The 72089-nt window shown below is 33.4% G+C and overlaps 1 protein-coding gene and 1 non-coding gene across 2 annotated transcripts; one reads left to right on the forward strand and one right to left on the reverse strand.

Annotated features, from left to right (window-relative positions):
- The first annotated feature begins 25310 nt into the window (after positions 1–25310).
- On the forward strand, positions 25311–25381 carry TRNAG-GCC (transfer RNA glycine (anticodon GCC)). The gene has a single exon. It is a non-coding gene; the product is annotated as a tRNA-Gly (tRNA).
- Positions 25382–35166: 9785 nt separating this feature from the next.
- Positions 35167–37107, reverse strand: hry (bHLH transcriptional repressor hairy). Its single transcript, XM_035365517.1, has 3 exons — positions 36895–37107; positions 36671–36766; positions 35167–36162 (listed from the first exon to the last, which is right to left on the reverse strand). The coding sequence occupies exons 1-3, from the start codon at positions 36937–36939 to the stop codon at positions 35455–35457; spliced, it is 849 nt and encodes a 282-aa protein (XP_035221408.1). The 5' UTR covers positions 36940–37107; the 3' UTR covers positions 35167–35454.
- Positions 37108–72089: the final 34982 nt, after the last annotated feature.

Here is a 72089-nt window from a genome sequence, read left to right on the forward strand (position 1 = left end):
GGCCGGGTTGGCATTTTTAAGACGGATAAGGGGATACATATACATTTGATGCACAGCTAGATGTTATAGCAGTGCCACATACAAAATTTCGACGTTATACGACTCACAGTTTTTGAGTTATGCGAGATAACATTCGTATGTACGTACGTACAGACGTCACAAAAAGTCCCTTTTAAATCCATCTGAAATCCATTTTAAAATTCTTTTTTGGAAAAAAGAGTCCTTTACTCTATCCGTAAGTCCGAATGGGTTCGGGAACGTCACGCAAAAAAAGTCGTCCGAATGGGTTCGGGAACGGTCAAAATTGATATTTCTGTTGAAATATGATACCCGAAATTTTCGGGATTAAAGTGCTTCCTTTTTATTTCGCTCAAGGAAGTGAAAATGGGTACTACTTGAAACGAAATAAATATCTTTCAAATTTCAATCATAACACTGTAAATGTTCCATATATGCTTCATTTACAGTATATATCAAACATTTACAATGATGCTAATGGCACACAGCCAGGCGGATATTCAATTCTGTCCGAAAGCGTTGCAATACTTCCCTGCTGATGATCATCAAACAGCGACGGCTTATGATATATATAGAATAAAATACATAGAGGTCCTAAGAAATTAAAAGGTTATGGTGCCCCCTCATATAGTTTACACTAGTTTTTACTCCATTCTATCAATGTCGATCTTGCTTAGGTGTGCCATACATTCCATTGTAAAACCAGTAATGGGAAATTTTTGTGGTCTACCTTTTCTCGAGTTCGTAAGCACTTTTTCCTGGTCTAAAAAGCAACTTAACTTGTTTTGCCCCTTTTCCTTGATGGCCAAACAAATGGAACTGATGCCTTAATGGTTAATCAAAACATTGAATGGAAACATTGATGGCCAAACAAATGGAACTGATGCCTTAATGGTTGAATCAAAACATTCTGATTAAAATGATAAGCATCTTTAGCATCTTAGATGTAATAAAAGTTTTTATTCTTAAGACTACTAGCTGTGTAATGAGTGAAATGTCCAACAAATAAATTAGAATGTATAATTTTCATTTTCATTTTCATTATCCTTTTTAGACACTGATAATGTGGATTACTGTCTCTTAAAAAGCAAGATGTAGTGGTGTAATTGCTGTGAATAAAATTTATTTTGTTGGATTTCCTTTATTTTGTTTTGGGGGGGGTTGCAAAAGTTTCCGTTTTTCTGTGTCAAGCGGTAGTAAGACATAAAGAAGTTTACAATTATTTACACACAAAAACGTATGTATTTTTATTTATACTTGGAAGAAACTTTAATAAATAAAAGAAATAGACTAGATTGTCATTGAAGTTTTGTACTACTTGAAACATTTTCTCTGAAAATTAGAAAGTTTTCATACTTTGTTTATACTTAATTAAAATATGTTATTTAATAATTAATTAAAAGGTCAGAATTATTTGAAACAATGTCATTATGAAAATTTAGTATTTATATATCAATATATATGAATTACAAAGTGTAACCCACAAAATAATATACAGTACCGAACTTAAAAAAATTTTCATTTTGTAAAAAAAAAAAAAAAAAAAAGTTATGGCATTTCTTAGTTTCGGATTGTGCATTCGGCCCACATCAAAAAAATCAAATCGTAAAAAAATCAAACCGTTGTCAAAAAAATCGTAAAACCTGGCGCTAGTTCATGAAATGACGTTTCAAATTTCATGAACGTTAACGACGTCAGAAACCGTAATTAAGAGCAGACGCAGCAGCGACTGTTATAGACATTTAACAGACGACTTAAAAATAACACAACGTGACTCTGCAACAACGCACTTGATACTTTCTCGGCGTTTTCGTTGTTTGTACAGCATGTGTAAACCAAAAACATTCACGGGATAGCGTAGCGTGAAACAGGCCATGCTCTGTAAACTCTGAGGTTGCGTTTTTATTATTCTAGAAGAAAGAGAAACTTGTCGTTTCAAAATTCGTTCGCAATACCTTGTTATATTTGCTTCGAGAAAATTTTTGGACTATAAAACAGTTGAGAGTGTAATGAGCGAAACTGTTTACTTTTGTAATCAATACGAGAAAAATAATCTTCCAGAACACTGGAATTTTGATGCAGGAAAAATGTAGAAAGTTCATTGAGGTTGATTGAAAATATTCAAATCTAAATCTTTGTGAAAGCCACGGCCTTTTTTTTTCGGGGGGGGGGGGGGAAGTAAATGTTAGTACCTTTGAAACTTTTTTATAGTCCAAAGGGGCAATTTGCCCTGAAGGACTATTAATTTCATTTTGGCATTTTGCGTTGAAAACTATAAAGGATGAATCACTTTTCAAATGGTTGCCACCAAATATTATCGCCCTGTATTATATTTAAAGAAACGAAATAATGACGAATCTGCATGAATGGATCTATGTTTCTCGCATTGTGATAAAACAACTGTACCTAGAGCCATCAAAACTTAAATAACGTAATCTTCCATAGAATATAGGCATGTAGAAGCCCTAATTTGAATTTGAAATTTGTTTCATTATGATTTCATATTTTGTAACACTTTAACGAATTTTTGATTAAAAAACTAAGCGATTTCAAGGCGAGCAATGGCAACACTGTACGGGGGAAATGAATATTTTTATCTCTAGCGCGCGAGACTATGTTTCGGAAATTCTAAAGATACGCTCATTTTAAAATTATTTTGCGATATTGCTGTTGAACTGAATTTTATGGTTTGAGTACGTAGAACGTGATATTTAATAAATAAAGGTATAATACAAAACTTTAAAAAACGGCCCCTTTGGACGTAATTTAAAATCTGAAAACCTTTCAAATTTTTTTATTTATTTATTTATTTATTTTCACTTCATTAGAAATATAGGTAGAAGAAAATGGACAGTGTAAAATACGGATTCATAAAAACTTAAAGACTTCAGAGAAAGAATTTACTGAAAATAAAGAATTCGAATTTCAATCTGAATTGTCAAAATCTTATTCCTTTCCGCATGTTTTAAAAATAAGCATGGGGTGGAACATACAAAGAAGAATATTTGCTAACTTTTCTCGTACAAAGAGATTTTAAATAAATTTTTGCAGAAAATTATGTGAGGGCTTTAATTTGTTATCTTTCTGTCTACTATCAGCAAATATAAAATCAATTTAAATTTGCAGTTGTACGTATAGAAGAAAGAAGATTGTTAATTGTGGCGCCATCAGCGTTTTGTATTTTTATTTCTTGATTTTCTAGACAATTCCTGCCTTTTCTTGAACAAATAATTTTAAATGGTTCATATTTTCACAAATATCAATATGTAAAGTTTTTCGACATAATTTATTTTAAAATTATACTGAAATATAGGTGTTTTTTTTTTTTTTTTTTTTTTTTTTTTTTTATCAAAGAAACTGTAATGAATTTTAGATGCCTTTACGAGAATACTAAAATCAAAGCTTTTATTCAATGAGCATTGTTAGGAAACAAAATTGTTATTTAACTGAAAGGTGAATCGAAAAATGTTAAGCCGATTGCAATCTAACTCATGAAATTTAGTTAACGTAGAAATTTTTTTTGAGGCTGGGATTTAGCAAATATTTTTAAGAAAGCAATTCAGACTTTTCCAATATGTACTGCACGATAAGTTCGTGATGTATTCGCAAAGCTGTCGAATAACAGCATATAGTTAATCCGCGTAACGGAAAAATTTTAATTTATTCTGCAGCTTATAAAAGAACGTTGTTTATGTTGTCTGCAGCTTATGAAATAATGTTGCTTATGTTATAACGTTAAGGTGAATAAATTTTTGTTGTGTTGTTGATTGATATATTAATCTTTTAATAACCTTATGGCGTTCGCCACTGCCATATGATTATTTATTATTGGAATATTTACTATTTTAACAGAGGCTTATTGTTTGATTGGTTAAGCAGTTGCGAAATCACTTTCAAATCAACCTCACATGAGGAGGATTGCTTTCCTGGAGGAATTTCTAAAGAAAATTAGTTTTTGGTTATGTTACACTTAAGGAAATCATGAAAACCAGTCTATGCAACCAGTTGGTTTAGTTGTCACTAACCAAATCCGGAATGAACTGTTAATGTTACTGCTAAATTAGTCACTCGACTTATTATTGAAATGTATGTGATGGGGAAAGTGCATAGGAAAAAGTCAACAATTTTCAAGCATCATTATCTGTAAATTATTATAATAAATAAAATGTACGAACTAAATGAATGTAAAATGTACGAACTTTTGTAAAATTGGTGTTCAATTTCGATACCACTTCTGATGAATCTTCTTCAAGAAATAGATCAACAATTACTAGATAGCGACAACACAGCAACATTATCTGTATTATTTGTAAATTTTGCGTTATTATGAAAGTTAAAAAAGTAAAACTTTAGGAAATTAAGTTGTTCCCATACAGAAAGTGTTTGAAAACAATTAACCACAGACTTCATTTCCTTAAAACTGATCCTGCTCTGAAGCTTCTTAAAATAAAGAGTTTTGTGAAAATAGTTTGAAAAGTGTGAATGGAGAAGATTCGAGAAAAATAAAGTATAACATTTTATATGATCTTCGTAGAGCAATACTTAATTTTTCAGAATTAAAATTTACTTCACGAATTCTAAAATTTCGTAGAGTAAATTAGTCATTACATTTTAAAGAGTTAAAAACGAAGCGTTCCATTCTTTGGTAAAAGTTTACAATTGGGTGATTAATTTTAATCAAGTGATTTGTTGCGATATTCGTAGTAAATATTTCCTCTAGATTAATAATAAATTCATCATCAAATGCTATTTTACCAAAGACGGAAAGATTAGTGTCCAAAACTAGCAATATTTATTTTATAACTACTCCATAAATTTTCTCAAAAAGTTTCCCTCGGGTCAAAAAAAAAAAAAAAAAAAAAAAAACTGTTGAATTTTATCAGTAAACTGCAAAAATGATATAAGTAAAGAAATCGCTCTCAAATATGTCCGAAAATTTTACTCATCTATAAAAAATCCGAAGTTTCTGCTTTTCACAGATGACCATATGGCAGCGCTTTTTAAATATTTTTCATTCATGACCTCTTTTTATCATTGAGGCTCTTTCGTGACACGAAATATTAAATATAAAATAAAGATATGAACATAAATATTTTCCTATAAATAATTTATTCCTTCAATAAACAATATGGACGTTAAAAGTAGTAATTTCAGTTATTTCAAGTATGCAAAACTTAACTATAGAAAAATCACGTTTTATTGAGAGGAATGTTCTTGTTTTTGCTGCATAGCAAATTAAATCTTGGTGCATACTTGAAACTACAGGACTTAATGCCTCTTCAACATTTTTCAGCGTTGAACGATAATTGAATTTAATAAGCGTTAAAGCTGAATAAATCGTTTCACATAAGTATCTGGTGCTGAAAGGCAGAAGAACAACAATTTCGGAAAATGTGAGGAGGAAATTCAATTCTAGCTTCCATCCTGCATTCAGTCAACGATTTTTGAGTCACTGGATAGCTCAATAAATTCCTTTTAGGCTTTATATGGCAGACGATAAATCTCAATCAATGCCAATTAATGCAATTTATCTAGAATGTATTATTGTAATTATTATTGTAACTTTTTAAAATTATAATAAAGAAATTACAACATTATCCTCATTATTGTAATTTCATTAAATTCGTGCATCTGAATTAAATTTTCTCAGCATTATTGTTTGACTTTGAGATCCCATTTGAGGTCTGGACGCATAACTTAAAACAGGGTGCTATAACATAATGGATTACTTAATTTTTACTTTAATGGGAACTGCAAAAAGTTAGATTTCATTTCTACATTAAATTGTGAAACTGTTTTTTTCTAAATTATCTCTTTATTTTTAAAACCTTAGTAGCATGAATATCTAGGATTAAGACTAAAAAAAATTAAATGTTCACTCTTTATTAACACCTCTTAAATTCGAAAAAGTTTCTAAAATCGTCTTTATATACTTATATTACACGTTTTATTTTTACCCTCTAACTTACAGTTCTCGGTTAAATTTTCTGTGGAAACTATAAAAAGAAATAAGTGCAATAACTTTACCTGTTACGTCAGCTCTCGTTAAAGCCACAAAACCTGACCAGTAACCGGAACAGAAGAGGAAAAAAGGCGGACAGGTGACATAATTATTTTGTGGTTGACTAAAATGGCAACGGGCTCCGTTTTTCATTTGTGACGATATTGCGGTAATCAAAAAACCCGAATACCTCGTTTATGTTTTTAAGTGGTATGAAACATTAACGAATATGTTTAACATCCATTAATTACCTGTGCTTCAGAAGTAAATTCAAATACGTTGTTCTTAGCAGCAAATTTACTGTTCGCCATTTTCTCTTTCATGGAGCCTCATTTCCGCTTCATTAATTTCTCATATTTGAGTAACAAGAGTAGTTCTAAAAGTAAATTTCAATTAAAATTTGAAACAGAATTCCTGTCTTCCTAATTTTGCTTTTGCACGATCAAAATGATTAAAGTGTTGCAATTTTCTTTCAGTAGGGAATCACCAGAGAAAAAAAATGGATTAGGTCACTGAACACTAGTAGTTTGGGATGGAAGTGTGTTGCTTATATACGATTGACGCGGTTAAAAAAGTTATAATGATGTAATAATGAGTAAGCGGGTTGATAAGCGTCTGTTACTAGTGTAGTGTTGTCTCAGGCATATGACTGTCTTTGTATAGCTTAGATTGAGCTATTGGAATATGGCAAAGCACACAAGGAATATCTAATTAAGGGGAAAGATGCCTTCTTGGAGGACTTTCTAAGAGAAATTATTCATATTCACGTTAGATATGATATGGGAAAACCACGAAAACTACTGGTGGAGTGGCATTACAATAGGATCGTTACGAGACACTAACATGAAATCGATTCCACACAAGGTATGCAAAGCTTATAATTCCCAATGGTACTAAATCAAAGGAAAAAGAATGTGATTAAGTTATTATTTTTTACGGCATCTATGTAGGATCGACACCAATTTTTGAGCTATCTTGTCGAACGTGTGTTGGTTGAGAATCCTATGCAGAATGCAGAAAATATTAACTCTTCCTCATTAAGGAAAAGGTCTATTGCAGTCCGGAGGCGGTCCGGACCTCCTTGTCCTCAATGTTTTGCCGCCCCTGCACGGCTTGCTAGGAAAAGATGACTTCGTGATTTATTCATATAACTAAATAACTTAGGCTAGCGGTTCCCAAGCTGTGCTCCAAGGAGCTCTAAGGGTGAATTAAATGAATAAAAACTGAAAGAAACAGAAACAAAAGTAGAATCAAAATCAGAAAATTCAGAAATTAAAGGCATTATGAAGGCGAAAATTCGTTAAGCTGAATTTTGTATCATTGCTTGGAATTGGATATTCGAGAAGCTTCTCGCTCGTTCTTTATTCGAAAGTTCTTGGAATCCGACTATAGTTGCTCAAAATCTAGCTCTATATAACGACAGGTGGTTTGTAGATTTGGGATCGATTCACAATGAAAGTTCATAACGTTGCTATCGTGATTTCTTAGGGATTTTTCGACGAATTCTATGTGCATTTTATTTCTGTATGAGATTAGTTGTAATTAGCAAGTGTTCGCTGATACAGGCGATGAAAAAACAATAAGGTATATAAAATCGCAACCTCTTAAAAGCAAACTCTATATACTAATGCGTGAAGAATATGGAAGCTCTCATGAGTCCTACCTGCTGTACATTAAAGGAAGATAGTTTTCTCGAGGTGTTGACATTTGCACAAAACTGTGCACAAAAAAGCCGCTACTGGTCTCATTAAAGGAATAATATAAAATATTTGTTGTATTACAAATTGGTACGTGGTATTGAACTTACAGAAAGGAGAAGTTTTAAGAAGGACGTATTCAGGATTAAGGAGGAACGTTAATGCATAGCTAACTTTTAACAGTACCACGTTGAGAATAAATTGAGATATTATGGCAACGTTAAAAAGTTTTTAAATAATTTCATTTCATGAACGTTGAACAGCTTTTTAGATGTCTCCTTACTTAACTTTTCCTTACTATTTATGCCTTTTTCCTACCTTTGTACTAGGAAGATAGATTTCGTGTGCTTTGCTATATTCAAACAACTTAATCTAATCTCCATATGTAATACATCACTTAAAATTTTTACTTTAACATCATTAACTTGTAAGCCATAGGACAGGCCTAAAGAGGCTGGTTCTAAAAAGGACACCACGTGTCAAAACGTTTGGGAACAGCTGCTTTAGGCGTAAATCTCCAATTATTATCCCCAGAATTTTAAAAATAAAAAGTGCGGATCGTTACGTTCGATGAAGGATTGCGGCAAATCTTCGTTTGGTAGAAATGCGCATCATCTACAAAAACATAAAAATGTGAGCTAGCTTTGTAAACATGTTGGGAGCAAAACGCTAGAAGTTTCTGTACAACGGACGTACGATGACGGCAATGACGAAATCAACAAGCAAATTCAGCTGATGGTGAATCACCGATCTACGCGGTACGTAAAAGCAAAGTACAAACCAAGAGAACAAACAAACAAAAAAAAAAAAAAAAAAGGAAAGTAAGAAAAACAAACCCCGATACGTCAATAGCGGCTTCCGCCATTGGTGATCCTAGTCACAAATTAACTCTATCGGCATTCTACTTTGATCTGCTGATAATCAAGCTACCGAAAGAGGAGGAAAAAGTAATGAAATCAATCATCAAGTAGCCGAACTTTTCCTAAGAGCCCAGCTATCGACGGATTCTTATGCTTTCGGTCGCTTTCTCGAGAGAGAGGGCGGCGGTAGAGAGATAAAGACTTTCTCGCTATCGCTTTCGAAGGAGGCGCGGACTTCTTGAAGTCGAGATTGCTCTCTCTCCCTCCCTTCCCACCAAAAAGAGGCTTATTCATCTTGACCCCCGTTATCTTTGACTCCCCCTCCCTTTCCACTCCGGAGAAGTTCGCGAAATGTTGACTTTTCCCACGATCGCAATGTTTGCCTCTTGTTGCTGCACGTTTGGGTTGACGCGCTGACGAGTAAATTGCGCGTGTGCGTTGATTTCGGTATCAGCATGTATGAAATGGATGACTTCACATGTCTCACTTACAGCGTGCATACACCATTTGGCTTCGTTGACCCGATATACCATGGCGGATGAGAGTGAATAATAAAATTAACTCCAGTTTATCTTGATCAGTTTTTATTACTTTATTTTGCATTTCTAAAGTTCTATTTTAATCCCCATAACTTTTCTGGTGTTTCTTCCTCATTTTATAAAACTGAATCCAAACATGACGTCTAATTTTTATTACTCCCCATCACTTTAAAGTCTCCAAGAACCAAACTCACTTGTGCCAGGAAATTTGCCCCAGAGTTAGGGTTTTATACTTTAAACAAGTGTTGTTGTTGTCGTGTCCATATTACATGGAATAATGGTTGCCAGAGCCTACTCCGAAGAGAGGTTGGACTTCTATTTTCCACCCCCAAATTTTGAAGGAGAGCATCCCCGGGGGGAAGGGGGGTCTCCCACCAATCCACATGAGAGGACTTTCAAGTGTCACAATGGTACACCGATACTATACATTTACAAACACCCATGTCTTCCCCGGGATTCAAACCCGGGTCCCTCGGTACCGCAGTAGGCTTCCCTAACCACTATACCGTCTAGGCGACAGATATAATATATAATGAAATGCAATTCAAAACAAGACTAGTAATATACTGAAAAGTCTAATGTAATACAGTGATATTTAGCTGGTATATAAAAAATCACAAAAATGTCTGTGTAATACCCAAGCAAGTTATTATATTGCACATAATTTACATGATCTTAATTCACAAAAACAAACACATAAAAGAATAAATAATACAATAATATATATATAAAAAAATTAAGGCCAATTCCTACTTAGGTCAATAAAGAAAAGTTTTATTTTAATTACTTTTTTTAAACATTTTTTCGTTTCTATTTTATGAAGCTGATGGTGGTCTATAATTTCTCATTTTATCCATCTCCTGTAATGCTTCATTATTGCAAAGAATCTTTCCAGTGAGTTTTAGAGCAGTCCAGTTCTTCAATCAATATTCTACTTAATAATTTCACACGATTCAAGGCGACATATGCTTCACCTGTTGCGAAGAGTTTTCGTCCTAGATATATATATTACTGCATAATCTATAGTGCTATTTATTTTAATAACAAAAAACATTTTACAGGGTTATATTTTAAACATATATTATTATCACGTTAACACAGAAATAAGGGGAGAATTTTCGCTATATAATGGGACATTACATACGCTTAATGCAAATCTATAAAACTACAATTCTTTAACTCCATATACTTGGAGTTAAAGAATTGTAAGAATGTTAATGTTAAGAATGGAGTTAAAAATCTTTAGATCTCTGTCTTACTGTTGCCACTCATTTTTGTTAAATATTTCAATCACAGTCATGTACTATTATTTAGAAATTTTTATAAAATTAATTTTTACAGCACGTGAGAATAATTCTAATAAACGGTCATTATTTGCACGTCTTACAATATATATAAAAAAAGCATATCTTTAGTTCCGATCAACAGGAATAAATAAGTAGGAATTGAATTTAATATGTGAAAAAACTGTTGTAATATCAAGTGTCATCCACTACAAGTTTAAAAAATGTATTTGAACTTGAATGAATGAATAAAAAGTATTTTATTAACGATTGAAAATTTGAACAAGATATAGGACTAATAGTAGGAATTTAAATAAAAAGAAAAAATATGATATTTTTCTAAAAGTTAACTTGAATGTTAAAAATGCAATATGATTTCTTTCATCCTGGACGATTAAAAAAAAAAAGGCTGGTAGGAAGAAATGAAATAAATAAAAGTACAAAAAGCCTCGTCAGTATAATATTGAAGGTTGGATTGCGCGTGTTCTGCAGCAAGTCTGTTACGAAGATATGAATGATGAGAAGGTGTATTACGAAATCACTCAATAAGATCCTGAAAAGTATCTGACCTGATCCGGAAATACATGCTTTCCGCTAAAAGCATTACGAAAGTTCCGTGGGTTCTAACCTTCTTTTATAAAATAATGTATCTTTAACTTTTACAATTATGCCTAGTTCAAGGTCTCGGTTATTGGACACTGCCCCTAAGATTATAAAAGACTGTCCAGGTTCATCCCGGGCGTTTGATAATCTTACTCAGAATGCACACAATTTTTTATAAAATTTTGAAATAATTGTTTAATGAAATGAAGCTTAAAGATCTAAGATAAATATTTTTTCACAATTAGTGGAACTCTGATTATTTGCTCTATATTTATGATACTTGATAAATTAATTATAATAATGGATTTATAATTATCCAATGATAAAAACTTTCGCTTCAATGGTGATGCTTTCCCTGCTTAATTTTTTCTTTTCGCAGAAAATATCTAATTTCTAAAAAAAAATGGATGATACAGTATGCTTATGGGCAGTTTTAAAGTAAATAGGATCTGGCATGTTTTAAAGTAAATAAGAGCTAAATTATAGTATAGATTCTATCAATTTCATATAGAGTATTTTTCCTGAATAGTGTTATTTTGAAACGAAATTGCAATTTGAAGGCAGAATAAAGCCGTAATAAATAGCTCGCACTAATTTTAAAAAAAAATTCAAGTATTTTTTTAAAATGAGCCAAAAAAAAGTGTGCAAGTTAATCTTCGCATTCATACATATTTTTAGAACGATTTCAGTGCAGTTCTAAAATAAGTAAATATTTTAGAACAAAAATATCTGACAACGGATTATTATTTCAAATGAGAAATAGTATTTCCTGCTTTTAAATTTATTCTTCTTTCAAAATGTGGCATGTAGATTGAAGGGTACATCTTTGCACTTTCCGATTTTTGCACTATTCCGTTGTTCAAAATTATTATAAAATGTACGGTATTAATATTTCTCTGTTCAAAATAAGTAACATTATTAATCGGAAATTGAAAAACCGGAAATCATTACTTCTACATGGAAAGAAGACTCTAAATGAATGCCCGAAAAAGGCACGTATTGTTTCTAAAGTTAAGTCGTTGGTAACAAAAGAAAATCCGCCACCTCAGGAATAAATTGCAGAGTCTTTAGCAACAACAAATAACTAAATAAATATCTGTAGCAACGATAAATAAAATAATAAATCAAGATTTACAAATTAAAAAATTTATAAAACATTATGTTCACCAGCTTGCCGAGGCATGCGACTCAACGCAGAACAATTTGTAGAACCCTGTATGAAAACTATTTAGCAGGCGATATATGAAAGGTAAAACATGGTTTATCTAAATGATTACAACAAAAAACGCCTTTTTTATTTATCGTAAACGAAGAGAAAATAATGTACAAACCTGATTATGCCAATGCAAAGAAAATTTAAGTAAGGGTTTAATGATTATTGCAAGATTCTCTTACAAGGGGAAATTAAATATAGGAAGAGGTATTAAAACGTTAAAATCAACTCAACATACTATCAAGAGAAAGTTTTTACCGCTATTTACAGAAGAAATTACATTTCTTTATTCCAGTGACCTTTCAGAGAAACTTCCTCAAGACAAAGAAGCAAGTCATACTTCGAAAAGTGCCTCTGTATTTCTTGAAAAATTGAAGACTGATACAGGTATTGCATATATACCTTTTCAACGTATTCCTGCGAGGTCTCCTGACGTTTTAACTATGGACTAGTGTGCCTTTGGTCTCTTGAAAAGAGCTCATTGTAAGCGCAAACCCAACACAATTGGACTCTGAAAAGTAGAGGAAGAAGAATGAAAATAAATAACCCAGAAAATTTTACGAAAAGCTCTTTTATCACGGAAATTACGACACAGACTTATAGTCCAGGAAAGAGGCTATTAGATCGAACATTAAAAAAAAAAATACTTTTTTCGTTTTAAGCATTAATTAATTGTCGCCGAATTCGTTCTAAAACATGTAAACATACTCAGTATTTCACTTTAACACCGAACAATAGTTTAAAGTTGAACAATCCCGATAAGCCCATTAGTCTAAGAATAAATCCTAGGTGATTTAAGCTCCAAAACGTGAAATGCATTTAAAAACCACTATTGAAAATAGCTTTATGAAATTTATAAGAGAGGGAAAAGATACCTGTGATGATTTTGTTAAATAACAAGTTAGCTAGCGTAGAAAAAAATACTTTGCACTTACTTAATTTAAAAAAAAAAAAAAGACTTAATTATTCTAGACGTAGTTCTACATTTAATTCGCTTGATACCTTGCGGGAAAAGTTGCAAAAATTATTTTTTGTAAGCGAAGTGACAAAAATTTCTGTTCTGCTAAGGCCGGAATTTCACAAAGTGAAGACAATAACATTTGCTTTGAGGTGTTAGTAAGATCTTGGAATCTGATTTTTCCAATCCATGTTCCCATCGTAAACGGGTATTATCGTTTTTCGTATTTCTGAATCATTTCTCCGCTTCTTTTCTCCCATTTCTACAAAATATACACTTCCATACTCATATAAGGAAGGTACTTAGAAAACCAAAAATGTATCGAAATTTCGAGTTCTATGAACCAAACTTTGCTGAAATGCTAACTCGCAGACAAGGGCGTCGCCTAAGGGCATGCGCCTGAGAGCTTAAATTGCACCGGTACTTCTTAGTTTTTGGAACATATTCTAATTCTAGTCGGAGCGCCCCGGAGCCCTAGGTAAGAAGTCTCCGGTACTTGTTTTAATGTAACAGAACAATTATTGCAGTAGAAATTTGATCCAGAAAATTTTATTTTTAGCAATAAAATTATATAAAAAAATCCCTTATTAAATTTTAATTTATATCTTTAAATTTTATTTAATTTTAATTATTTTGATAAATAATTAATTAATTATTAATTAAAAATAATAATGATTAATTAATGTTAATCATCAATATCAATTAAATAATTATTAACTAATTTGATACTCATTTAATTTTTAAATTATTAATATTAATGATTTTATTTAGTCTTGTTCCTCTTTTCCATAGGGCTCCGGCACTTCTACTTTTAGAAATTAAACTCTGAATGCGAGCGGCACATGTTTTTAAGTTTAAAACAGAGAAATAAAGACCCTGTCATATAATAAAATCCTTATTGACTACTTTGAATCTGGAGCTATGCGCTGAAGCATTGAATTTGATATTCGAAACTAAACGAGTTGCGCGCTGTAGCTTTCCTGTATCTTTCGATCCGTCTAGCACTGCAGAAGGATTGTGCATGCTGAACACCGTCAGTATTCAGTTAAGCGAAATATAAGGTTGTGGGGTTCCAACCTTTATCTAACAGCTAAGTGTATAGGAACCTTGTGAACAGGTAAGCGAATATTCGCTTTAGTTCAGGAATAGATATGTAAAACTCAAGAAGGAGATATGATACAAATAAGAGCTGAACAGTCGGCTCCTTTCTCAGAGCGTACAGTAAGACTCCACTTGGGGTTGAACTCAAGAGTACTAAGAAATAAACTTAACTAACTCTTAACTAAAAAGATATAGCCATATAAGCTATCAAAATTCTAATTAGTTGGCCCCTAAGTATCACCTAGACCGGCTAAGTTATCAAGGGCCTGAAATACGGCCGAGCGTAGTAACCACGGTAGTAGTAGGCAGTAGTAGTGTAACCACAAGGCAAACGGGCGCTAGTCAGAATCTCTGGCTCTCTAACGAAGTCAGTGGAACTTCAACTTAAATATCGCTCTTACTCCTTTGCTTTAACCGGGATTCTAAAAACACATTCTGGTAGCAAATTGTAAGCTGAAATTAGAGGGATAGGAAAGTAGCTTTAACTAAAGATAACTATTAAAAACTTATGATAAACTTTACAATGTGAACGTCTCCTCTATCAATACGAAAGATTGAATGAATTCCGCGCTCTAACATACTTTCCGGTTAGAGCTATGAGGAGAATATTCATTGTTTTACTTGTGAATTTAGAGCAATTTATTGCTACTTTTCAGTACGCTGTAGAGTTTTATTTTATTTTCCTAACAGCTAACTTTATTTTGGAAGTAACCTTTCTTTTAAACTCTCATTTTCAAACTACGCTTTCTTGCCAGAACGAGAGGCCCACCAGCGGCCAAGCGGTAAAGTCGCTGAACACTGGTAGTTCGGTCCGAGGTTCGAATCTCGCGAACGGGCTGGCTGCATGGGCGTTTTCGTGGTTTTCCCCATGTGTAACGCGTATACGAGCCAGTTTCCCTTAGAAAGTTCTCCACGAAGGCATCCCTTCCCTTAGGCAGATAGCCCTCGTGTGCTTTGCCATAATTAAATACACCACACCCCACTTACCAGAACGAGATTTCAGTTTCGCGCTTTATACACAAATTAGGATTGAAAGCTACTGTTTAAGCTGGTGTTCTGCCTTTCGGACGCGTTGTTTCGCTACAAGTTAAAGCTCCCTATTTTGCGGCCATGCATATTAATTGCCGACTAATCTACGTCGGTAGTATTAGCCAGCTACACATTAAACACTCTGTGAAACTATTTTTGAGTGAATAAAGGTGTCTTTTTACCCTTCTTTTTGTGTTGTTTCTGACACATTAGAATTTAGCGAATAGTCGCTTCTCATTTCTTGTAAGTTATAGCATCAAAGTAACTTAAATTCAGCTAGAATCTTACAACGCTACAGGCGATTTTTCAATTTACAGGTTTTCTTTGTAATACACATTTGATTTAAGGCTCAACTTTTACTTCTTTAAAAGTTCTCTATGACGATGTAGTACACTGCAAGGCTAAGGAGAATATCTTTTCTCAAAATTTAAAGCAAAATACGTAACTTAAGAAAATTAGCCGGTTAGTAGTAATTATGTAAATGAAAGATTTTTTTTCTCTTGGTTTTTTTCCAGATGTTTGGTAATGGACAGAATAAGTGCTTGGACAAAGATGAAATTACCAAACTCACAGCATCAGTGGTGGCATGATTAGCAAATACCAAGTTCTGTATTGGCACCTGCCTTCGAGGACTTTGTCCCGTTCAAGAAGACTTTATAGGATGCTGACTGAACAGCATCAATTTCACAATTCTCACAAGCTGTGACAAGAAAAAAAAAAAAAAAAAAAAAAAAAGTAAATTATTTTGTTAATCAAAAGCCACAAACTCACGTGTATGCGGCAGCTCCGCAGCTAAAGAAAAGAGCGCGATTGTCATTTCGTGAACTTAAGTGCAATTTATCGTAGCTTTTTATCTACGCCGGTCATAAATTTGCTCCCTAAAAGATTCTTTTATCACAATACAATGAATATTTAAGCCTACTTTTTTCATTTCTAGGAAACAGTGTTTTAAAGCTGTAATTGTTAATACCTTCTAAAAGCGTTTCAAGAATCGTTGAAAAAGAAAACATGTAATTCAATTTCCGTTAAGCTTTTGACCTATCACTGAACGAAAAAAATTATCAGACATGATAAACCTAATAATAAACAGGCCGTAATAAAAAACAGGGCAATGTTAAAATGATAGACAGATTGTGTATGCTTCTTGACAAAACAAATGTTGCCATTTAGAGGCCACGATGAGTCTAGAAATTCGATGAAAAGGAGAAATTATACCGAATTGCTAAACCTTCTCAGCTTGAGCAAAGCTATGCTTGATAATCACTTGAAAGAAAGCGCAATTTTCCATGGGGCATTCCCTGCTATTCTTAATGATATTATACGTTGCATTTCAGAAGTTTTCATGAATATTATAAAAAGAAGAAATAGCAAATTTTCAGTATGTTTTTAACTTCTTCCAGACGAAATAGCAGACTCAATTAATAAGTCCCAGTTATTTACATGCCTCAGATACGTAAATGAAAAAGGAGAGCATCAAGAAGTATTTACGGGTTTCTTTGGTGTAAAACCCGATCGTTCTGCTACAGTATTATGTGCGCGTATTTTCAAAATTGCTAGAGAATTTGATTTTAAATTAAAATTTATTGTTCAGACCTACGATGGTGCACAGCAATTCGCATGTGCCAGAGAATGTCGCATGTTCTTTTTTTAAACATTATCTGCGAAGTCTGCAGTTTTTACGACGTCTACAGGAACAACCCATACACTTAAAAGGCTCACAGAGAAAAAGATACTTGAAGGCAGAAGTACAAACAAACCTTCAGGGTGGAATTTTTGCTCAAGATCTGTTAATACAGTGTTTGGAATGAAAAACGAATTGATTCTAGGGGGATTTTCAGTTTCGTCTTTTTCCTTTTATTATTGTGGTCAAAATCATGCCGTTTCATCGCTTCTGTACCCCATCCTGCCTCATCAAGTAGTCACGTAAGGTTAAATTTTCCCCAATTCATTCCCTTTTCAAATGCTGTCGTTGAGAATGTCATTTTTGGGGACAATTACGTGTTATATGCCAATCTGCTTGTTGCGATTAACAAATTGATCGATTCACTAATCCCTCTGAAATAATTTGAGAACGAAGCACAGGTGTAAAATGCAAATTTTCAATCGTATTGCGAATTATTTAGAATTGTCTCTTGATATTTTCATGTATCTCGATTTAAAGCGTTTTTAATCTAATGGCGGGCATTTGCCTATTCAGCATTGCCAATTATAAGGATAGAAGCGGTAGCCATTTTATTGTGGAGGCATCCAACAGGCGGTCACCGTTGCCTCCTATAAAGGGACAGACAGTTACAACCATACCTTCTCCGGGATTCGAAACCAGGTCCTTCGGTACCGCAGTAGCCTCCCCTTACCACTATACCGTTTGGGTGGGTTAAGATGGGGTCATGAGTTTATTGAAACCAGACTGGGTTATTCGTAGGTAGATCATGTACACAAAAAAGTAATTAATATAAACTAAATTACAGTAAACTCTGAATCTGCCAAGAAATTCATTGAAACGGAAATTTATTGACAAATTTTGAAGCTGATACAATGCAAAGAGGAAACTATTCGACATTCCTAACATAGCTAAAACCCAAAAATAGATATATATCACCAAGTGCCAAAAATGGAGAGGGACGGGCTCGTGATTAACTCACTCCAATTCAGCAAATTTATAACCGATAGTCTATCACTATCGGTTCAAAAGTAAATATTAAAATTAAAAAAGATTCAAAAGTAAATTTTAAAATTCAAAAAAAGATTCAAAAGTCTTCTAAAAGCGAAATTAAATTTCATCACATAAATGGACTAGATTCAAAAGTAAATTTCATCACATAAATGAACTGGATTCAAATTTCATCACAGAAATCCCTAAATTTGAATCTGTTAAGTTTTCGACACACAGACAACGGCATAATGAATTAGGCTTTTCCTTAGAGCAGGAGACGTGAAAAATATGCAATGCCCTCGGGTGCGAGATGAGTTAATTTTGCTAGAAAAATACAGAGAAAACTTTATTAATTCGTGATGGTACAGCTAAATGAATGCAATGAAGCATATTCTTTGTATTAATTTTATTGTGCGTTCAAAATTTATTATTATTATTATTGCGTGTGTGTGTATAAACTAGTTTTAATATAATAAATGCTACATCAGAAGAGTCAGATTTTGCCTTAAAGCGAATAAATTAAACCTATTATTTCTACTGTTTTGCTAAGCATATGTTCTAGAATGCTCAGGACACAGCAAATTATATCACAATAGCTAGCAAAGTAGAATTTACGATTTCAGCTAAATTCATCAGATAGGAAGCAAAGGATTCTCCTTTTAACTCTCTTGTACGAAGTAAAGGAAGTATCGCGAAAAATTTCAGGTATCTTATTTCAACGAAAATATCCATTTTGAGCGCTCACGAATCCATTTGAAGGATTTTTTTTTTTTTTTTTAGTAGCATCTAAACGTACTATAGATTAAAGAAATAATACTTTTTTTCCAAAATGGGTTTAAAATGAATTCAGAAAGAATTTTTTTTTGTAACGTACGTAAGTACGCGACATGATTTCCTTGTACGGCCCATTAAATTTTACACATTTTTTGCTGCATTTCATTTAAGCGTTATTTCCTCAAATTAATCTAACTTAATTAACCGATCTCACAAAGCAAGTTGAAAATAACATAAAAAATTGCAAATTTTGAAATTAAATATCCCGGTCGATTTCTCGTACAAACTTCTTGTAATTATTATTTTTTTTATTTTTTTTTATAATTATTTTTTTTTAATTTAAATGTAAATAATGTAAAGCTCTATGGTTTTTTTTAATTGTCATTTTGACACTATGTAATATTTTATTCTTTTATGTGTTTTGAAAATGTGTAGGGAAAATTCTGGTACATTTGAGATTCGAGTTTCGGTTTTATATGAATTTTAAAGTCTTTAATAAAAATGTGATGAAATCCTGTTATGGTTTTTGATCTCAAATGGAGCAGGTGAACGAAACATATCAATCGACTTTTATGAAGCTTTAATTCACTTTCCCCTGATGTGTTCTGAATTGGAGTTTCAATAAAAGGAGATTAATTTTTATTTGTATAATTTTGTATATTTCCCCTTTCGTCTTTTTATTTTTCGAGATTGTTAGTTCTTCTATAGTTTTGCTATTGTGTTAAACCTCTTATACACTGTTGCAATTATTATATTATAGAGGAATTGCTTCGCTTTTATGTTTTATGTTTTCCCATATCTTTCAAATTTTAATATAAATATTTTGAGTTTTTATCTATTTTTGCCTTGTTGCGAAGTGAGAACTGAATTAATTGAATGAGAATATATCTTTAATCAAATTCGAGGAAATAAGTTTAAATTAAATGCAGGATAAAATGCGTATAATTTAATATTCCGTACAAGGAAGCCATGTGGTGTACACATCAGATTCTTAAATTTTGTGTTTAACAACATGCCCTTTACGAAAAGACTTTTAAGCTGGGTAAGGGGGGTGGGTACACATATATATGTAACAAACAAACGGAAGTATACCTAGATGTTATAGCAGGCAAATTTTAACGTTCTTTTTATAAGTAATGCGATTTTTTATGAGTTTTTTTACATGCGTTCGTACGAACAGACGTCACGAAAAAAAATCTGAATTCCTTTTAAATCCATTTTGGAACCCGTTTAGGGCAAAAAGAGTTATTTATTCTGTCTGTACGTACAGATATCACGCAGGAAAATTCATCCAAATCGATTTGAGAAGGGTTAAAATGGATATTTCTGTTGAAATATCATACGCAAATCGTTTCGCGATTACAGTACATCCCTTGCTTCAAATAATTAAGTAAATTGAAAAATATGGAATATTAGAGCTCACATTAAAATATGCGTATCCGGAAAGTTCTTTCTAGAAGTTGTAAGAAAGAGGAAGTAAAGGGAAAAAAAATAAAAAATTCTGAAAGATTTCAGATTTTATATCTCGTTTAAAGGAACGTTTTTTTAACGTTTTGTCTGTTAGCTTTATTAATTAAATATCATGTTTTTTTGAGTGTTACCTTTATTTATTAAATATCATATTCTTTGCACTTAAATCATAAAATTCAGTTGAGTAGCAATGTCGCAAAGTAATTTTTAAATGAGCATATTTTTAGAATTTCCGATACAGAGTTACGTGCCCACTCTGGAAATACACTCATGTCCATAAATTAAGGATAATGCAAAATCAGGCAAAGACCAACCATAAAATTAAGTCCAACAACAATATCGCAAAATATTTAAAAGAGCAATATCTTTAAAATTTCCGATACACAGTCTCATACGCTTGAGATAAAAATGTTTCTTTCCCCCGTAGAGTGTTGCCATTGCCCGCTTTGAAATCGTTGAGCTTCTTAATCAAAAACCCCTAAATGCTTTACAAAATATGAAATAGATAGTAAAAGAAATTCCAAATTCTAAATTTGCGCTTCCACATGTCCATATTCGAGTGAAAACGTACGTTATTCAAAATTTGATTGCTCTAGGTATCGTTGTTTTATCACACTGCGAGAAAAATGCATACATTTATGCACACTCTTCATTATTCAATTTTTTTAAATATAATACAGGTCTCTAATATTTGAAAAGTGAACCGACATTTATAATGAACAAACGCAAAATGACAAAACGAAATTAATAGTCCTTCTGGGCAAATTGTCCAGAAGAACTATTAATTTCGCTTTGGCCAATAAATAAATAAATCTGAAAGGTTTCAGATTTTAAAATGCATCCAAAGGGGCTTTTTTAAATCTTTTGTTTGAATCTTTGTTTAACCTTTATTTATTAAGTACCATGTTCTACGTACTCAAATCATAAAATTCAGTTCAACAGCAATATCGCAAAATAATTTTAAAATGAGCAAATCTTTAAATTTCCGATACAGAGTCTCGCGCGCTGGAGATAAAAATGTTTTTAGTTCAAATGGGCTTTGTCCCTGAAGGACTATTGTTTTCGTTTTGCGATTTTGCGTTGGTTCACTATAAATGTCAGTTTCACCTTTCAAACTGTTGCCACGAAATGTTAGAGTCCTGCATTATATTTGAAGAGATTAAACAATGAAAAAAAATAATAATAATAACAAGCCCCTTCCCCCCAAAAATGTGAAAGGTTTCAGATTTTAAATTACGTCCAAAGGGACTTTTTTTAACGTTTTAAGTGTTACCTTTATTTATTAAATATCATATTCTTTGCACTTAAACCATAAAATTCAGTTGAGTAGCAATGTCGCAAAATAATTTTTAAATGAGCATATTTTTAGAATTTCCGATACAGAGTTACGTGCCCGCTCTGGAAATACACTCATGTCCATAAATTAAGGATAATGCAAAATCAGGCAAAGAAAGAGTTAGAAGCAAAACAAATTTGACTTATTTGTAAAGCTTATTTATTAAACAAAAGGTAAAGAGCAAAAAAAGATGCTATATGTTTGATACTATTAAAAAAAATTACCGATTTTTTTTCCTGGAGCAAATTACAAAAAACACCTATTTACAAAAAACCGATAGTACATGGTTGGTATGATTGTTAATACATTGTATGTCTCCCAGACGATGCTATACAGTCCGTACAACGCCTAGGCATGCTGAGTATCAAATTATCGATCTGATCTTGGGGGATATTACACCACTCAAAAAGCAATGCTCTCCGAAGTTCCGGTAGACATGTAGGAGGAGGTTGACGGGCTGCACCTCGTCGGCCAAGCATGTCCCACACGTGCTCTACTGGATTCAAGTCCGGTGAGAATGTTGGCCAGTCCATACGGGTGATATCCTCCGATTGAAGGCATTCGCTTACGATGTTTGGACGGTGAGGATGGACGTTGCCATCCATAAACACAAATTGTGCGCCCATGGCGCCCCGAAACAAGCGTACATGTTGTTCCAGAATGACGTCCCGAAAGATTTGGCTTGTCTTGGTTCCAATTTGAACATGCAGGTCAGTTCTGGAACCCAGAATAATTCCACCCCAAACGAGCACTCCTGCACCACCGTAACGGTGTCATTCAATGATGTTTTCTTGGTGGTAACGGGTACCTGGAGCTCTCCATATGAAATTCTGGCGAGAATCAGACCTGGACTCGTCGGAAAACATCACACAAGCCCACCGTTGCGGTGTCCAGAATGCAAGCTCTCTACTCCAGGCTAACCGCAGGCGACAGTGAGTTGCAGTAAGTGGAACGCATCTGACAGGTCTACGAGCATATAGACCAATCTGCCCTAAGCGTCTATACACGGTCTGCCTTGAAATTGTCGTACCAGTGGCTGAAGAGAGCTGACGAGACAGGTCTGAGGCTGTGCTCCGCCTGTTTCTTTTGGCAGTAACTGCCAAATACCGGTCCTCATTCGGCGTTGTAACTCTGGGGCGACCTGTGCTGTAACGTCTATTCACATTACCATCATCTTGGAATCGTTGCAAAAGCCTGGAGATGACACTCTGGGCAATTCCAAGTTCGTCTGATACTTCCAGTTGGGTACGCCCACATTCCAGACGGCCGATAATTCTACCACGTAAAATATCATCCAAATACGTCCTTTGTGTCAGAACTTGTGTCAGTTATTGCAATGAAATGCTTATAAAGCGCCTGCGAACAATTTTACTTCTTTGCCTGTATTCCTTATATATCACTCTCTTACACTCTCGTCATTGTGACGTACCATCGGTGTCATCTGGTTACTTCCTGAAATTTGCGTATGATTCTTTAAGATGTGTGTAGTGATTTTACAGGTGATATATTTATTTTAGAGTTTGATTTCTGCGTGACTCCGAATTATCCTTAATTTGTGGACATGAGTGTAAAAAGGTTTTTCCCCTCCTTCGCCGTAGAGTGTTGCCATTGCTTTTAAATCTTTGAGTTTGTTAATCAAAAATTCGTTAAAGTTTTAAAAAATATGAAATCGATAATAAAACAAATTCCAAATTTCAAATTTGGTCTTCCTTATGCCCACATTCGTAGGAGGATTACGTCATTCAAAATTCGATGGCTCTAGGTACCGTTGTTTTATCAGAATACGAAAAACATAACATACATTCAAGCAGATTCTTCATTATTTAATTTCTTTAAATATAATACAGAGCGATAGTATTTGGTGGTAACAATTTGAAATGTGATTCGTCGTTTATAGTTTTCAACGCAAAATGTCAAAACGATAAAATAGTCCTTCAGGGCAAATTGCCTCTTTGGACTAAAAAGGAAGATAGAGGTAAAGAAGAGGCTTACTAGTCCCTCAGATTTCATCCTTTCATTCTCCGGCCTACTATGGTTAATTTCGGGATGTAGCTCAGGCAAACAGCCCTCGTGAGCTTTACTCCAGTTATATAATCCTACTAATAATAATAACATGTATGCGTAATGAAACTTCGTCATATTAAGTTTATATAAATTCTAAACAGTCTAGATTTACTTAGATGGTTATTTGGGCATCCGTTTTCATAAATTGTGTTTTACTTGGCACTTGATTATGCATCTAATCTTAAAACGGAAAATTACATAATCTTCTTCAAAGGAACTCGGGGTAAATATTTTGAAAAGAAAAAGTTCTAAATAGGAGCTATAAAAATTATTCTGAATTGCATTTACTTCATCTGCTTATGTATAGAGCGATTGAAGTTTAATGGGAAAATAACCTATAGCATTTGACACAAATTGGCAACAAGATTATTAAATAGTTTAAGTACTAGTATTATGCATCATTAAACTGACTTTCGATAACTTAAAGGAATACAAGGTGCACCATGTGTATTTAAGCTCTGCAACTAAGTCCGAAGGGGATCTTAAAGGGGGACATACCTCCGAAAAAAACAGGGGATAAATCTTAAAGTAAAATTTTAAAAAATGATTGTCGATGCCTTTCGGCACAAGTATTTCAGTATAAGTGATCCTGATCTACTAAAATGAAATAAAACTGAACTAAAAAATTCTTCAGCCATTTTTAACCACACAGTTTGGAATATTTCAATTTTCTGGCTTTACAGAATGTTTCATTGAATCATTTAATTGCGCAAAATACATGAAGATTATGTTCTTAGATCCTTCACAGCCCTCACAGAAAGTATGACGGAGTAAGGAATCCAAGGACGTCATAACTCACTGATAGATGTGCAAAATGTGTGACTTGACAGACTGAGAGAAAAATTGACAGATGTGTTTTTGTGTTTAAACTCAAGATAAATTATTTAGTATATTAAGCATAAATTTTAAAAAGTTAGCTTGACATTAAAAAGTTTATTTATTAAAATTAAGATTGCAGTATAGCAGTGCTAAATGGTTAGCGGACTAACAATTTGCACATTAAATTAATACGCTACATGGAGACATTTGCCCTCAGACAGAGGGAAATATTTAGTTCCCTCTGTCTAACATTTAACATGTTTAACAGAGGGAAATATTTAGTTCTGAAAAAACGAGTCGTATACTTTTTTCACAGTATCATTTTCGCACGTGGAATCTAACAAATATTTCCTGTCAGTGAAGCGGCAACGATTCCTGTTTCACAGCAGTCGAAATTCACATTGTGAAAACAATAGGTGAAGGGAAGGGGGAGAAAAAGAAAGAATGTAGATAAGGTTGTGTGTTGTTTTCATAAAATAAATGTACGCCCCCAAAGCTAATTTTCTGCTACAGTTTTACTGTAATATCTAATTGTTAAAATTTTAAAGCCTTGGTTAATATTTAAAATAAATCCTCCACTGTGTACACGAAGTAAAATAAGTGTCTGAAACTTTTCTATTATACATAAATTCGAAAGAAGTAAGCGTGGGAAAATGCATTATGTGCTGCAGCGGCACTCGCAATAACTAAATAAATAAAAATCAATAAATAAATATAAATAAAGAACATAAAAATAAAAAAATTAATTAAAAATTTACATTTTACGAAATACCTGAAATTTATCATTCATAGTTTATTCTATTTGTGTCAGTTCAAATTTAAAACACATTTCAAAAAAGCGATATCAGAAAATTATTTGTATAACAAATTAATATGAGCACCATACAACGTCGCATCGGTGGTTCAGTGGTAGAATGATCGCCTGCCACGCGGGCGGACCGGGTTCGATTCCCGGCCGATGCAGAGTGCTATTTTTTTTTTCTAATTCTGTATTTCGGTTCATAAGGCTTAGCTTTATTGAAGCTGTCATTTTAACACTGTTTTACAGTTCCATCTGAAAAGATAATATGAAGATTATGTATATAAACAAATGATTACTCCTTAGCCAAAATGGAAAATCATTTTTTCATTAGATTATTTTTTCATAACCGAGTATAAAACTTTCCCATATAATAAGCACAGAAGACGAAAGACTGCATTAAAAGTTAGATTTCGTTCTTGTCCTTTTTTTTTTTAGGTCGCCGCTTTTTCGGATGGCCCAGACTTTCCTTTCCCCATCGATGACGAATAGCTGATAGCTTTGTAATCGATTACGAAGCTTCCATACTTTGTTTACTTTTTATGTGGAATTGTGGTAAGATTGTATATGGAAAATCTTGCGGAAATGATAAGGACCGCTCTTCATATTTAATTTTTTTTTTTTTCTTGCTGTATACGAGAGTGGACGCAATATGAATAAATCTCTATGCTACAGTCAATTATTTCCATTATTCTAATTAATTCATCTTGAGAACTTTAAAAGTCTTAATAAACAAAAACTTACTCATATTGTTGATACAAAAGTATTGATATGCTTTGTTCAATTCTCTTGTTAATAAAAAACAGCAATTGTGCATGTACTGACAGTAAAAAATAGTGAAAATTTATATATGTGTGTATTGTTGCCTAAGTAGTAATAATGCATGATTATAAAATAAATATTAGAATCTACTGAAGTAATAATTACATATGTTAGAACACAAGAAAATAATCTGAATTTTTATTATTTTAGTGACCCGTATTTTTTTTTTAATTATGTTCACAGAGTTCTTTTTTAAGTTTTCCCGCAAACAGCAGAGATGCGCGACCCAAATTTTGTACTGAACAACACAAAATTATGTTCAAAGAAAAATTAATAAATTCTGCATTGCCTACGATTGCTAGTTAAAAAAGAAATCATGTTTTCCATTTCTCCACATCGAAAAATTATACTGGGGGGGGGAGACACCACTTCATTTGCCATTTGATGTTTTATATCAATAAAAATCCCATGCTTTTAACCATTGATTCTAATTTTAATCCTTCTTCCTTGTTAGCTTTTAAGGAAATTTGCTTCTTATTTGCATTTTAGTCTCTGTCAATAGTGGTATTAAGGATTTGGTTTTATCATTTAACCATACTTTCCAGTTTCTTTCTGTTGCTTTTCTTTCCTTACACCCAGTGTGCATGCCGTGCTGAATGCATTATTTCAGATTCAAAATGTATAGACAGAAAACTGTACCAGGACGACAAAAGTGGTAATTTAACAACATTGGCATCAATTATCCCCTCCCTAAGACAACCACTTCCGCACTTATGAAATATTTTTATAGCAGCTGTGATTGGCTGTCTTACATATGGTTCACTGTATTTTGTGATTTAAAATTTATTAGCTCGTTATAATACTGATGCAATTGAAAGTTTTTTTTTCTTAGTTATTTCAAACAACCCATGTTATGGATCAAAAAGTAGTATTTTATGATTATTAGTCATATTATTAAAAATTTCAAAATGGCTTTTGGAAATTTTCTTCCTTACGCAATGATTTGTAGTTTGGCAAAAAATCTTTCACAAGTTGGTCTTACTATGGGCAAGTATTGAATTTTGTTTCCGAAACGATAACCAGTAATTTTGTTTAGAGTTAAAAATCATTTCTATGGTATATGTAAATCTTTTTAGTTTTTAATATATTTCAAAAGTTCCTTTTCTTATGCCATAAGGCATGTGTAAAATAAGCTTATTTCCTTGTATTATTATTATTAAACCATTCAGAAGAAGCCTTTCTGATAATTGATCACTGAAACTTACGCCGTACCTTTCTGTTAATTAGATAATAATTTTGGATAATAAAATAAATGTATTAGAAAAGTATTATATTATTAAAATATTTTTTAAAATACATTAAATTAATGTATTAGAAATCTCTGTAATTTAAAGCAAGCTTTCGTTCTTCAACTACATGTCCATTTCCGATACCCAAAGGCTAATTCCATCATAATAACTTATCTTTTACACGGTCATTATTCAGTGAAACCTTTCTATTTGAAAATTCTGTGATCATCCTTTGTAAAAGGCTCAAGATACAACCTTCACCACCTGAGAAATGCATGACTTTTTTTGTACAGGATCTCTGTGGCTGTTACTGGAAAGCACAAAATAGTATGTTCAGCACTAAATAGGCTTCCTTATTCTCTGTTTGTTATTTAGTGTGTGATATACTTTTGTGTATGTGTATTTGATAGTGTGTACATATATATATATATATATACTTTTGTCTACCATTGGAAATAAAAATATATGCATTACAAATCTGAGTTATTAAGCACATTAAGGCTGTTTACACCTTTCGTTCCAAAACAGATATTCAAATTAAATACATTAGGCAATTTGTGTTTATCTACATTTGTTTCAATAATAATGTTTTTGCTGGCATTAATTTCTCTAAGTAATTTAAACATGAGGTTGTTTAAGGCCATTTTTTATCTATTCATTTATTGAAATATTTACATTTATTACTTCTTATATATTAATATTTACATTTATTACTTCTTATATATTAATATTTACATTTATTACTTCCCCCCATTAGATAATCCAAGAATTTTATATATCTTATAATTTATGGTATAGGCTTGTATATATGCAATATGAATTTTTTTTTTTTTATTTTCCAGAAGAAAAAAATTCATATCTTCTACTTGTTATCGCATTAAACATACAAAAATGGTGATGCTGCTTATTAAAAACTGAAGAATTGTTATATGCACATACACGTGGTTGACACGGTTTGGTGCATCCTGTGAAATTTGTTATGGTAATATGGTAGCAAAAAAATTTTTTTTGTTATTTTGTATTAAAATTATTAAGGTTTTGACGGCTATGCTAAGTTACACAAAACAAGGTAACTACAGTAAGAGCTATGTACCTTAGGTAAAAGGATGCCTTTGAGAAGGTATTTCTATGAGAAATTGACTTGTATTCACATAATACATAAGGAAAAACATGAAAATCAGCTATCCCATTCACCAGTTTTTGTACCTGGATCAAACATCCAGTGTTCAGCTATCTTATCTGCTAGCCTACTGGTACCAGTCAAAATAGACAGTAATGTAATATTATACAAGCTAAGTAGCATTGACTTATACATCACTAAAGAAATAAATACACTTCAGAAAACCTGTTTTAATTATAAGATTATTTTGAAAAACCTTGCTCGTTATAAAACTAAAGACTGAATTTTCTTTACACACTGACTGTTAAATTATTATATTTCAAATCAACAGACTGCATTTATACAATAAGACAAGATGAAAAATACAGTAGTCATTGAGGTAATTGTTGAGTTTCTGAAGAAACAATAAAAATTTTCAAATCTATCATAGTATACCCTGTTTAATGTTTAATATAGTATGGAAGGTTTTGTAAAGCATCAGCTATTTAAAAAAAAAAAAAGCATGCAATAGCTGTCAATGAAACCAAATAAAAATCAAACAGAACTCTATTACATGTTACGCAACAAAATTAATGAATATGAACGTCTATAAACATTTTTTTCTTTTTTTTTTTTAACTTGGACCAGATCTGGAAACATCAACTAGATCTTAGGCAATAAAATTAATAAAAATTTATGTACTTAAGAACAAAATGGCCAAACTTTCAACTAGATAACCAAATAAAGTGTTTGCGTTCTAGAGGATTTTATTTACTTCACATACATACATACATTATCTTACATTTACTTTCATAACTCGTATGATACATAACATACTTCATAACATACTCTTATCATCGAATGGTTATGATTTTCTATAGTAATAAGCAAATTTTTTAACAGTTTCTACTTTGTGTCTGCAAAGTATTCCTTTAAATTGCAAGGTTTCGCGATATTAATTTTCCTTCTGACAAAGTTTATACACGAATCCAAGCATTAAAACCTTCGTAATCGATAAACAACGGCCATTTCATTATCGGTGGCAAAAGTCTGCCTATCGATAGTAAAAGGAAAGTTTGGGCCATCCGAAAAAGCGGCGACCTTTTTTTTAAGCCCGAATGGGGCGTTAGATCCAAAGGGCTATTAGTCTCAGAACAGCATTTTGCATCGTTTGACTTTCTGTGTTGGTTCTTTCTTCGAACTGTTGCCACCAAATATTGTCGCCATGTATTATATGCAAAGAAATAAATGATGAAAAATCTGCATAGGTTTTTCTCGCGTTGTGAAAAAACGAGGTTGTAGGGGGAAATGTCACCCGGGAAAAAAGGAACGGAAAGATGGGCACCGGAAAATAAGGAAACAACGATACCTAGAGCCATCAAATTTTGAATAACGTAGTCGTCCAAAGAACATGGGCATTTGAAAGCCCGAATTTATAATTTCGAATTTGTTTTATTATCTACTTCAAATTTTGTAAAACTTCAATAAATTTTTGATTAATAAACTCAACGGTTTCAAAGCGAGCAATGCCAACACTACGGGGGGGAGGGGTTATCTCCAGCGCGCAAGACTGTGTATTGGAAATTCTAAAGATATACTTATTTTAAAATTATTTTGCGATATTGTTGTTGAATTGAATTTTATCTGGCTTAAATGCGAAGAAGATATTTAATAAATAATAACACACAAAACGTTAAAAAAAAAAAAAAAAAAAAAAACGCCCCTTTGGGAGTAACATAAAATTTGAAAGGTTTTAGATTTTCTTTTCTTTTTTTTTTTTTTTTGAATTTTTATTTATTTATTTATTTATTTAAGTTTTTTTAGGGATTTATTTATTATTATTATTTTATTATTATTTGGCATTGCTAAAACAGAAGTGTTTTCGTCGTCTAAAACATTTCTGTAATTGGAAGCATATGACTATGACTAACTAATGTGAAAATAAAAGCCGGTTGAGGACTTTAGAGACGGGAGGGAAAGAAAGTCAGTATATATTTATATACATACTTCTAGTACTGCCGATTGAAATGAAAAAGGGAGATGCAAAAGATGTTATAACAGTTGTATATACAAAATTTCGACATTCTATGCTTGATGTTTTGGAATTATGAGAGATACATACATACATACAATTTTTAAAAAAGGAGTCCTTTACTCTGTCCGTGTCTACAGACGTCACGCAAAAAAATCGTCCAAATAGACTCGAGAAAGGTTGAAATGGATATTTCTGTTGAAAATGTGATGCCCAAATTTTTTAAAAATTAAAATTACTATTGCGATTAAAATTAAAATTAAAATGCGAATAAAATACTTTCTTTACTCCGCAAAGGAAGTAAAAAAAAAATTTTTTTTTTTCTAATACGATATATTTTGTACTCCCGTTCATTTACATAAAAATTGCTGAAACCTGACTTTATGGGGGGGGGACAAAGCTACAATGTATATTTCATATTAATTCATAAATACTTTACTGATCATGTTCATAAAAATGAGAAAGAAGGCGGCAAAAGAAGTAAATCGATTTCTGAAAATCAAAAACGCTAAAAACATTTTTTATTGTCACCAAGCTTTCTTAAACTTAAATCCTGTATTACATAAACGTATGAATACGATATTCCAAATTGAGGTCTTTATTATTATGCTAGTGATTTATGAACTCTGAATTATCTTTTTGACTCAGCCTTTCATGCGAGTGGGTCGATAAAATGAGTACCAAGTTCGCTTGAGAACTAAACACCGGGGCTCCTGCGACAAGTTGACCACTTGTCCAGATTAAGAAGTACGAGCATCCCAGAGCTCACGGTCTAGAAAGCAGATATCAGGACACTGCCAGCTATGGCTCTCTAAGGCCTGTTTATGCTGCCGAGTTTATTTAGTTTAGGCTTAGAATTATCTTTAATGATTATGTTGCTGTGCTTTAGAAATAATTTAGCATGCATGTAAGAAACGTAAATCGTCACTGACAAATCTTAAATGAACGGCTAAAGGAAGCATAGGTTGGCGTGTTCAAAAATGGCGGCTCCCATTAACTAGTTTAGCTTCTTCAACGAAAAGGCGCTTGTCTGTGACGGCATTTCACAACGAGGGAGATGGGGATATTGAGCCCATGCCTGTAGGGCTCGAAAAAAAATATCGAAACAAAGAGGTCTTCGTGTCGTCTGTCGTCGATTCCCACGCTGGCTCTAGGGGGCACTTGTTGCTCCCCACCCTTCTAGGGGGGAGCAGCAGCTGTCAATCAGGGGCACGCGTAGCGTGGGAACCCAAGCTCGCGTGCAGGTTTGAGAAGTTTACACCGAGCAAGGATTTGCAGCTGCTCCGATCAGGGTGAACGGTTCCCGAGACTGTCTAGGCTCCTTCCCCGTTCCTGACCCCTTCGAAAATGATGGGGAAATGGGGTGAGGATTAAGCAAAATGCAATGGAATTCCTGTTAGGGGAAAGGGAATCGTTTGTGGAGCGGGGACTTCAGTGTACATCTGGTACTCGTAGGAATGTCGTGTTTTAAGCGGGGCATTTAAAAAATCTCGGATTTCTTTCATTGTAGTATCTTTTTACGTTTTATTTCACCCCTCCTTCCTACGCATATATATTATGAGATCGTAAATCACATTTATAAGAAGCATAGTTAGAATTTGTTGCTGGCAAAATTATTTTTAGTGTGTGCTTACGGTTAGATAAATTTTTAATACATTTTTTAAAACAAATTAGTATTCTTATACAGGATTCTTTTAAAGTGATAACTTTATACTGCTACCTTTCAATTAATACAAACAATTATAACCCAATTTTAATAGGTACAGTTGAAGCAAGGCCAGCACCTGTGCATACAGGCAGGCGTATTAAGTATCTCCGGACTAGTCGTCGTAAATATTTTACTGATCAGAATAACTCCTAAGCTTCCGCCCCCCGACGGAATTCTAAGGAAGAACGCCCCGGTGTGCGGTCCGAGTGTCGAGCGGATTTCAGCTCTTTGTTTATTCTGAGTGCCCTCTTACCGCACAGATACTATAAGCTTACAAACATTTACGCCTTCCCCGGGATTCGAAACCGTGCCCTTCGATACGGCAATCAGCGTGTTTTTCGGGTATGCCTGTGTAACTTTCGTAATGATATGTATGTTATATGGCATGCACATGTATTAATAATGCAATTTTGATAACACTGTGACTCCGTAATTTTACTTATGATTTAATAATAGATCATTATCAGCCAGCCATAGTTGATGTTCTAATAGGCTATTTTATATACCTGGGCAGGAAGCCAACTCAGTAGTTAATACTCGCTTACAGAATCCAACTTTTACAGAAGGTATTGCAAAACAATTTAATATGATCAACAGAACAATATCTACCTTCCGCATTACTGAAATTCTTACAAAGCACATATAAAAAACAAGAAGTAAATTTCAGTATTTAAAAATAATAATACGAGGAAATGTAATCGACAATTTTTTTACAGCCTAAGCGATATGCTTCTCGGATTTCTGGTTATTTTAATTACGGCAAAGAATGCGATGGTTACATACCTAAGGGGAGTACTTTATAAGGGAAGCTGGCTCTCATTTACGTTACACCTGCGGTAAATCATGAAAATGCCATACAACGCGTACGCCTGGAAAGAACTACCAGTATTCAGCGACTTTACCGCTCAGCCAGTGATCTTTGAGCTTCTGAGGATTAAAACCGGGAAACCTTTTTATAGTTATTAAATTCATCGGCTATTAAAGTGGAGACCGTATAAAAAATCAGCCCATACATTTTTTTAAGATGATTTTTCATGCTTAAAATGTTTCTGAACTTTTCCAAAATTTTAATGGTGAACTCTTTTTTTGAGGTGTTAAACTACAGTCTGAAATACGGGTGGATAATACTACTGAACACTGATAGTATGAAAATCCTGGCGGGTTGGCTGCATGGGTATTTTCATGATTTTGACTATGTGTAACCTACATATGAAGTTTTTCTTTAAAAAGTCTCCACTCATTCCTGCCACTGCGCAGTTGGCCCTCTCATACGTCGTCTTATTCAACTAAACAATTTTTTTCTTCCGTGTAATTGGCTTAATGTTTTCTGTATAGTATTATAATTTTTGTTGTAATAAAATACCAAGAGGCGGAAAAATGAAATGCCCTCTCTTCCTTTACTGTAAATATATATTTACCTCACAGTTTATCCTGTAGTGTATATTACATATTTACAGTAATGCGAGCGAGGGCTTTTTTTGAATACGTGAATATTTTATAGCAATTACTTAATTGCGTACTTAGTTAAAATTAATGATTTATTAATTTTGATTTAATTAAAAATTTAACAAAATAAATAATAAATAAGATGATAAACATAAGCATCTTTGGCAGTAGGTTTCTCGTCTGAATAACGAGCTACATATGTTTGATTGAGTTGGATTACAGCAAACTAAGTCGTAGAGGAATTTTTTTTTTTTTTTTCCTCAGGATACTGACTCGTATTCACATGAAATTCAAACATTTAAGCTTTTTATAATTCAAAAATTCCCTTTATGGACTCAAAATTTTTTGTTTTGTTTTAAATCTTTAACATTTAAGAATTTTATTTACAAATTAATTTCCTAAAATATGCTTAAAAAATTAAATGTTGTTGGATGTAAATAATTTAATCTTTCAAATTCAAAATGCTAAGTCCAGTACTTAATTCCTTCACACTTTTAATTTGGCAACAATCGAAAAATTCATTCACTTTCTTAAATTAGGAAAATCCTTTCTTTACTTATATCACTTGGTAATCATGAACTCTCGAAATACTTACTTTTAACATGTAGCAGCATATCCTCTTTCCTGTAAGAAATGTTTTAATATGGAGGTAACTTGATAATTCAGTACACTGCATATTTCCCTATTTTATACTTGCTGTGGCTAGCTAACTCTTTCACTGATTTGGAAGCTAAGGAGTTGCATTACATGTATTTCTGTTCTTTGATTTTTATGTAATATATTTATTTCCTTTGAATTATTAAACGTTAATTAGCTACATAATTTTGTAAGACCATTTCAGAATTGTCCTTGCTTTTTTATATTACACTAAGAAATGTATTGCCTGTTAACTATTGCAGGTTATAAATAGAAAACTTTTTCCGGTTGTATTTACAAAATATTCTATATATTGTAAGTTTTGTACATTAATACATACTAATTTAAAGAATATTTCCTTTAAAATATGCAAAATGTTTCATGTATATAACTTATGTGATATGCAGTAGCCTGAAATCAATTCATAATTATTTAATATCATGTTCTAACATATAAGCCAAGATATGTGTTATATATTAAAATATATCCAATCTTTTTTGGATATTGTATTACTTAAAATTCCTGTGTTCATTTCTAAAGACACTAATTTTAATTCTCTGAGCATAAGAGTAATGTTAAATAACACTATTAGCCTGTTTACATATATAACATCTGCAACTACATTAAAAAATAAACTTTCAAAGCAGTAATTTAATATACTATCCTCTGATCATAACTGATTTAAATATTAAGATAAATACGACTACTTAATTATTCAAATCAAAAATTGCAAAATATTAAATCATTCACGTAAATGACGTTAAACATTATTTACGGATTTAATTCTTTACAGATAAAACCGTGTGTTTGGATCCTGAACACGCAATAATCTAAGAACATTCTTTCATAAGTGAAAAAAAAAAATTTAAAGCAATTCTGAAAAATCATTTGGTTAAAACAGATCTAGAACTTCTTATCTCACCTGAAATGTATGTAAACAAACATGTAAAAACTGATGTATGAGTGAACAAACAAAATTTTAAAATCAATAAAAATATTCTTTTTTATTTCTCTTGGCATGGATGGTTGCGTAGAATGGCATGTCATACATAGTACGACATCTTACTACTTCTTGAACATAGCACCGGTACGAATTCTTAAGTATCACAGATATAACAGGGCACTTAGCCCTGGCAGAAAAGCTCTGTACACGAAGTACATGTAGATATGTATTAACGTAATATATTAAGTTATTTACACGTTCAGTTCTATATACACAGTTCTTCAGCAGAATGTCCAAATATTCTCAATATAAAAGTCCCAAATTAAAGGAACGGTCTCCAGACAGGTTTGGATTCTGTTTTGTGTTGGTTAATAGCTGGAACGACGACAGGGCAGTGCGATGTCACAGATGTTGGCATCTCCTGAGGAATTCGTGAATGCATAACTGGACTGGGGCTGCAGATTCTTGTGTGCATAACAGGGCTAGGACTGCAACGGTCACTGGCTGCTGGGCTCAGGATTCCAGAAGACCCAAGTACATTGACGGGACTCGGCGAAGATGATGTGGTGGACATAGGTGATGTTACGGATGATGTGGAACTGGCAGGACTGATGGGTACAGTAGAAGGTGCATATACAGATAGTTGAGCAGGAAGAAGGAAGGCAATGTCTCCACTGGGAAGGCGAGTAGGTACCAGCTGGACACCTCCAAGGAATCTAGTGGAGTTGGATTCTGATTCTGGGGCGCCTCCAACCTGAACATGAACGGGCGGCAGAGGCGTTGGCGGAGGGTTGTTCATACCCGTCAGGCAGTTGGCAAGGTGGTTGAGCAATCGTTGGCGAACGGTGTGGTCGATGCCCTCGACACGACTCATGAATCGACTGACCTCACTGGCACATTCGGCGAATCCAGCACGGAACTTGGCCATCATTGAGGGGTCAGGTGTCATCTGTTGCCTTTGGAGGTTCTGCAGGTGCTTGACCGTCATCTCCAGGATGTCAGCCTTTTCGAGCTTTGAGTGACGAGCATTCTGGAAAGATAAAAAGAAGAAAATCATGAGTTACTCCATATCCAACGGTAAAACAACAAAAAGCGTTAAAAAATTATTTTAAATTAGGTGTAAACTGACAGCTTAAATTTGGTAAAGTTTTATATTCTAGAAACACTTTTAACTGAATAAAAGCTTAACCGAATAAGGAATTTAAAATTCAGCTTAGACAAGAGGAGTATAAATCATTTTCCTTTTACATTTAAACTTAAATTATATCATAGATTAACTGAATAAAATCTTAACTGATTAGAGCAGCATAAATCATTTTCCCTTTATATTTAAACTTAAAATATATCAAAGAGTGACAATAAAATCTTAACCGATTAAACAATTTAAAGAGTTAAAATTCAGTTTACACAAAAGCAGTATAAATCATTTTTTTTTTTTTTAAATATTTAGACTTAGAAAATATCGTCTTCAAGGACTGCTGCATGCAAATAATAGTTCAAGAAAATTAAGGATTACAATATCAAAGATCAATACTTACATCTTTTTTTAATGCATCCAAGATGAGGTTCTTGAGTTCAGTAAGACTATTATTGATTCTAGCCCTCCTTCGTTTTTCCATAATGGGTTTGGTACTCTAAAAAAACAAAAGATAAGCAATCGTAAGTTACATTGCCATAATACAAGTGTTGGAACATTTAGCAGGTAAAAACAATAATTCTCAGCATAAACAGTAAAATGTGACAAAAATAAACAGAAACTTACCCTTCGAGTTTCACTAGATTTTGTCACTGTCTTTTCTGAAGGCATTTTGGTTGTGGTGGTAAGCCAGCAACTCAATGTAAACACAAATCTATAGCAATGTCACAAGCAACACTGACGGAACGCGAGAGGTAAAGAGCGAGAGAGCGAAATACGTCTGATCAGAACACGTGCCGAAGCAGAAGTGTGGGAATTTTGGGGTCGGGTAGTAAGTTTTATTGCTACGTAGGGTCAGCCAGCCATGATCCTGAGAGCGTGTCGAGCCTCACTTTCCCACGGTACGATCCCAGGCCTCTCGACCAATCGGAAGGCTCCATTCGTGTTCTGGCTCGCGACGGACATGTGGCTCGATTCCAGGGTTGCCACACGTGGGGCGATAAGCAAGCGGACGCGTGAACAGGTGTGCCATTTTTAGTTCTTGGCAATATCCTAAAGATTTGGCAAGATTTGATTTCTTCGCCTAACGCCAGTGTCAACTGAAATGTAATATAAAAATGTTTAATGATTTTAAATGTTTCCAAATGCAATAAATAGTATGAATTTGGCCATGTAAATGCTCAATATATATATATTTTTTTATCTAAAAGTGATTTACATTTTTTTCCGTCAATTTTATTATGCGACAGGAAACAAATTGCTGGAACAACTTGCTAGATCAATGGTTTCTTTTAGCATAACAGGTTGCAATTAAAAAGTTTCATTTAGCAATGGTTGGGGACTTTTTTTTTTCATTCTGCTGTTGTTGGCTTATTAACTCTTGAATGGACTTATGTTTAAAGCAGTTTTTCTGTGTTGTGGTTGTTGAATGAAAGAGTGGCAGCTGTTTTGAGGCAGCGTGGGAACTGATCGAGTTGATCGTGGACCGGAAGCCCTTTTGTATAAAGGGAATAAAATAATGAAAATAAACAGGGACATTTTAGAAATGAGAAAAATAAAGCCTTGTCCTTATGTTCTAGGAAAAGATACTTTATATTAAACTTCAAAATAACAATCCAAGGAAAGTTCTGTAAATGATATAATATATTTCTAATGAAAAGGATTATACAAAAGGTATTTATAACTCATTAGAACTGTCTATTGACAAGAAACTGGTCTGCACTGACAAGAAAAATTTTTAGATAGATATATATTAAAATAAAAAAAAAAGTAGTTAGGACTTGTAAAATAACTGGTAATTGGTAAAAATAACAATTGATTTACTCAAGATTGGGGGGGGGAGAGAATATAACAACAGCGTATTTGTTTGTAAAGTTTTTGGAACCTTAACTGAAATTCCAAAATTTCAGTTAGATTCCAAAAAGCTAATTTGATTTTGTAGGATTATAAAATAGTACACAAATTAAACATGTATTAAATTAGCCATTACATAATCGCTCTCATTATTATGTAATCATTATACAGCCATTTTTAATTTTCTTCCTCTACAGAAATTTTAATCATTGCATAACTGAAATAAACATTATATAACCACTTTTAATTTCCTTATTAGGAAAACAATTTGTATACAGTTTAACACAATTTTACTAAGATTTCTTACAATTATATAATTTAAATTAAACGTTATATTATCCTTTAATTATTACATAACCGCTTTTAATTTTCTTTCCTTATTAGGACATTTAGTAGAATATAAGTTATGTAAAGTATTTTAATCATGTTATAACTATTATACAACATTATTTAATGTATTTATAAGAAAAGGTACTTATCAGTGATATATTTTTTTTTTTTTTTTTTTTTTAGAAAACTAATTCAAATCAACATTTAAGTAATGAAACAAATCATTTAAAAACGTTGTATTTTACTAATATTTTTTTCAGTTAATTCAAAGTTTAATAAAGTAACAATTTTTTTAAGCTTATACTTTTTGACAGCTTTGAAAGGTGTTTCTATTGTTATAGAGACCCCGTTCCAGAGAAAGAGTACTACTAACATTAGCAGTAAATAAACAAATAAAGAAAAATTATGGGTATAAAAATTGCCAAAACCTATTTTTTAGCAAAAAAAAATTGCTAAAACCAAAAATTATGGGTATAAAAATTTAAGTCTAAAATGATCCATTTTGAGATTTTTACACCAGTCACATAAAAATTATAAATGTTATCACAAAACTTAGGTATTACATTCTAATTTAAGAGGCCAGTAGGTATTCAAATGAAAAGGAAAATTAAAATAATTATAGTGCTATATGCAATTAAATGAAATATAAGAATGTGCCTCTTTAAATGTTGGAAAATTCTTCAAATCGTTGGATAATTCTGCAGTTATTAATGCAAAATTCTTCGTATTTAAAGTAGTTTCTCCCCTCCCCACAGATCTGCTTTTGTCTTCCCTAAAAAACGTATAGAAAAAATAAATAAATAAGAAATAAATTAAATAAAATACTTTTTATCGAGTTTGAGGTTTTAAAAGCTGTTAATTTATAAAAACTGAAATATGAGTAGAGATTTCTGTCAAAAGTTATGATTTCCAAAACATTGATAGCTGGATTCTAAATGGCGGGGAAACGCCGCTGATAAAAATTCATTCTCTTAAAAAAAGAATAAATAAAAATTGCCACTGTTGTCAAAAAATAAAATTTAACTTTTGAAAAATTTTCTGCTGAATAAAACCAAAAATCAGAATTTTCAACTGACTTTTATAACAGTTTTATAATAGCCACAACTAGCAATGATATTGAAAAAGTAGTATTTTTAATCGACATCATTGACAACTGTTATTTAAAATTATGTTGATAAACCACGGTATCATCATCAACCAAATAAATCATATAATCTTATTACTGTAACTGCAAATAATAGCTGGCAGTGATTCCAATCTATTAAAAAATACGATTAAATTGGTTCAACAATTAAGAATTCATTTAAATCCAATTAAATCTGAACAAGAAGCCGTTATATAACGATGTAGACGAAAACACGATTTTTCAAGCATGCGTAATTGTTTCATACCGTGCTTTATTGTATATCATTGATGTAACTCTTTAGTATTGCATAAATACTTAGAAATATAAAAGGTAACGGTCCCTGAAATATGAAATGACGTTATTTTATTCATGAAGGGATTCAAAATACTTTAGTTAAGGTATAAAAAAAAAAAGAATTTATCACAAAACTGAATTTATACAGCATTTTGCGACAAATGTCAGAATACGCATTACTTCCAAAGGATTGTTGCCCATATTTTATTAATTAATAATAAATCAATCGCACATTTGCAGCATAAACATGTAAACAAACCATTGTTTTAGCATGCCATCATTTTTCCATTTGTGTGCATCCGTTTAATCCTTAAGTTAAAATAAACCACTGTTAACCCGATTATAAACAAAAGCGATGCATCGCCAACCATGGCAACCCTGTGTAGCGCAAGTTCACCTTACTTCCACCATCTCCAATCAAATGCGACCCCCCTTGCCTGGAATAATCCCCCTCCCGACGATGCCGAAATCGCGACATATGCTGTAGTAGTAGCACGTGGCGGACTTTTTATCGAAAAGCGCATGCGCGCGAGTGTGGGAAAACTCCGCCCCGTTCTGAGAGAAGGAACTAAACAGCGGGCTCGCAGTGTAAACAACTGAAAAAAAAGAATAGGGGGAAGGGGGACCGGTTTCCCCTTGCCCACGCGCCCCATTTGCTTCCCCCCACATCGAGCGTGTGACGGACGAAGAGGTAGAGAGAAGAAAGGGGGGAGTCGGAACATTGTGCACACCCGGTAGTTGGAAATTATTATCCTCACGGAGGACGGTTGGTAACATGCCTATGGGGAATCAGACGTAGGGAAAATGCTTTAATCTCAGGGATTAATCAGGGAAAAAGCTCCATAAAAGGATTTAAACGATGATTTTTTTTCGCATCTCTCCCTAAATGCTGTAATTGCCAATTTCGCTATTAATTATCTCTTTATGTAAAGCGATTTTTTACTAGGAGCGAAAGAATAGCTATGTATAGTTTTTCTTACTTGTATTGTTACTTTACTCACCAGAAAGTCACTGGGGTGTTCTTATCTATAGAAATGTTTAAATTATTATTGACAATCCAAACTCTAATTGTGTATCAAGCTCAGATTAAAATTCAAAATATTTCTTTCCGTTCTCTCTCTTTCTTTTTTTTTTTTTTTTTTTGTCTTTAATCCAGAAAACAGAAGATAATTAGGGAATTGGATTTCAGTACAGCACACGTGCGTCTATCCATCAATTAATTTTCATGTCTAGACGAGTTAAATCTTGATTGATAAATTGTTTGCATCAAGAGATATTTCTCAGATTGGGAATAGCACAAAGCTGGCATTTTTTAGACCACAAGGATGCAATAATAAAAAAAAAAAAAAAAAAAAGGCGGCTGATATTTTAACGGTTGTCCAAAAAGGCTATTTAAAAGTTTTAAGATAATCTAAAGGAAATGTTATCGGCTCAGGTGGAATAGCGAAATATTTTATAAGATATGCTAGATGAATATACATGTAGATTAAAATGGAAACGTTACATGTCTTCGGCATATTTGAAGAGTTTAACAATAAATAATATAATTTTGTAAAAGTATTGAAAGTTTAGATATATCATGAATTAAATACATTTTTCTTTAAATCAGTCCGATTAAAAAAGAAATAAAAAATGAACTGCATCTATTGTCTAACTTAAGAACTGCGTCTATTGTTTTTAAATAGCTTATTTTTTAATTAATAATAGACATTCTTACATTTTGCCGAATGGCAACAGACTCGAATGAAAAGTGAAACAATGCATTTACAGTGGATGACATAAAAAATGAATCAACACAAAATCGTTTTTCGAGACGAAGAGGCTTTTTGTGCTAAACAGAAAATAAGGTCGGCATTGTGGTAGAGCGACGGAACCTGTAACTAGAAGCAGAATTTTAAATTTTTTAATTGGATTTGGAATAAAATTGAAAAGAGAAAATTGTTCAACATCTAAAATATTTGGATGCTTTTTTGTTATCGGCACCAGCTCAGAAATGTATGTGTGCATATATGCGTGCATGTACGTACATATACACATACACACACATGTACATACGCATGTGTAATTTCTGAATCCCTTCCCGATAACAGAAAAGTACCGAAAATTCTTTATTTTGCTTAGGACCTAACGTTAATTCTCAAACAGAAGCTCAAGCTAATGTTCTGTGCTGCTTAAAAATAAAATTACTTCTTTCCTAGGTAATCTTTCGATAGAGGTGCCTTTAGTCTAAATGAGCTTCTTTTCTTTGAAATATAGCAATGAAATTAGTTTCTGAATAAAATTCCACCTCCCTTACCTTATGGAACTAATTAATTGCATAGTCAATAAAACTTTTGACAATTTATATATTTAATGGTATCGTATTACTTTTATACCAATTTAAAGAACTGAGTATTATAAAAAAGGGACTGAGAATTTATTGCAATACCATTTATAATATTATTTTCCTACTTCTTTATAATCTATTACTCTAACTGCAGCATCAATAAAAGTTTTTATTTACCAGGTTTTTAAAGCGCACATCTTCCCGATTATTTTTATCGAAAAGATATTTCTATTAAAAATTCCTGTTACATGTAATATGATTTAAAATAGTTACCTTGTAATTTACTTTGTAAAAAGTGCATATATAACATTTTGCATCGTACTTTTATCTTTTTGCCTCACATGGCGAAACGTTTAAGCCTTGCATAAACTCGCTTTATTAATTACAAAAATTAATTTTCTCACACATAGTTATTGTCTATATTAGCAATAATTAATTTTACATATACCTATTTCAATGATTAAAGTAAAACTCACAAAACACAAAGAAATTCCCTTCCGTCTTGCGAAGCGAGGGAAACTTTTTTCCCTAAGATCTCAGCAGTTGGGAGACTTTGCAGTTTATCGACGCGTGGAACGCTGAGGGTGAGGTATATGGGGGGGTATTAGGAAAGGGGGAGCGTCGCTCCACGTTAATGGAATCCGAGCCATTATGTTGAAGGGGGGCTAAGGGAGGGTCGAACGCAAGCAAGTTGAAACTTTCAGAGCTGGATGTCGTGGGAACGTAACAAAAAATTCTCCAAAAGCGCCCAATTTGAGGAGGGGGGATAAAAAGAGACAGGAGAGGTGAATGAAAATGAAGCCAGTGAAAGGTGGAGAATTGTCCCCCACTGGACTCCCCTAAGAGGTGGTGCGCGTCTTACCATAAGGTCAAAAGAATTGGCGGTTCGGGGGAGGGGAATAGAGTCCCTTTTAACAAAAGCGCATCTTTGGCAGGTAGCCGCTAGTCCAGGAATTTTCGTACAGGGAGAGATATTTGGGGATTGTGACTTGCGGTCAAACATTTTTATAGAACACCCCACTTTATATTCATCTGATGTTTGCAATACATTGTAGCAAATTTAATTAGCAGCAATTTATATAATTAAGGATGTTTTCTCGGTTTCACTTCTAATTTGCAAAGTTAAAAATTGCTTTCAATGTGTTTTCTCTTTTGAACTGATCGCTTTTAATATTAATGCTAATTATTTAATTTCATTCGAAGTATAAAGAAGCTGATCATTGAGCTCTTAAAATACAAAATCTATTAATATATATATTTATAAAATAAAATTTATTTTTCAAATTTTGAAAGTTTCTGTGTAAATTTCAGATCGGTTTCGCAATTGAATTTCCGTCCGAAATGTTATTGAGTTTTAAAAAGCTGTTAAAATGAAAACTGTTTAATGGAAAGCGTCAGTGGAATTTAAAATTCAAACTGTATTTTTCGCTGCATTATACCAGAGTTTCTCTACATTTTTACCCTTGCGAAACTTAAAATATTATTCACGTTATAGAAAACTCTTCTACAGATATTACGTATGATACCCATATATTTCACAGGTAATTAATGCATAAATTAACATTTCATTTGGACCCTTAACAGTTCCTTAAAGGTTTCCACACTGAGTTTCTGAAAAGCTCTGCTGAGAAACTGGGTCAGATTGTTAAAATTTTAATAAATCGGAGGATAATTGATGAAAATCTTTGATATATTCAGAATTTATAGGTAATGTTCTCTATTCTTTAATAAGTATGTGAACAGAAATTACATTTGTAAGGTGCATAATTTGATTTTTATGAATGTTTCGAAAAGCCCTATAAGCCCTGTGAGCCCTAGAGGAAAAATGGGAATTGAATTGAAATTTTATTTTATTGAAATTTTATTTAATTTGAAATTTTATCTACGTCTTTTTGTATGTTAAAATCGTATTTTGGGTTTCATTCAATTTTTCTTCAACAAAACATTGAATTTTTTGTATGATGCAAAACGCTTTGTCAGTAAAATAGAAATTCAAAACAAAAATACGTTTGACGAAGTTAAATTCAAAGTAATAGATTTTAAGATATTATTAGCTTAAAAATAAGATATAGAGCACAATAAGCTATTTATATTTGAGCGCTATAAGCTACTAACTCAGCACAATGAGCTAGCAAATTAAATCTGTTTTCAGTTGAATATTTCTTTAACTATTAAACAAATTTAGAATATAAAAAAATTTAAAAAGTATTTACCATTCCAATTTTTCGTTGCAGTTAAGTTGAAATAAAAAATTTAATGCACTAAAAATTTAAAAAAGAAAGAACGCGCGAAAAATATCGTCCTCTTAAATTTCTCCTTTTCAGAATTATTTAGTTAACTGCATACATTTACTATCGATAATAAGAAATTTGAGTGATACTTCGGAAACTGTTTCAATTTAAAAAGTAAATAAAAAAAATGTTTTGTGACAACCACATGACTTCCTTGTACGGCCATTAAATTATGAACATATTTTGCTGCACTTTATTAAAACTTATTCACTCGAATTATTCTAACTTAATAATCGACTCCGCAAGGCAAGTTGAAAATAACATCAAAAACTGTAAATTTTGAAATGAAAGGAAATTATGATTTAGCCGGCCTTGACCCAAAACATCCCTTCTGTACTTAAAAATTAAACAACTGTTATTTCAGGCAGCCACCACTGTCTCACTACTTAAAAATTGCAGATCCTATACTTGGTGCAGTACTTGGTTCTTATCTATGACAATTTAGTGTATGTTTGCAACTTCAGCTTATTTTGACCCTTTCTCACTCATCAAATAATTGAAACATAACTTAGAATTACTTGATAAGGCACGCTTAACACTTAATTTATGTACTAACCAAATAATGCATTCTCCGAGCAATACTCCAGTTATCATTACAAATGTAACTGGAAAATTATATTCCGATCAATTTTTGGTCGTACGGGAGCCAAACTTCTTACATGAGAAAATCTGATTTAAATCTGTCTAAATCTGTTTTAAATCCATTTCATAATCCGTTTTGAAAAAGATCCTTTATTCCTACGTACAGAGGTCACTCGGTGGGGGAGGAACTGGTCAAAGTGGATATTTCTTTTGAAATATTATACCTGAAATTTATTTTTCTCAATTACAATTTTTCTTTTACTTCGTAAAAAGAAATAAGAAAGAAATTAAAAGAGTACTTTAACTGTCAAAACTCATATAAAACGCTATTATGTAATATGTAATAAAAATACTTTTAAGTGCACTCATCATTTATTCTGAATAAAATTTAAAGCTATCTTATGATAAATATCTGTATTCTAATTTCTGTAGGAATTCTATAAAAATTTTGACCAATTTCCCCGTTTTGAGACTTTATTTTATTAACAATATTAATTTTACGCTGGTTAGCAAGAAAATACAGAAACAAAAAATCTAAATTTCTGTTTAACTTTAAAATTTTATGGCATTTCTAAAGCAATTCTGGTCAAAGTCAAAGTTGGTTAGATTAAGTTTTCACTTAAGAAAAAAAAAAAAAAAAAAAAAAAAAAATGGTGATCGCGTTTTAATGTTAAAGGGACGGACATTGTTAATGTCCAAGGTGTCTAAAGAGAAATTCAGTAACAGTAAGAAAAATTCACATCAAATGTCAAAAAAATAGTAAATAAATAGATAAATATAGTGATATTTCTTCTAACATAAATAATGCTTCTGAAAGCAAACTTCTGCTATGAAGTCTGGACTGTTTAACCGTTATATTAAAGAAAGTGGGGTCACGATCTGTGCAGCCTCTCTGGCCTAAACTAAGACCTCTAATCTGAACTATTAAGATATAAATGCATCATTTAACCGCAGTTTGTTATAGCAGTGCTCACTTAAATGCTAAATCACGCAAGCAACCTTTGGAACTGTGGGGTGTAACTATTTTAGTTTGGATGTTTGAGAAAAATTACACACACTGGCCAATGTGAAAGCCAAGATCAATATTTTATTAAGCCACCTTTTCCACGGATAACTGCTTTGATTCGTTTGAGCATCGAGTCTACATGCTTCTGGAATGCATTTACGTTCAGAGAATACCATGTGTTGGCTATGCAGCCTTTTAGATCTTCTAAATTAGATGGAAGAGGAGAGTGCTGTCGGATGCGTCTTTCCATCCTATCCCACACATTTTCTATGGGGTTAAGATCTGGGCTATGCGTGGTCAGGGAAGGTGTTGGAAGTCAGACTGATGTTCAGCGAACCCATTTTGAACACTTCTGGCACGATGTATAGTTGCATTATCGTCCATGAAGTATCCGTCGCCATCAGGTGAAAATGCAACGTTGCAGAATGAACTTCATCGGCCTGTATATGTAGGTATCTCATGGCTGTTTATTTACCCTCGAGGAACACCAGGGCACAGCTTCCATGCCAGCAGAACATGCCCTATATCATGATACTCCTATCAGACCCTTGAGCATCTGCGTGTAAAGCAAGATGGATTCATGGCTTCATGGGTTTCTCTCCAAATTCGACGTTTTCCATCAGTACAAAATAAGGTGTAGATTCATCCGACCACATTACCCGTTTCAATCCTATTCTCAGATGTTCAGTGTCTTCTTTCCCGACACTATTGCACACAAATTCTTGCATGTCGGGCAAAAATGAGTGGTTTTCTCATACGCAGCCTACTATGCAAATCTCTGTGCATGTTTCGAGCTGAAATCTGTTGTGAAGAGCCTTGGTTGACGATCTGTGATAGTTGAAGCACTGTAGAGTCTCTGTTCTGCTGTTCAATTCGCCGGATACGACGCAGATCACTATCTTGAAGAACTGTGCTCAAAACGCAGTTACGTCTTCTAGAGGCTGTGGGTTCTGATTCCAACGTTTGAAAACCTTTGATATGGCTACTGTCGAGAACCGGCAAGATTTGTTATCTTCGAAATCGAGGCCCCTGCTAAACGTGCACCAACAATAAGCCCTTTTTTAACTGGTGAAAGATCTGTCGTTTTTCCCATTTTACTTCATTCATCGTAAAAAGCACTCTCGCACCTTACTTATACTAGCATTCTAACCACGTGCAACCAACATCATAAAACAAATTTGCGTACTTCATCCCTAGCATGCATTCAAATAAAAATCTGAAAGGTTTCTAATTCTCTGGCTAATTGCGTTATTAGAAATACAGACAGTTCCAGATTAGAAAGTTGAAGAACATGCCAGATTAGCAGAGAATAATAGCAAAAAGACATATGTCAATATATTATTTAAAATAAGACGAATAAAGCTACTTTAATTTAGGGTAGACTTTGTAAAACGTTATGGATCTTCAGGGCAATTAGACGCAAGTCCCCCATTTTCAGGAATGAAAAAAAAAGGAAAAAAAAAAAAAAAAAAGAGTACAAGAGGGTAACACTTTGCTAATCCCCCCTCATTATAAAGTGTCTGATTGCCCTCGATATCGATTGAGTTTCATTTAAAATATATGTCAAATACATTTTTTCACTAACTAATATAGAAATTAATAATAACTTGAAGAAATGGACAGTATAAATAAAAGACTGCAATTTTTCTTTTTAATTCGATATCTGTTAACTGTGTTTATTAATCAGACGTGATATGCCTTCTGGAACTAAAACCAAATAGCAAAGTGTACAAATTTCTTCTACCATCAGATTCTACCATCAGTACAAATTCTTGCTATGAATGTAATAAAAAAAAAAAAAATAATAAGCGGGTATTTGTTGTGCTATTCTACAGCTTAGAGAAACTGCCAGTATTACAGCTCGTTCTCAACGGGGGACTACCCAGCGAAATGCATATGCATATTCAACTATTTAATGCTGTGGCATACTTTTTATCTAGCCTACACAGCAGAATGAAAGAAATCGATTAGAATGTAAATCGCCCATATTTCTTTTGACAAATTTTACACAGCAAGATTTATGACATCGAAAGTTGTTGCTTGTATCAGCATGAAACTTATAATACTGATGAGTCATAATGTCCATAGTACTGGCTGAACAAGAAATCTCCCCCGTACAAAGTAAGCATGTTGAATATAGTATATTTTATATTGAACGTTACATTAATTCTCTTTTCTATTAATTCTTCTTTCTGTAATAATTCTCTTTCTCTTTACATTATATTAATTCTCTTTTCTCTAAATTAGGTTATTTGAAGCCAAATGTATAGAATATATTTATTTTATTCCTAGAGCGGGCCAGTTCTTTCTAATTTTTAATGCTACATTAACTTCCTAATTTGTATCGTATATCATTTCCAAAATCATATAGTTTAATTTCAAAATTTGGCGCTAGAAGGAACTCATCGGTTTCGCTTGGTAGCGCATGGTTACTACTGCACTAATACATTACTTTCACAGCTATCTTTGCTTCATAATTGTTGCCATGTCATAATGTGCCGCCACCCTTATATAAGCCGGCTACTGTTTGAAAACACAGACAACTTAATATAAGTGCCCCTGGCGCTCATATGAACATCCTTATACTTTGATAAAGGTGCCCATATAAAATCAGTTTCTAATTTGTAAAACAACTAAAACAGCAACCTTTGTAAAAGTAGCGGCAATTTCCTGCCGGTATACCGTTATGAAAGTATAGTTTTAGTTTGCTACTTGAGTAAATGAAATGAAAATTCTGCTTTAGATTGTTCTAAATTAATGCAAATAATTTAACTGCTTTAATTAAATTACGTCTTCAGTGTTTCATCAAATTCATAATCACTGTCTGCAATAAGTTACTAAATTGTTTACTCTTTTTTTAGATGAATGATCATTTACTGTTTACTTATTATTTACATAAAAGCAAACTATTCTGTAAATGATTTGCATTTGGTTCTCAAACTGTAGCTTTTGACAACTCTCTATTAGACGCTTTTATATTGAATTCTTTATATATGACTGTTATAAATTAATTATTGCTTTATTTCTTCGCTGTAACTTAGCTTTGCTTACTCACTGAAGCCGGATCAGCGTATTGATTATCAAATAAAATTTATTTCGTTTGCAGAGCGGTAACGAACCGTACGAACTATCCTTATGAAAAGATAGTATTCAGATAGAGATAGTAATTGTCAAATTCTAGCCGTATTTTTCATGCCTTAATTTTTTTCAGCCTCTTAAAATAATTTGCATTGCGAAAAAGAATGTATGTATATATTTGCAAGAATACTTGTAAAATTGTGAAAACGCGGCGGCTGAAACCGAATCTATTCCTAGCCATAAACAAGTAAATAAAATATAAAACTCATGCATGAATAAATATATCCAGATCGAGATTCAGCACGAACCTATTTTGATATTAATTTGTACATATTTTCAACCACAGAATCGATCATCAACAGACTCAAGAAACAGCATTTTAAAATTCGAGAAAATCATCAGGTAGAGTTGCAGTGCCAAACGTTGTTATAATTGACCTATTTTCCTTCAAGGCATTTTAGCAGCTAATTTTATCTCAATATATAATGATTTATATGACACGATGAGAAAGACCTTATTTAATTTAGCAATCGTAAGTGGAATGTTGACGGCGTTTCAATGCATTTGCAATCAACTTAACCATCATGAAGATTAAATATCCATTTTTGTTCCTGAGCTGGAACCATTCTTTAGAAACTGAATTTTTCATGATTGGTACAACATTAGGGGTACTAAAGGCGCCTCACAATTTTATATACTCAATTACATCTTATATAACGGAGAATAAATATAACTAAAGAGACGTAGATTAACTACGCATGAGCAAGCGTAGAAAGAGAGTGCGTGTATCATGGCCAGAGTATGAATAAGCTTGGCTACATTTCTTTAAAATTCTGCACAGCTATTGAGTAAGAGTTTTCGCACTGCGGTTAGTGCAGGGAAAGAGTGCAGACGAATTGAAAGGGGCTGTATTTTATTTTTTTAATTAGGAGTTCAAAGACTTATAAGGTATTTCTCCCGCCTTCTTAGTATACCTTCGTAGTTTAGTGGTCAGCACGCTGGGCACGAGGCCCGTGGTTCAATTCCCGGCGAGGAGGTTGCTAATTTTTCATCCCTCTTGCTTCCAATTAACCTAATGTCTTAACAAGTGGCGCCCGAACTAAAAAAGTTCTAGATGACGATTCTTGACACCCAGGGCACCCAAGGCCTTAGCCCTGCTCCACACTCAGGATTTGGCGACTGGGTTCTCTAAACCCGAGTCGCCCTTTAAAAGGGGGTGTATATAAGGTATTTCTCCCGCCTTCTTAGAATGTCTTCGTAGTGTAGTGGTCAGCACGCTGGGCGCGTATTCCAGAGGTTTGTGGTTCGATTCCCGGTGAAGGCGTTGCTCGTTTTTCATTTCTCCTGCTTCCAATTAATCTAATGTCTCTACAGACTATAGCCTAATAAGTTAGCATTTTGTTCCGATTTACCTAGTAATTCGTTAATAATCTTCTTCATATTTCTATATGTTACATATATATTTTTAAATAAGCAGATTCGTATACGGATACGTTTTTCGAAAGTAGTGAGGGTTCAAAGTTGGCAGATCAGTATTTTGAGTTACCACTGCTAGACAATTTGTAGATAATCATAAAACTTTGGTTAATTTGTTAGTTTGTAGGGTTTACATTTATTTTAACTAACATTTATTTTAAGCTATCTTTCCTGTCAAGCCTTCACTTTCCCCTAGAATTGCCAATGCCAGAGTATGTAAATTAGTAGAACGCGCAGAGTATTCAAATTTTAGCAGAGGTAAATTGAGTTTAAATGGAAGGGAAACGAGATTGTAAGTGTGCTTCTTGAATCGCGAGCGTGAAGGTTGCTAGGTAGAAATTTAAGAACCGCGCGTTTCGGCCTGTGTGCCTTTCTCGGCAGTTCGTTGAATCTTTCAACTTCTTAATCAGTAAGTTTGCTGAATCTCAGCTGTATCTTAGCACGAGGTTAAGTTATTTACGATTATAGAGCCTCGTAGATAGTGACTTCGTTATTTATTCATCCTGTCATTTATTTTATTTTTCTATTTTGTTACACCACCGGGTCGGCGTAGTTTGTGAGCGTCAAGTGAACGCAACTGTGATTTCTAAAGTGAAATAAAAAGGGATTTAAACCCTTCTTACGAGTTTGTGTAATTTACAGTTCATAGCAGTCACTACTACTGTTGCTGACAAGTTGGGGCCACGCAACATCATAAGTTACAGTTCTGAATAATTTATAGAGAATCAGCTTTCAGTTGAAGATGCTTGTCCATGATTTGATTTATGATCTGACCGGGTGCTTTTCTCACAAAATCCACTCGATTTAGACAACCCGCGATCCCTTTTATGCACTACAAACAATACATAAAAATGCTCAATGATAACCAACATTTCATTGTTCTACAAAATCTCTGTTAAATATGCTAATTTCTTTTTTTTTTCTTTTTTTTTTCTTTTTTTTTTTTTTAGAATATAAAACTTTTTTTTTTTTTTTTCCAGAATTTTGTGATAAAATATTCTTTAGTTTTCTCCATTATTTATCTCTAAAGATTAGACAGCTTCTTGTGTAAGGATTTCAGACGACTTTGTGAGCGCAGTAAAATGAAGGTGAACCGTCAAATAAAAAATAAAAAATAAAAAATTTAAAAAATCTGTCCCAACAATTTTATTGACGGTACTTTTAGTTTTCTTGAGAGATAAAGTCGAGAAACTTCAAATCTTTTTCTGAAAAGAATTTTACAGAAATAGATTGCGTAGCCTAGAATCTGGTTTGGTTTTTACGATTATGTGTTCATTTGAACAGTCAATTAATGCTAAAACTGTTTTATTATTAAAGGGTCAAACCACACTCCTAAAAAAAAGACTGAAATTTTAATTTGATCATGCAAATATTTCTTTTCTGTTAAGCAAAAGTAACTGAGAATGATGCCACTCCATGAAACTAAGTTTATGAAGATTAATTAATAATTCGATTAAGAGAGAAACAAATATACAGGCGATTCCAGTGCATATGATGCTAGTTTTATTATTCTTGTTAGGTTTCAGTCAAAGAACAAACACCTGCTTAGAACTGAAATCGTATCACCATCGAAAAATTATAAAAATGTATTGCTCGTGACATTCTCGTGTTTTTACAATGACAAATGTTGTATTGTTATAATTTGAAAGCCACAGTGGAAACTCGATTATCCGTCACCCACTTAACGATCAGTCCTTGTTATCCTTTGGTTATTGAGAGAGACCGACGGATAAGAAAAATCTGCCAGGGAAGAAAGAAAAATAAACATCGTTTTATCCTTTAAAAAAACCAATCATCACACTATAGAGACTATTAGGTTTTCCGATGTAAGTAACATGAAGAATCAACTATGCTTCTCCAGGAATCGAGCTATGAATCTTCTAGCTGGAACATACTAACCGCTTACACGCCTGTTAACCTATTAACTGCCATGATCCCCATTTGTAGATTTTTCTTAGTAGAATTTTGTATTTTGGTAACTTGTAATTAGGTTAGCAACAACGGTTACTTTTACACATTGTTGTTTAAAACTTTCTCAAGCCGCATGAGTTGTTGAGTAGTAGTTGTGAGTGAGCTGGAGAGCATTATTTGTAAGAAGTAAAATTTTTGCGAGTTTCAAGATTTCCGCATTTTCAAAACTCCGGTATGTCATATTTATTATGTACATCATTTCCAACTCCAGTATACTGCCGTATTCTCGTTATTTAATGGTTTTAGAATATATTTACTAACTATCAATGTGAATTTTATTTTCCGGTGTCAATCCTCACTTGGGGCTGATGGCAGATTTCATTTATGTTTCAACTTCTAGTCTCTATGTAAATATATACACACAGAAATAAATTAAATTGAGAGAAAGAAATTTGGCAGTTAATAGGTTAACATATGTGTACAATAATTTGTTATAACATTGCACAATAAAATATGCTAATTTTCACAACGTTCAGAATTAAAGACTTAAATTACATCGCATTTCTAAGTGAACAGGTAGCATAAGCACTTAGGAATACCATAATCATTTTATAGTATTCCTAAGGTGCTCTGTAAGGGTCAACAACAGCAGACAGAGATGCAACACTTTTAATAAGAGATTCGAGTACAGCGTCAAAAAAGTGTTTTCAGAATCGGCCAAAAAAAAAAAAAAAAAAAAGACACGCTTTGTAAAAACATAAAAGTACTTCAGTGCCATGCGCAGTCCTTTTTAGCTCCTGCAATAGGTAAAAAAAGATAAATCTATGCTTTTATCTTAAATTAAATTGAAAATAAAAGCATCTTGGGTGAAATGAAAAATATTCGATATTTTTAGCTAGAGATTGCTTCAAAGTATGTTAAATTTTATATTTTAGCGGTACGTAATGAGACTATTTTTTCGCGTCGTGAACGCAATAGATTAATCTATGATTTTCTGCACATGTACGAAAAATTCATAGACCAGTACTCCAGTATGCTTTTTGTATGATAGTGAGGAACTTATATGAGAATATGCAAATTTAAGACCTTTCATATATTTTCCCCGTACTTTTTGTTCACTATAAACAACATTCCTCATCACAGCGATAAGCTCTATTGGTTTTGAATTTAGATAGAAAATGAAAACTTGAATCCCAAACGCTACTGCGATTTCTTCTAAAAAAACAGCGTTTTGAACTACCGCGCTACCTTTTCTGGTAGTATTTAATTCTATCGAAAGCCTTGATAATATTTTTGCAGAAGCGTAGATGTTGTACATCCTATAATTTTCATTACGAGACAAGAAAAAAAAAAAACCCATATATCTGCAAATGATGAAGCTGTTTAAAATATATTAATCAAAATACATTCCTTGTGCTTTAATTATAAATTTGAAAAGCTTGTCCGTTGGGGATTTGGCTTTTCTGAGAAGGACCTGTTTAAAGATGGAAAGGAAATACCTTCTAAATGACTAATTCACGAACATATTGCACTTTTGGAAATACCATTTATACCCTTTTCTTCTAACAAGCCTCTGTTATTGTTGAATTGTTGTGGTTCGATGTTACAAGAGTCCAAATTAGGTTACAAACTAAATCCTGATTTTAGGATAAAGGCGAGATAACCTCGACTATCATCCTCTTTTAACTTCCAAAAAGGAAATGAAGACCTAATAAATTTCTCTTTGTTGTCTCCATACACTATACCACTTACCGCATCCATGTCGTCCGCCTATGATCCCCACCCTGTCACCGGCTAACAACGCCCCCGACCGACAACACGTGCAACTAACATGCGACCGGACAAGTGGACCTACGCCCAGCAAGCCTGCTGCAAAAAGAAATTCCATCACTCTAAGTTCCAAAACGAGAGAGCCCCCTCCCGTTCATTCCCTTTGTCCACTGTATCCCCCGGTGTGAGCTTCCCCACCACTGGCACACAGAGGGTTGGGGGAAGAGCAAAGACCCCGAAGTTGTCACGGAAGACTGGCGAAGAATGCGAAGGAAGTGGTGGCGGTAACCGTTTTTCCCACGGGCTGAGAGTGTGTCACTATTCCGACCCCCTCCATTCCCAGCGCCTCCCACCCCACACACGGCGGGAGTCGGGGGAGGGTGAAAGAGAAAAAGAGATGCGAAGGCACGCGCTTGGCAGTGCGTCTCCAATTAAAGTAACATCCGCTCACCTTTCCCACGGCTTTGCCTTTCTCGTTATGAAAGCGCGCTGCCATCCTTACAAAGCGAATTCCCCTAGACAGAGGGGGACAGCAGCAGTTGCTCCCCGCTCTAACCTGGTTGTGGATGATGATGATGATAGTGATGGGGAAGAAGGGAGAAGTTATTACCGACTTACGAGCCTTAAGGGGATACCTAAACCAGAGTTGCTGGAAAGTTTATACAAGTCACAGCTTATCAGAAAAGCGTCCACGCTCAGCTCGGAGGATTCTTGGGAATTCAGCTATTAGCATAAGTTATTGTTCAGTTTGTATCGCGAATATGATAGTGAATATATATGATGATGTTATTTTCATCTGTTCGGAGTTTCTTGAAATAGAAAACTAGTTACGATTGCAAGGACGCTAGAAGAGTGCTGGTAACGGTTGATTAAATATGAAATCTGCTTTAGCTGATTACTCGAAGGATATAGAAAAATATATTCTGAAATTAGTTTAACAGCCCGAACAAAACATTGCCTCACATATAGAATGACTCCTTCCTTTTCTTTTTGGGTTTTCTACAAGGATAAGCAGAGCTTGAATGTAAATTGGTTTCTCATATATAAGCCTGATTTGCTCGAAAGCGTTCTTCAAGAAAAATGTCCCTTCAAGTGGCTAAACGGTAAAGATCATTGAATATTGATAGTTCGAACTCAGACAAATCGGCTGCAAGCAACGTTGATTTTCGTCTTTTTGCCATGTGAACACGAGCCAATTTGCCTTACAAAGTCCTACACGGAGGTATCTCTTTCCTTAGGCAGATAGCCCTTATATGTTTTGATTTTGCCATGTTCAAACATCCTAATTTAGTAGGAAGGCGATTAAATGGCCTAAAATATCAAACCGTGAAATAAAATTGAGTTAGTGTGTTTTCTTTTAATTTAAATTTAAGAATAAGACACATTCAGGTGCCCTAAATTATCTTCACTTGTAATAAGACAACGATTTATCAAAATTATTGATAAAAAATGAATTAATTTGTTTAGAGTGATACCTAGGATAATAAAAACTTCATATAAGCTGAAAAATTCGAATCTGAATGTGCTATATGACCAAAAAAAAAAAAAAAAAAAAAAAAAAAAAACTGAAACAAGATATGATAACAAATTTTAGAAGAAACTAAATAGCCCAAAAGATTTCTAGCATTAAGACAGGAAACCATCTCTCCTAATTACACAAATATCCCAAGGACACATTAATCACAATGCAATTTTTATGCCATCGATTAGGGAAATCAGAATTGCGTGCTGTGCACTTCTCTACCAGTATAGCATTAAGGCCATTATTCAAGGCATTAAGATCTTCAAGAGAACATTTTGTTGTGCAATGGCTCCTCCATCAGTATCCTTTAAGTTCTGCATTGATTCATATTAGGAGATATGGCTAGTCAGTTATTCGCGTAATGCTCTTGCTTTCAAGAGCTTCATCAATCAGGTTTTCTAGGTGTCCTTAAAAAGAATCCTTATGCAATTCTAAAAAGCTTTACTTTGAGGTGTAAGACTGTACCTTTGTATCTCTGGGCAAAAATACATCCTGTTCAACCACGTGCAGCGAAGTATGCCCACTAATATATTTTTTTCCCTTTCCATACATAGGCATTACCATAACATCCCATTCCATAATGCTGATATAAATATTTCTTTCTCTCTTCACCTGTAAACATATTCAGAATGATGAAGTGAACTTCGAGTCGTTATTGAAGACCAATTGTTGTAAACTTCAGCTCTAATGCTTTCTATACCAATTTAGATGGGTGTTATAAAATCTGTGAAAAATAAACCGCCATTGGGTTTCGGACAAAACACCTTTCATCTTGTTTGGACGCTTATGTACAGTTTGCTTTGATGCAAAAGTTGCAGTGTTTTCTGCAAGCTATAATCTCAGCTGGCTAACAGTTCCAGCTCCTGATGCAACAGGCAGTAACAGACAGAAACCGAAGTTGAAGTCGTTTTTCTTCAACGATCGTATCCCGGCTTCAAGGCAAAATTTCAGAGCCTTTAAATTGTTTTCCAGAGGGCAGACAATCTCTGATCTTCCTAACTTCAGCCATGCTTCCTAACATTTCACTTCCTAACTTTAACCATGCTTTTAAATGGCCAAAGTTTTCCGCTTCAAAGACTTTGTTGATGATACTTTGTTGTTACAAACTAATTTTTTTTTCACAATAAAGACTAAAATCAGACCCTGAATTGCAGAAGTTTGAAGAGAAGGCTTTCAGCACTTTTAAATGATCCCATGCCATTACTTAAATTTTAGAAATAGATTATAAAGGGATATTTAAGTTTGCCTTTCGCTCATTCCATGAAAAACAAATTAATTAAACTGATTGGTTGCTTTATAAAACATGAAAAGCATGTTAATTCTTGGGGTTATTAAGAAACTTTTGGATACCATACTTATTTAGTTTTTAGAAAGAGATTTTATGTTAAAGATTTGCCTTATAATGATGCCGAAAATGATGATGAAAAGTGATAGACGAAATGGGTCGTAGAGGTAGTTCATTAGACGAGGGCTCTGTTTACTTTGGCAAATATAAACAACAACAACCGATAATTTTTTACGAAGTAATCTTATCAAGCATTTCAAAATTAATTTCAGCTTATCAGCCAACGTTCAAAGTTCTATTTCTGAAGATATTTTTCGTACTTTAAGCAATCCCTGGTGGCATAATTACCAGAAAATCTTCACGTAGAGAGGAACGAAAAAGTGCGTTTTAGGGTGACTTTTCCCATTTGGAGCACCAGACTAAATGAATCAAAGAGCGTATGACAGCAACAGCATATTCAGCTCAGTTTACAACTGAAAATTAAAATTGAGACTATTAATAGAATTCAACAGATTAACTAACGATTGCTTGAAAAATAAAAACAATAACAGGAAAAAAAATTATGTACGTTTAAATATGTTTATTTTGAATATGCTGTCTTAAAATAAGATTTGAAATACGGGAATAGTCAAGATACTACTTTCGTTGCAAGTTTTCGATACCATGCTTATTGCTTAAATGTAGTGTCGTAGGGCACAGATTCTATGAAATCAATTGTACTCCAAATAATACTCTAGGATTTTCCAAATTAATGTACTAGGAGTTTGACCTGAGTTTAATCCCAGGCGAATGAGTTGGCTGCTCTTTTTCATTTCCTTTTCCCCTGTCCCTTCTTTCTATTTCGTCCCCCCCCCGAGCACTGGTTTACCCCTGTGCTATTCGCGAAGGCATCTTCCCATCTAGAAAATAATCCTCGTGTGCTCGTGCCATGTTCCAGTAACATAATCTAATTTTGTTATATATGTCGTGATCAATAACTTCTTAATATTCCGCTAGTAGTTTATCTGTCTGAGTTTTAATCACATTTTAATTGATCCATAAAATATTACATTTGAGTCGACGTCTTTTTCAGCATTAAGTCGTGTTTTATATACCACTTATTACAATACCTAAGCTATTATAAAAGAATATTTCCTCTAAATTTTGATATGAATCATGACTACTTGATTCGCCTGGAAACTATTTAACTGAATTTTCTTTTTCTCGGGATGCAAATTCCGTAATTACGTCATAATTTTTTTTCGTTAAATTCACATTCGTCAGTTGTTTTATCGTAGGAGTTTCTTAATTTTGTTTTATGTATATCTAATATAAATTTTCAACTTCTGCATCGATAGTAGCTTCACGATGACGTAATAGTATATATTTCTGTATTTAATAATGGTTCGAACCTTTAACCAAATAAATGATATCAAAATACAGTCTGATGCATCCCTCCAAATTTTATTACTGTTTAATTCTGATCGTGTTCTAGAGTCAAATTTAATTGCAAAACGTGATATACCACTGTTCTTATAGCTGGAAACTCTTGTGCAAATGGTGTAACATTCTTATACTTGTGTAGGCCAGTAAGTAGTTCTCATACAACGAAGATAAATTTCAGTAGTTTTCTTAAATGCTTCCCACATCTGTCAAATGCTACTAAACAGATTAAATGACTTTATTTCTGGATTGAGATTTAATTGTAAATCTCGATCTGTTTGCTGTTTATATAGAAGGCAACTTTTGCGCAAATGGGGTTTTAGAGTTTGTTCTTCATGGGGAACATATACTAAACTCTAAAAGACAGTACTAAATCCATACTCTAAAAGACAAGCGGCGAATTATCGCTGTCTTGTACGTACCACAGAGACGGGAAAGGATGTAAAGGGAACCCTTTATCAACTCAAATAAAGTTTTACAGATGACACGAACTCATGCTTACAGAAACCAACAGTTTGGGCTTAAATCATAGATAATGGATGAAAGTTTAACCCAATGGCTTTACAATTTGAATAGAGCGCAAATTGTCTCTGAACTAGGGTTGGGGTAACAAGTCTAATGGCGAGAATAAGTCAATGCTGCAGTATAATATTTACAAGAGAATCAATTTAGCAACCTGGCCTTCAAGCAGGCAAAACACAGTCTGATTCTACCCTCTAAAATCTTAATTTAAATAGACTCTTTTTTCTACATCATTTGAATATCGTGTGAGCTAGAAATTTACATTCTCGCAGGAAAAATGGAAACTAGGGTGACAGGATGGAAAATTAACATAAAATAACTGAGTAGAAATTTAAATGATACCTTATAGTTTAATAACTCTTTACTTGCAAGCCAGTGACTGCTCATAGAATGCGGAGAAATTTCAGTAGTTTTCTTTAATATTTCTCATAGTTGTAAACAGCTATTTAATGCATTTAATGGCTTTGTTTCTTGTTTTAAATTTAACAGTAAAACGGACTGTTGTTGTCTTTGTAGCAGGAAACTGTTGCACAAATGGTTTAATACTCTCTAATTGTACACTCCAGTAAGTAGTACTCACAGAATGCTCAGAAATATCAGTATTTTTCTTTAATGCTTCTCATAGCTGTAATCTACTGTTAAATATGTAATTTTTTTTTCTTTTTGCTAAATTCTAAAACATGTAATCACTTTCGAACAGCACTCAGCTGCACGTTGTCCACAGAAGCTTAAGCTGTAGGGAAAACTGTGTTTTGGAATTTTTGGAATTCATTTCTACTATTTCTTCATGGAACAGCAAAACAGAAAATTTACGTCGGTCTTCGACATTGAACATCTTAAATTTTCTGTTTACGATCATCCATAAGAACTACGGATTTCTTTTTCTCAAGCAACGAAACGTGTTGAAGTTATTGATATTTCGTTTTTATGAGTGAAGAGGGTAAGTAAAGAAGTGGAAGAACTCGAGATTCCTAATGATAAACTCTAGTTTCTTAGTAAGCATAAAACTCTCGTAATGTCCACAGTTATTTCAGTTGATGATTTCATTAAGTCTTTAATAAGAAACGTAATCAATGGGCTTTGCATAAACAAAGACCGCACTTTTTATTGCATTTAAACTCTTTATAAAAAAGGCTTATTTTTATGCAAAGAAGAAATTTTATGTCGAATTTTGCCCGAAATGCAAATATGCGAATATTTCAATCGAAGATCTCCATATTCAGTCATGGAGATATAAATTTTTGTGTGACAAATGAGATTTATTGCCTATTCAAATGAACTTGCATCAATACAAGTATAACTTTCCATAACTTTCCACAAATGCTGCAATTAAATGACGCAGTAATCAATTAAATTCAGGATGTAGAATATTTATTGTTCACGCTGGCAGACACACGTAGATACATATCGGAAAATGAGGTTTTATTGCAAATGCGCTACTTATGTGTAAAAACCGGGAACTACGAGAGATGATTAATCATGGATAAACAGAGAAGTGATAAAAAAGTGTGACTGTATATAACTGGATAAAATATTTTGTGCCAATATTCGAAAAACAGAGCCTTTTTTTAAGCATGTTAATTATTTTTTAACTTGTGAACTTTATTAAAAAAAATCTGCTTTTAAGAGGTCTTTTTTTTTTTTTTTTTTTAAGAGGTCTTGGAGGAGACCCTTTAAAAGAATTTGGCCTTGTGAATATGAGCTCAGACCCTTTACACTGCGGCTCTGCGTTCAATTTGTTAATCCAAAACAAACTGGTTAAATTTGAAAACAAGATCATCTACTTCGTAAGGTAATAAATATTCTAAGAATATATTGGGAATGACGGCTCATGGAAGATAAATGAAGTCTTGCATTTCGCGGAGTCGTAATTCTTCCGATCTTCTCAACCTATCAGTTTTCGGATATGTTCGTATCCACAGATTTTATTAAACTAGGACAGGATTTTATACATTAAACATAAGCAATATACCTCCTTCGAGGTATAAAAAAGTTGCGTTTTAATTTTCATGTATATTTCTATAAAGATATCAAAGTGAATACTTCTTAAATTGATAGATACCTAATTGAGAGAGTACCGTATTTACTCACGTAATAGTCGCCATAGCGTAATAATCGCACCTGCATTTTGAAGGAAAAAAAAAAAAATCGTCAAAAGTGCACAATATTGTGTAGTAGATCTCTCCGTATAATAGTCGCGCCTAGAACTTTCACATTGGAAAATTAGCAAAAAATGTGAGACTACTACTCGAGTAAACACGGTACTCTCTCAACTAGTTCAATCCCGGTGTTTAGTTGCAAGAACATTCTACTAAAATATTTGGCTGTACTAGATTATTATGCTATCCATTGTATAAAGGATAGCATAATCTTGTGAAAAGTATCCGTTTCACGAGATGCCCTATTAATTTTGAAGCAAGTATACCTCAATTAAACACAAAACTGCAAAAAATTTAGATTATTACTCGATGTAAATATATTAGACTATTAACTTCAGGGAATTAACAATCTAGTATTAGTGGAAAAATATTATCTGGAGACACTGCATATAATTTAAACAAGATTATTTATTATTACAAATATCACAAGATTATTTATTATTACAAATATCTCAAGATTATTTATTATAACACTGATCAACATATAGGTCTCCTTGAACCTTGCACCGAGCCTTGTTCATTCACCGAGTGTTCATTAATTTAATTATAATTTAAAAAGCGATCTTAATTTACTGTACCGCAGTACATTAGTGATCTATCCGTTAATCGCAAGTGACTTTCAACCTGTAAGTCACAATACCCTTGACTAGCACTAGTGTGCTTCTGTTTAATTTTAATTTAAAAATCTACCAAAATTTGTAGCACTGTCTCATATCGGTGACATATGCGTTGACCGCTAATTGCTTTCAGTTTGTAACTCACCGGTGACCAGCAGTCTTGAGGGGTACCGGTGGGGTTCTTTTAAGTTTTAAAATATATTTAAATTTACATCCTGTCTGTTCTATCTTTAAAACTATCTATCTTCGTTGACCGATGAATCGATAAGTCGACCTGTAGGTTAGAGGCCTTAAATTGTACCCAAACCCATCGGTGTAATTTTAATTTAAAATGCAGTCTAGTCTAAAGGTGATTAGACTGCATTTTAAACAGTTTGGGCTTAAATCAAGTTAACTTAAATTAAATAAACTTAGTGACCTTCAAACTACAAAATTTTTCGTGGGACATTAGGATTTACTAACCGTGAGTTTTATGTTAAATTCCCTCTGTGTTCCTTTTCTCACCATGACACTCGCTTAGACTAGACGTTTATGCAAATTTTACGGCCAGTAGCATAGTTTGAAATGAAAATGGAATCTTAATTGAAGGCTCATCAGAACTTGTTCCGTAGTAGTACCGTTTTGCTGCAGAAGGTGAGGGCAAAATGAGAATTAGAGCTAACGGAGTTCGATAAGTGTTAGAAGGTTAGCGAATTTCCCGTTTCGATTCAAAGTGGACTGTAGGTGTCAGTAGGTTTAGTTATTGTAATCACATCTTAGCTTTAACATACCAGCAAGTAGCTGCAATGAAAGTCGATGAAAAGTCGTATAATTTAGTATGCTTCTGATTTTTAGTTGTATTATTCCATAAATCGTGGTTCACAAAAGTTTATATCAAATTTTAACTTTGAATCTGTGGGCTAGTAGTTTAGCAGCAGTCAAGCGAAAAAGTCTCTGTCTATAACTTCTAGATTGAAATTTTAGATGTGAAGAAAAATAATTCAAAGTTATTTTTAATGTCTCAGAAGTTGTACTGTTACCAGTGCCATTATCAGCCGAATTTTATTTTAATAATCGCTGTAAAAGATACAATTTTAAATACAGAAAATTTCTATGAATTATAAATATTGGTGGCATTAATATAACTAACAAAAATGGGTTCTAATAACATACATTCTATAATTAGTACAGAGATATTTGACTTTTTTCTTCCCCTGCTTTCTTTCTTTATTTCTAATGAAGATTTGTCAATAGAACTATTCTTTCTGAAGACCTGAGTTAAAATGCTTAGTAGTTTTTTAGGTTAGAATTCGAAACGTGGAATGATGTGAATAGAGCGAAGATAATTGCTTTCAAGTTATGAATCATTTTCAAAATTCGTTAAATTCGAACATTCGAATATTCCATTCTTAATTTTTATTAATAAGACGTATTTCGTATATTTAAAAAAAATTTCTGTAGTCTTTCTATCTTACTCAATTCATTTTTAAAGTTAGAGCCCTAGATATATTCTTTCAGTCCATTTGAAAAGCTTTTACATTTGCAATTAGTATAAATTTAATTTAATTCATAAATATATATCACATTGCTTCTCATTTACATTTACTAGGAATAAAAACAGTTATGAGTGATGAATATTAGGATACAGGATAAGTCATGGAAATCGGACGAAATTTGAGTCAGAAGCCTACATATATATTTGAGCTACATAAATATATATTTGAGTTGTATAAAATGTAGCTCAAATATATATTTATTTTACAAAATAATATGATATACAAATAATATTACTTTTCAGCCCGTGTCTATGATTGCAGTAATTTCTTCTCCATTATTGATGCGAGCATACTTTAAATATACGGCTGATGAAACACCTGAATTCTGGTCCACGGATAAATTATTTTTAACATTTGTCAAGTCTGGATTCTTAGACGTACACTTTTTAAAAGTATGACCCTTTTCCTTACATTTCCTGCAAATAATTTCTTTTTTAGGTTGGGGACAATCCGTCGCTATATGTCTATAATCATTACAATTGAAGCATTTCGGCTCACCCTTTTCATTGCGGATGCCAGAATTATATTCCCTTTTCCTTTCGTCTGTTTTATAAAATTTATCTCTCAGATTGTATTTATTATCAAAACTGTTTTTAAAACCCACTTCGAAATTACCATCTGTCTGCATGGAATCGTTAACATTTCTGTGTCTTGAATACTGATTATAGGATCCTTCATAAAATTTAGAACCAAATTTGGGCTTAGAATTATGCCTAAAAGTTTTATTTTCTACTTGAAGTACTTTTATCCCTGCCCGAATATTTTCATATTCATCTAGTTTTTCAGCCAACTCTTCAGGATTAATGAATTTAGACCAGTCATCAATGAAATGGTCTCGGATAGCAGAAAGGACCCTTTTCTTTAATTGATCCGTAATAATAAGTTGTTTTAAAGAGTCAAAATCTGTTACATTTAATCCAGCAAGCCACTCTTGAAAATATTTTTTTAATTCAAATGTGAAGTCCTTTCCACGTATTACGCAACATTTTAATATGATCAACGAACTTTTGCCGAAACTGTTCAGGGCTTAACTTAAATTTTCTCAGTAGCAGTTGTTTAACGTGCTTATAGTCGTTAGATTTTTCTTCTGATTCACGGGCAATTAATTGAGTTATTTCATAAGGCAATAGACCGAACAGCTGAGAAACCCGGTTTTGTTCTTCTAAGCCAATACGTCGTGCCTGTCTCTCAAATAAAACTAAATAAAAACTTATATCACCTTCATTCAAATCATACTTATGCATTAATTTACTCATATCACAAATATTACTTCTACTTTTCCGCTTCTATTTTCAATTTTTCAAGTTCAAAAGTTCTTTGCTTATCTCTTTCTATAATTTCCATTTCAAATGCTCTTTGCTTATCTTTTTCTATAATTTCCATTTCAAATGCTCTTTGCTTATCTTTTTCTAAATGTTCCATCTTTCCCTTTTCGAGTTCAAATGTTCTTTGCTTATCTTTTTCTAAAATTTCTAACTTTTCCCTGTCTAAACGATCATTTATAATTCTATCTAGCATTTGTTTAGTAAAGTCTTCGTTATAATTCTTACTATTCAAAATCATATCTCTTAAGCCTACAATTTTAATATCAAAGGGACATCTACATCAAGTTTCCAAAGCAAGTTCTTTTAAGTCACATTTCTTGCCTCTTGCCAAATAAGCCATCTTAGACTTCAATTTTCAAATAATAATACGGTGCTACTTTGGTAGACGGTTGCACGGATTTTTGGCGATTTACGTTGGCGCAATTGTTGGCGCGATTTTTACAATCGTCAGCCATCTTGAAAAAAGCTGTTTTTACGCATAGTAAAGTATTCGAAACTTAAAATAAATAAATAAATAAATAAAAATAAATACCTTTAAAAGTAATGGATTAATTTTTTGTTGAAAATGTCTTTTTTAAGATGGCAGGCAAGTGTAAATAAATACATTTACTATGAGTATAAAGTACTAAAGTAAGGCTATTATTACTTTCATATAGCAAAAAAGAGAATAAAAACACCGCTATAAAAACATTGGGCCAACGTTTAATTAGATTAAAATATTACTGAAATTGAATATTGAATTAAAAACCATCCTACCAACATTTAAAAGAATTAGAATATTATTAAATTCAAATACTTTAAAATACGTTATATAAAATATAATTAACATTAAAACATATGTGACAATAATTATCTCAGCAATTTTTGAAAATAGTGTATTAATTTTTTTAACAAAAATTGAAGTATACAATTATAAAATAAAAGAAAAATATGTACTTATATTTTTTTGAGTAATTTAACCTCTTGTTTATTGATAAGTACCACAAAAAAAATCGAAATCATAATTGAATCGGATCTTTTAACCATCTTCATCTGTTATCCAAATATCTCGCACTTCATTGAAGAAGCAATTAGCGAGGTTTCCTCCAAAATTTCCTCTGACGCTATTAACAATTTATAAATAAATCTTTGATTAGGAAAGACAGGTTGGCCAAAATAAAGTCTCAAAGGGCAATTTTTTTATTCCAATACCAATAATTCTTGGTAATCACCAATAACAACATTCGTCTTCGAAACGGAGATATCCATTCCATTTGAAATCCGAGGAATTCGAAGAGATGAATAATAAAATTTTAAAATGCCGCGGTAATGCACAAATATTCAGTAACCAATCAGGGAGCTGATTACATCACGCATAGAATTAAAATTATTTAAATAATCATTCATAATAAAATCATTTTTAAAACAAATGCAAAATTAAATTTTATTTTAATATTTAACAGCCATAAATAAAGTTTAAAACATTAGATTAAATTTATAGATATTAATAAAACCAATTACTTTTTAAGTAAGGTGACGTCATTGATTACATCATCCACAACATAAAATTACATGAAATATTTTAAACAACAAAATTTTTATTTCAAATAAAAATGTAAAATTAAATTGATTTTTAATATTTAGAAGCCATAAATAATATTTAAAACACGGAAGTTATGCATAATAAAACGCATTATTTTTTTAATAAAATGACAACAAAGTATCGGCTACCATAAATAACTTATCCAGCAATGGGTTTACCCTAAGTTGTATTACTCACCAAAAGGCAAATCGCCAAAACCCGTGCAACCGTCTACCAAAGTAGCACTAATAATACAATAATTATACTTAAGTTCTTTCCGTTTAATACTTAAACATAACATAAACAGTTTATAAATTCACGTACCTTTCTACTTTCAGTTTTGGCGAGCTTCCGCATTCAGTTTAGGCTTAACGTACATTAAGGCAATACGTTGTTAAATTCTAGATAATAATTCTAGTTGATCCCACTTCTGAAATATTAGCAATTAATTAGTTCCTTTATTAAAAACACATTCCGTCAAACATTACCGTTCAAATATTAATTGTTAAATACTTGCTTTATTCAGAAACATTATCGTCAACATTACTGCTCAAAAACATTACAGTTCAAATCATTACCGTTCTAAAAAAAAACTGTTGTTGCCAATCAGGAAAATACATTTTAAATAAAATTAATACGTTGCGTTTACACATGTATACGCGTAACTGTATCAACTTAAGCTGAGAACACTAAAATATGCTAGAAAGCATATTCATCCGCCGAAAAATATAGTCCTACTATTTCTCACCATTTTAATTTAGAAATTAAACAATGACGTATGAATAATGTCAAGATGAAAAATGATCAGGAAAGGGGGCTTAGAGTTTGATGAGCAACAGAAACAGATCGCGTTTTTGGCGCATTTGGCAATTTTTTTTTAAAAAAAAAGTTTATACTGAGAAGGAATGTCTCTCCCCTCCCATCTCGTGCTGCAAACAGATATAGGATGAAGCAAGGCCGGCTCCCATGCAGCCAAGTAGGCAAATTAGGTACCCGCAATAGTAGCCTCGCTAATTGCTAAGCTTCTGCTATTCCGATAGAGAACACCCTAGGATGCTGTCCAAGTGTTTCTTATCCCTCTTTACCTATTACTGTTGTGTAGAGAATTTGTCTGATAGCGTTTTAAAAACTAGGTGAATGATTTAATTTTGATTTAATTTTGATTACATTTAATTTTGATTTTAATTTAATTTTGATTACAGTTATGTCGTTATGAAATTAAAAGAATATTATTTATTTTCTTTTATTTGCAAATTTTGTACAAGCTTTGATTCATTGTGAAAAGAAGCAGGGAAAGGGAGGCAATTTTTGCTAAATCATGATTTCGCGCGCTTTGTGCTTTAGAATGTTCTAGAAGGAATTTCATTGTGTAGTTGACCTTAAGACAGGAAGTACGTGACAAAAGGGTCAAAGGTTGCTACTTGACTTTCGATGTAAGTCATTCAGGTTTTTGGCGATTGAGGGTTCGGTTGTTGGCTAAGTGAAGAAGGGCGCGCATGCGCGATCACCCTTATTTCCGCATTCAGGGGTTGAAAACGCAAATTTTGCCAAAACTAAGGGGGCGATAATTGAAGCCATAGTGGGAGCCCGCGTTTGTGAAGGAGACGAAGAAAATTCGAGTTTGAATCACTTACTGGCTGGCTGAACTTACTTTTGGACGTTACTCTTGAAACTTGCTTGAAAGCGATAGAAAAAATGTAATTTACGAAGAGAGATGTTTCCCGGCGGGGAGCGGCAAATATGCTCCCCGGCCGCGTTTTGGTTAAGAGGCGAGATTGAAGAGGTATGAATATTTGCTGAAAGATTTAAAGACTTTACTCACTTACTCTTGGAAAGACTTTTTGGTGTGACGTTTTCGTGCGAGACTTGGCAAGACTGGCTTGCTGAACTTACTTTTGGACGTTACTCTGGAAACTTGCTTGAAAGCGATAGAAAAGATGTAATTTACGAAGAGAGATGTTTCCCGGCGGGGAGCGGCAAATATGCTCCCCGGCCGCGTTTTGGTTAAAAGGCGAGATTGAAGAGGTATGAATATTTGCTGAAAGATTTAAAGACTTTACTCACTTACTCTTGGAAAGACTTTTTGGTGTGACGTTTTCGTGCGAGACTTGGCAAGACTGGCTTGCTGAACTTACTTTTGGACGTTACTCTGGAAACTTGCTTTAAAGCGATAGAAAAGATGTAATTTACGAAGAGAGATGTTTCCCGGCGGGGAGCGGCAAATATGCTCCCCGGCCGCGTTTTGGTTAAGAGGCGAGATTGAAGAGGTATGAATATTTGCTGAAAGATTTAAAGACTTTACTCACTTACTCTTGGAAAGACTTTTTGGTGTGACGTTTTCGTGCGAGACTTGGCAAGACTGGCTTGCTGAACTTACTTTTGGACGTTACTCTGGAAACTTGCTTGAAAGCGATAGAAAAGATGTAATTTACGAAGAGAGATGTTTCCCGGCGGGGAGCGGCAAATATGCTCCCCGGCTGCGTTTTGGTTAAGAGGCGAGAATGAAGAGGTATGAATATTTGCTGAAAGATTTAAAGACTTTACTCACTTACTCTTGGAAAGACTTTTTGGTGTGACACTTTTTCGTGCGAGACTTGGAGAGACAGACTTGCTTGCGGAACTTACTTTGGATGTTACTCTTGAAACTCGCTCTGGGACTGAGTGTTCTAAACGATGTACTTTACGAAGAGAGATGCTCCCCTGCCGCGTTCTCGAGTTTGAATCACTTCTCGTGCGAGACTTGGCAAGACTTGCTTGCGGAATTTACTTTGGACGTTACTCTTGAAGCTTGCTCTTGGGATGAGCAAGAACAGGCGAGCCTAGAGAGACGTTTCTGGCCGGGAGCTGCAAACATGCTCCCCTGCCGCGTTCTGGTTAAAAGGCAAAATTGAACCGGGCGAGTGACTTAAGACTTTCAAGACCAGGCGGATAGCCGTGCTGGGCAGCAGTGCTCCTGTTTCTGTTTTCCTGAGTTAAAATAGCTTCGTCGTTATGAAAACCAGTTACCTGCGTGTGTGTTTCGCCAATAGTGCCAGGACAGGACGATGTCTTCTGAAACTTCCATTTGTGACCGTAAAAATGAGCCCCGCCGACGTCAACGCTTATTAGGATACGATTCCTCCACTTCAAGACGTCCTTACCAGATAAGTCTATTTTTTGTGTTTGAACTTTAAGTAAGGTTTCAACGATTTCCTTGGAATGTAAAATAACAACGTCGAATCTTAATTTAATTCTCAGGCTTTCAATTGTTTCCCTTTCCCCTTCTAAATTACCAAGACAAACCTTAAGGTTTTTATATGAATTAGGATGTAATAATTTAAGTTGTTTGTGTAATCTTCCTTAGAACAGATGTGAATTGCAAATAATATGTTTTCCTTAACCTCTTAGAAATTATAGATCGGGTACCCGTTAAATTAAAAGAGTAATTTAATAGATTTGCAAATCATGAATTTAAATGTAACAAAAAGTAATTGACAAATTGAAGAATTCCCCTTAGACTCTCTGATGAGGATAAGATTTTATTTTTATTGTGAGGAATTTGAATAAACTGATACTTATGTTTTCTTTATATCTGTTATGTGTTTTACTTATATGTATTGATTTTACATGTTATTTATTCGATCCTCTCACGGCGCGGTCCCGGATGCATTTTCACAACGCAATGCATTACCGTTTTACCTATACGATCACTAAAAGTTTGGTAATTAGCAAACTCTTAAGAGTTTAGTTTCCTCCCTAAGAGGAAGTAGAAACCTCTCACGGCAAGTAGCTATTTAACATTGATAAGCTTCATAACATTACCAACCTCTCAAGAGGATTTCGGAGTACAGTCTGAGTGCCGTCTTGCAACACGGGCACTATATCCTTACAAACATTCATGTCTTTTCATGGATTGGAAACTGTACGTTTCGGCATGGTAGTCAAGAGTTTCTGACTATTATCTAATTACCCACTCCTGCTGAACATAAATCTGTACAATTAGTCCTACGTAAGTATACCTGTAGGACCATTGGTGAACTAATGTCTGCCCCACATGTCTGTACGTGTAGAGAAACCGTAAGTACGCAATTGGGAAATGCACTTGCGCATTCTTTTAGTGGAGCATTTCAGCTTGGATAGTAGCCATAAAGGGGATTATGATGGGCCTAGCCACCCCATTTGCATATTGTTGACCGGTCCAACACTGGGATATTCTAAAAGTGTAAATACTAGAACAGTCAAAGAGTCATAACATACAGCGACCTACATCATAGCTCCAGGTGAAGGCCCTCTGCTTTATTGAGTAAGATGTGAGACTTAAAGTTTTTTTATTCACGCGTTGTCATAAATGTACTCGACAATTGTCTATGCCCAGAAAGCAGTGAAATCCTTCACTGAAGACTACACATCTCCATTTTACCTCCGAACTGCATCTGACTTTGAAAGAGCAGAGCCAGTTTAAACATATTTGTGGAGTGAGCAGTATAGATCGTCACAGACGTTGATCAAAGAACCTAGCTGCTTAAACACGGCTAAGAACAGTGTTTTTGGACACATTCCCTATGCAAAGAACGTTTTGCATGCGTCAAGAAGTTTATGGAAGAAGTATGAGCACATGGCAATTATTGCATGGACAATGTAGCGATCTTTCCTTACATTCGTTTATTCCGGATGACCTGGATAGGCACTGGGATATTCTACATGGCCTCCGAGTTACCGATGCGCACACTGTGAAATTCTGCTGATGTTTAGTTCCCACTTCCAGTCGCTATAGGCGGCCATCTACCCCTCGAAAAGCTGCTAAGAAACCTCCGTTTCGCTTGATGAAATACTTTGTGTTAATGCTGCCGAGGTACCGAAATGATCAAGATGAATGAGCGCAATTAATATTGAAAAGAAATCTTTAGTAGGAATATTTAGTAGGAATCTTTAGTAGGAACTAGCCCCATAGCATTGTGTAACGTTATTGCATTCTTAAACATTTGTATATACCTATTTAGATTTGCTATACTAGCAGTCTAGCTTGACTGGCTGGCAGCTGAAGCTAAACTTTAGCACATTTTGGATACGCACATTTTGGATACAAGATTGCAAGCGTCGTTGGCAAGAGAATTCGACATCATACAGATGACAGTATGACTTTGCTGAGTTCTACTCCCCCAATTTTGAAGGAGAGCACCCCGGAGATACGGATCCAAGGGTCTTCGACACCTCTTCCCCTACCACTAACCTCTCGAGAGGATTTTCGGCTCGCCGCATATTTAGAGTGCCTCAATGCCCTAGGGATGCTATAAATATACAATTTCTGCCTTCTCCGGGATTCAAACTTGTATCTTTCGGTATGAGAGTCAGCATCGGTAACCACCATCCCGGTTGGATGGCACGCAGAAACTTTACTGTGTGTCACTGCGCTGACGCTGTTTTACCGTATATGGCATGAATGGGCGACTTAAGAGCGTACGTTTGCTCCTTTTCGTATCTTTGCACTATACATATGTTACTATACACTTTACATATGTTCTGGTAATTACCACTTTATTTGGGCTGATTTTACCATTAAACGAACCTAGGTAATTTCTTGGGTTGCTTGCCATAAGCAAAGCAAAGCCATATCATTGAATTTTTTCAGTTTTCTTGAATATACAAAACAGAGTTTAATTTTAAAATAAATAAACACATAACAAATTTAACAATATAAAGGATTTTTTTAACAAATTTAAGGTAGAGCTCAGAGCTATTTTTTGATTATTGATAATGCATGTGGTGACGAAAAATTCGAACATATGTCTACCCCCCCCCAAAAAAAAAAAAAAAAAAAAAAAAAAAAGAAAGAAAAGGTTCGCTAATTTTT

Source organism: Stegodyphus dumicola, chromosome 8 (genome assembly GCF_044657685.1).
Source record: "Stegodyphus dumicola isolate Sdum_Otavi_A_Nest chromosome 8, ASM4465768v1".
NCBI lineage: Eukaryota > Metazoa > Arthropoda > Arachnida > Araneae > Eresidae > Stegodyphus > Stegodyphus dumicola.

Excerpts from the sequence above, each read along its gene's own strand:
- hry (XM_035365517.1), bottom strand. The coding sequence starts at position 36,939 with ATGCCTTCAGAAAAGACAGTGACAAAATCTAGTGAAACTCGAAGG. Across the intron at positions 36,767-36,894 it reads AATCTAGTGAAACTCGAAGG|AGTACCAAACCCATTATGGA; the intron begins GTAAGTTTCTGT and ends TTGTTTTTTTAG. Across the intron at positions 36,163-36,670 it reads TGGATGCATTAAAAAAAGAT|AATGCTCGTCACTCAAAGCT; the intron begins GTAAGTATTGAT and ends TTATCTTTCCAG.